This window comes from Heteronotia binoei, chromosome 4, assembly GCF_032191835.1.
Source record: "Heteronotia binoei isolate CCM8104 ecotype False Entrance Well chromosome 4, APGP_CSIRO_Hbin_v1, whole genome shotgun sequence".
Taxonomy (NCBI): Eukaryota; Metazoa; Chordata; class Lepidosauria; order Squamata; family Gekkonidae; genus Heteronotia; species Heteronotia binoei.
In genome coordinates this window covers 27460526-27532614 of record NC_083226.1, presented here as the reverse complement: position 1 = coordinate 27532614, position 72089 = coordinate 27460526, and the positions used below count along the sequence as shown (strand labels likewise).

The window sequence follows — 72089 nt, the reverse complement described above, 5'->3', positions numbered from 1 at the left end:
TTTAAAGTGCAGCTTCAGGGTGTTGAATTCTGCATCCAGTGCCACATAGCTGCACTTCCAATGAATCGAGAGAATACTAGTTGGTATGATTTTGCACCACACTGACTCATTGCCAGTTGTGAAATGTTGGTGAAAAATGCCATCAAGTCACAGCTGACTAATGACAACCCTGGCTATCCAGGGTGTTTACTCAAGTTTGTGTAATTTAGGCAAGCTGCAGGAAAATTTCTTATAGATGGGTGGTTTGGATCGCATTAGTGCAGAATTTTATATATTTGAAACTACATGGTGTACAAACAGTGCTGTCAAGTTCCTATTTCTCCTTCAATAATTATGATTCTCCATGTGTTTGGATAAGCATTTTATTGTAAGGCAGGATACACTGACACTGACACGCAGTCATTGTGGAAACTGGCACTCAGCAGAACAGGTCTTGGTTATATACTCTTGCAGGGGTCGTTATAAGCGCGCCTTAATTTAGGGCGGGAAGACAGCTCAAACTGAGTGGCTACAAATCACACACACACACACTCACTACCAAGCATTCTACAAAACATCCCAAGAGGGGAACAGTGACCTTGGTACCAAGCACTTTCCCAGCTATCAGGAGACAGGCTGTTAACTTTCGTTTCTCCAGCAGTCTAAGGAATCTAAGCATACATTCCTCAGGTTACATCAAACAGGTACAGCTAATGACAAGGAACTTGACAAGTGCTAGATGTTGAATGTTTGGTCGTGTCTTGTTTCTCAGGCCTTTCTTAATTTCTCTTCTTAAGGATTCAAAATCTAGTTTCTGCATCCATGAAAGCGAAGATAACTGCGTATGCCATAGCCCTGGCCTTGCATATCAACGGCTTCCAAACAGACCTGACAGTCTTGCAAAGGGACCTGAAATTGCGGGAGAGCAGGTGAGGGAAACCTGGGGATTGCCCTCCTTACCTGCTGCAAAAACCACGGCACCTGCCGAGTTCTCATTTCTGCTTGCAGAACCTTGACGGCAAGTGTATAGTTAACAAAGATTTAAAAGTAACCAATCTTTGCTAACTGAACACTTGGTTTTTTAAAGTACTTTTTGCATTTGGTCATTAAATTACTTTTATAATTCATACTCTAATTATGGGAACTCAGATAATAGTGGATTATATTACAAATTCCCTGAAGAAGCTTTATTGCAAATTGTGGAGGGAATTTATTTTTCCCATCTCAGTTTAAGGCAGAGTTGTATGTACATATGAGTTACAGGCTAGGCAGTATTAGAATCACTGTTGTCTTTGACGTCACAAAATAATTATTTTAGCCTTTGGAATTCTGACACCGCTTGGTGGGTGCAGCTACAAAATGGCCACCATAGGAGGTGAAGTGAGTTAAAAAATGGCTGCAGTGCCTTACCTTCAGTCACACAGTGAAGATCCTTGTGCTGTAGTGGCAGCTGCTGCCAAAGCAGAGTTTTTAAAAATCTGCACAGCCAAAAGCTCTACCTGGCCCCACACACTTTCTACAAGCACTTGGTGGGTACCATGAAAGGTGACAGCGGGCGTTTGGGATCCCTAAATTATCATCTGGTGGGGGGGGGGCGGAAATCTTGAGAGCTTTTAGCACCTTAGTAGGGTGACTGAGATTCTAGTGGTTTCAGCCAGAAGAATAACAGATCCTTTCTTTATATAGCACCACCAATATGCCCGGTACTTTAATGAGCAACAGGCGGGGCTTTTTTTTGTAGAAAAAGCCCAGCAGGAACTAATTTGCATATTAAGCCACACACCCTGACATCGCCATCGTCATCATAGTTTATTACAGTCTCAAGACCAGGATACAAAAATAGCAATCTAAAACGCAAATAACATCACCATTGTTTTCTGTAGGAAAAGCCCAGCAGGACCTCATTTGCATATTAGGCCACACACCTTGACATCAAGCCAGCCGGAACTGCATTCCTGTGTGTTCCTGCTCAAAAAAAAAAGCCCTGGTGACAGGAATGAGCAGATTGGTCTCTGCCCTGATGACCTTGCAGTCTAGATTTCTGTAGGGCTGGGAAATGGCTGAAGGAGGGGCAAAAAGCAGAAACTAGCAAGCAGAAGGGAAGTGGAAGACAAAACATCCCCTTTCACAGGCCTATTTATGTTTCCTCCCGCCAGAATTCTTGACATTGCCAAGACCATGAGGCTAAAGATCTCCAAGAGCAAAAGCCTGTCTGGATGTGAGGACCACAAACTGGGCACGGTCTGCCTGCCCTTACCTGTCTACAAAATGCCAGTGGGCCGGAGGAAACGCAAGAAGAATTAAATATCCATGGAGGCTTCATGAGAATTGATGGCCTTCATTGTACGGAGTGGGAGATGCTAGAAGAATGGGTTGATCTCCTGATTTTATGCCTCTACCTCAGAAGCCACTGATTTTGTACCTCTGCTGCTTGTTTTTCATGGTTTATGCAGGCTATTGCCAACCGTGGGAAAAGGACTAGGTGGATGTTTGCTCTTGGGGAAGGAGCAGACTGCTCATGGGGCAGATTAACAGCAGGGAACCAGCATACAAATTCCTCACGTTACCATGTTTAACTGCTGGTGGGGGCAGCTAGGGGGTTTGCGCAAATGTTTGTTTTTGTTATCTGTAAAATAGATTTGAAAGATTATTTCCCTCCTCAAGCACCTGTTCATACTCAAGTGTCTTAAAGATGGGTTGTTTTTATTGGTGAATATGTGGGTGCAGAGCAGACCTGACTGAGTTCTCAGAAGGACAAGGCTCTGAAACTTATTATATTAGTTGGCTTCCTTCCAACTCTAATTCTTTAGGATTATTTCTGCAAAGCAGGTTCTGCTACTATGACAGAATGGAGAGGAAGTAAATGAGTTTGACCCATTGGAGATGGAGGAACTGATGACTTCTACACGTAACTGAGTCCTTTGACTTCTTGCTGTGCATCTTTCTCACAAAATGGAAGGCTAACATCACACACAGAACTGCCCTTCCCTTTTGGCGGGGTAGAACTACTCCCCCCTTTCTGAATTTGCTATAGTTAGATCACCTGCACCTTTGTATAGCGTGGCATGAAATGTGAGTGGGAGAAGCAACCTACTTGACATCACAGAGGGAAGATAATGTCACAGTCTGCTGTGTGGCAAATCAGATTTGACTAAATGAAGCTGATTGTGATGACGGTGGTCATATGGGTGATCTAGCCAGTGGGGATTGCCTCTTGCCATCAATCTGAACTGAGTGAATCCTTTTGCTTCTGGTCAGCAATCTTTGAGGGGAGAAAGAAGCTTTTCTCTTCTGCTCCAAGGGTTTGTGAATAGGATGCTTTCCATCTCTTTCAGCTGAGACTTAATAAATGAAGTTCAGGTGGGCAGCAGTGTTGGTCTGAAGGAGCAGAACAGAGTTTGAGTCTTGGCACCTTTTTAAGACCCAACAAAATTTTTAATTCAAGGTATAAGCTTCTGTGTGCCACCAAACTTCTTTAAATACAGTGAAACAGAATTTCTTCAACCATTACATATAGGTAAAGAGAGAGGGTGGGGGGAATTATAATAATAATAATAATAATAACTTTATTTTTATATCCCGCCCTCCCCCGCCAAAGGCGGGCTCAGGGCGGCTCACAGACATGGAGTTCCATGATTCCAGTAAAACAATATAAACAGTTTAAATATAATCAATTACATAATAAATTTTTAAATTAGATAAAATATATAAATTAGGTGCTAAAATACAGTAAGACATAATATCCACAAGATGGCCGGGTGGCCACACGTCAAGTTAATCAGGTTCTGTCTCAAAAGCGAGCTGGAAAAGAAATGTTTTGCAAGCCCTGCGGAACTGATTCAGGTCCCGCAGGGCTCGCACCATCTCTGGAAGGTGGTTCCACCAACAAGGGGCCATTACCGAGAAGGCCTGCTCCCTGGTAGCCTTCAACCTAGCTTCTCTTGGCCCAGGGATTGTTAGAAGGTTCTGAGAGCTAGATCTCAGTGCTCTCTGGGGAACATATGGGGAGAGGCGATCCCTTAGGTAGGCAGGTCCCCAGCCATATAGGGCTTTAAAGGTGATAACCAAAACTTTATAGCGAACACGGTACACAACCAGCAGTTTCCAGGAGGGGCTAGTTAGAGTCAAGAATGCTGATCTGGATACCCCAGGCAAGCCCAATCTTGTCAGATCTCGGAATCTAAGCAGGGTCAACTCTACTAAGTGAGAACATAAGAGAAGCCATGTTGGATCTGGCCAATGGCCCATCCAGTCCAACTCTCTGTGTCACACAGTAGCCAAAAAATCCAGGTGCCATCAGGAGGTCCATCAGTGGGGCCAGGACACTAGAATCCCTCCCACTGCGCCCCCCTCCCAAGCATCAAGAATACAGATCATCACTGCCCCAGACAGTTCCAACAGTGCAGTGGTTAAAAAAGTACTTGCATGGGAGATCTCTTTGAAATACCAGCAGTCAGAAGGACAGGCAGGCTTTATTTAGCTACCTCCCAGAAAATATCCTCCAGGCCCCCCCAGTAGGGGTCTGTCACCAGAGGTTGTCTCGACTTTCAGGTGCAGACACACACAGGCTTTTTTAAAAAAATTGCAGAAGTAACTGGGCGATTAGAGCTGAGACTGCATTAAGGTGGTCAGATCTGTGAATGGCAGCAAATCAGCATACAAATGCAAGAGATAACAAACAGATGTGAGAATGAAGCTGGAGTCCTGTGGCACATTCAAGATAACAGTGTTCAGTTCTGGGTATAAGCATGAATGGAGAGACTTAACGTGTGGCTGCACACTCCTTTTAGATACATTGAAGCAGTTTTCCGTAAATGCTACATATGGGGGGGGGGGAGGTTAGTTGCCAGGAAGGGCTAATTAGGGTCAAGATGTATAAATAACTGAGCAATTAATTCAGTTAAGATTGGAATAACAGCAAATTGACATACAGAAAGCAAAGGAATCAACAGATGCAAGAACTGAATTTTCCAGTAGCATCTTTAGATGTGTGCTTGCAGCACAAAAGCTTATAACTTGAATAAAATTTTGTTGGCCTTAAAGGTGCCACTGGACTCAAAATTTGATCTTTTAATCAGTGAGTTAAATATATTTTTAAATCTCCCATTGCAATTAATGGACTGTATAGTCTTCTGTTATAGTCCCTCTAGAAATCTATCCTGCTGTTTAATGGGCTATAATAATCATTTAATAGCAGCTTTAATGGGGCTTAACCTCAGGATGCAGAGTATTGCTATTTCCTAGGCAGGTGCAGAAAGACGAAGTCCCTGTATCCCACCCTCAAAATTTGCACTTTGAAATTGTTGCAAGCCCCTTGTGCTCAAGGCAAGCTGCCATTCAATTGGTGCGTTCTCTTTATTCCTTCCAGAGAGCCAGTTTGGTGTAGTGCAGGGGTGGCCAACGGTAGCTCTCCAGATATTTTTTGCCTACAACTCCCATCAGCCCCAGCCAGCATGGCCAATGGTTGATGGCTGGGGCTGATGGGAGTTGTAGGCAAAAAACATCTGAAGAGCTACCGTTGGCCACCCCTGGTGTAGTGGTTAAGTGTGCGGACTCCACTTTCTGCTGCTGGAATGGCCTTGGGTTGTCCTTGAAAGGGCAGCTGCTGTAAGAGCCCTCTCAGCCCCATCCACCTCACAGGGTGTCTGTTGTGGGGGAATATAGATCGTAAGCCACTCTGATTCAGAGACAAGGGCGGGGTATAAAACTGCAGTCTTCTTCTTCCTTATCCTTTCTGTTTTGATTTTTACCAGCAGAGAATGTGCGTGCCTGCACAGCATTTAATGCAGCTGCTAACAATGCAGAAATAAAAGCATGGCTGGTGTCATCAATTATGCGTAGGGAAGTGGCTGGGGCCCAGGGATGTTTGAAGGATCTGCCAAGCCCAATCCTCTGATTTCCAGCACAAGCTCTAAGCACCCGCCATCAGGGCCTGATTTGTTTCTCAGATGCCTGGGAGTCGCAGGTGGGAGGCCTCCTAAGCAAGTCCTCTAAAGGTCAGACAGCAGTGCAGTTCAGGAAAACTGGTTGTGCACACAGAATGCAAATCCAGCACCTAAGCCTTGCTTTGATACCCAGGGCTTTTTTTGAGCAGGAACACACAGGAATGCAGTTCAGCAGGCTTGGTGTCAGGAGGCATGGCCTAATATGCAAATTAGCTCCTGCTGGGCTTTTTTTTCTACAAAAAAAAAGCCCTGGGTAAACCTTTTTCTCAAATGCACGCTTCCATTGGAACATGAAATGTGAAACCATGTCTGGTAATTTACCCCCACTTGTGGATTAATTACAGCTCATCTTTTTCTCAGTTCAGTGGGGTTGTGTCTGTTGCTTTTTTTTTTTTGTGATTAGCTGTTTTAAAGGAAGAGGTAGCGGCAGCCTGAAGAACATGGATATAACCTCTGTGGCCAGTTCAGAGAACAGCTTTGCAGTGGTGAAAATGTTATGTGCAAACACACTCCTCCTCCCCCTGCCACCTTTGTTTTTGTGGTATAGGCTTGCTTAAACACGGCCACGTTACGTTTTGTACAGGGAGAAGCTTTTTTAGAAGTTTAATATCAAGAGCATCTAAGTGTTGGAGTGATACAGCAAAATTAACAGAACTTGAGACTTGCAGATTTCGTCATCTGCCCATCCCTTTGCACCACTTGAACTCTACCCTGACCTGGAAAGCCCAGGCTAGACTGACCCCACTAGATCTCAGAAGCTAAGCAGGGTCAGACTTGGCTAGTATTTGGAAGGGTGACCTCCAAGGAATACCAGGGTCGTGATGCAGAGACAGGCAATGGCAGAACCACCTCTGGAACGTCTTTTGCTTTAAAAACAAGTCTAGCTCGTCACCTAGTGGTGCCTTCAAAAAATCTGGAACTTCTGGCTGCAGGACAATCTCAGGATCTCCTGGCTGTGCTACACACACTGCCACAGGATGATTAATGGATTTGAACTCTACTCCTCTTACCTCAAGACTGCAAGAATATTTAGCCATCTGTTTCTTTCCGTCCTACAAGACAGACTTTTGCTGTCCTAGTCTTTATGGCTGGCCGCATCATCTTCTGCCTCTGGGCTCTGGTTTCTTCTGATCTTCCCGTTTCAGGAGTCTCGTCTCCCCGCCTGTCCCAACTCTGTAATCCCATTGAACACAACAACCTCTTCCCATCCCAGCCAGCGTGTATAGCCTCAAGTGCTGTCAAGTGTGTGAACCGTTCCAGCGTTCTGCAACATTATCTACCAGCAGGACTCTGCCAAGCAAAGTCGAGTCCATGCAAATTGATTTATAAAACGCCACAAAATGGTGTAGTTGGTAGGAGAGCATAAAAAGGGGCCGGCTGTTTCCAAGGAGCAGGATGAAGACAGTGTCTCTGTTGCTATAATTATCTTGTCATGCTTCCACCCCATCTTCTCTGCAGAACTTGTTCACTGTGCATTGTGAAGAACGGATGGGCTGCAATTTGAGAGATGTTTGTCGGCGCTGGAAGGCAACATTAGAAAGCCCAGTTTAAAAAACAAGATTCCCATTTCTCACCCATAAGTTTGCCACCACTTGAATGAGAAAGGACAAGATCAGGAGTGGCCAAACTGTGGCTCGGGAGCCACATGTGGCACTTTTACACACATTGTGTGGCTCTCAAAGCCACCATCCCATTGGCCGGCTTGGAGGAGACATTTCTCTTTAAATAGTTACCTAAGCCAAGCCTGCCAGTGGCTTGGAGAATGCATTTAAAGTTGCGTTCTTTCCATCTATTTTCCTTCCTGCAGCTCTCAAACATCTGATGTTCATGTGTTGTGACTCTCAAACATCTGACGTTTATTTAGTTTGGCCATTCCTGGACAAGGCACTGTTACAGGATAGCAGCACATTCCCTGGGAAGAAGCTTTTAGATGACATCTGCTCATGGTATGCATACAGGTACCTGCAGGGCCCTAAGACAAATTTCACACACCATTTGTTGTTGATTGAGGCTGATCCTATTGCTATGCCTAGGGCCGTTTTTGTAGCAGGAACTCATTTGCATATTAGGTCACACCTCCCTGATGTAGCCAATTCTCCTGGAGCTTACAGTAAGCCCTGTATGAAGAGCCCTGCAAGCTCTTGGTGGATTGGCTACATCAGGGAGGTGTGGCCTAATATGCAAAGGAGTTCGGGCTACAAAAAAAAAGCCCTGGCTATGCCCAATCCAAGGCTGGCATCAGGGATTCTGATACTGACACCACCACCACCCCCCACTCACCTGCAAACCCTTCCCTCACCCAGTCACATGAGAGCATTTCACATCTGGGCTCCTGGCTACCTAGGCTGCCCAGCACCATCAAGGAAAGGTGTTGTATGAGCGGCGCAAGCGATGCTTCTTACGTTCACAGCAGTGGCATTCCCAGTGTCACTGACAGGTGGCTGTGAGCAAGGGGAATGGAAGAATGGTGGGGTAAATGGGTGGGGGCACAAAGGAAGGTGTAAGTGAGGGTCCTGTTGGTGGATGAGGGGAGCTGAGCACTCTGTGCCCAGGGCCCTTCAAAAAATGGCTGCCCTGACCTGAATAGCCCAGGCAAGCCCGATCCTGCAAGCTAAGCAGGGCCAACCTTGACAAGTATTTGGCTGGGAGACCTCCAACGGAATACCAGGGCCAGGAGGCAGAGGCAGGCTGTATGGAGCCACTTCTCCGAATATCCTCCATGTCCCAGTAGGGGTCACCTGAAGTCACCATGACTTCCAGGCATGCATGCATGTTCACTCATGCACACGCACACACAAAACATACGTTTAAAAACTGCAACTGTCCTTGCCCTTGGCCCCTTGAACTCCCCTGCTACCCCAAAGCAACCAAGACTTTTACCATCACCTGTGCCATTGGGAAAGGAAGTGACAAGTCTCCGGGGTTGCAGTGGTTTACCTAGGCAGACACCTAGTCAAGTCACAACCTCAGGTGAGACACAGCACCCACCTGCCCCCAAGGACCTCCCTTCTAGTACTCTTCGTGGTACAAGATCCTTTTCAGTCTGCTTGAACTGGGGGAAAATAAGCCAGAACGTAAAACTTCAGTGTTTAAAATAGAGTTCTTTTATTTTGTAATATACAGGGTGGGTGGGCCCTGCCTTAACAAAACTTTACACATAAAATGTTTATAATTTTATTTAAAAAGGGAGAAAGGGGATAATGTAGACTGGGTCATAATCCAACAGTTAAAAACCTTTTGGTTCTTTAAAAAATTAATTAGTGGCCTTCTGCACATCAAAACCCACTTGCTTTTAAGTTAGGGTTACCATATTTGAAAAGCAAAAAAGAGGACGTGCTTCCTGACTGACTATTTCAAACAAGTAATCACTATGACATCTCATTTTAAAACATCCCTATTTAAGCTGCAGTAACTGCTACGAACTAGGAATATTCCTAACCCTCCAACTCAGAAAGAGGGCATTTTCATTCAGATTTTGAAAACCCTAACCCCACCCCCAAAGTGGACGGACACCGAAAAAAAGAGGACATATTCTCTAAAAAGAGGATACCCGATAACCCTAATATAAGTGGACTATTTCAAGCCAGCTAAAGTTAGTTATGACTAATTCATAAGAGCCGTGGGATCTAGGTTAGTTACACCTAACTTGTAATGCTGCATTCATTGGGATATGGCGGCCAATTCTACACATGCTTCCGCAGTGGTCTAATGAGTATAGCACTTACTTCCAAGAAAAGTGGTCATATAACTGTTAATCACATATTTTAGCTTGTCTATGATAACTATGACTTTGATGGAGTGGCAAGATTTCCTTTTGTTGGTTTAGAGCCGGATCCAGTGTATTTGCTCAGGATTTCTCTCACTTGTACCTTCATTTTCTGATCCTATTACTTACACAGTTTGGTTAATTTCAAAAACGGGGATTTGTTGGGGGGTCTTTTCCCCCCTGGAATAAAAGCTCATTTGGAAATGACACGCCTGTTTCTCAGCAGTAATGTATTAACAGCCTGTTCACTACACAAAGAAATCTTCTTGACTCAACTTGGGAAGTCATTCATCCATCCCAGATTGTGCCATAGGAAATCATTAACTGTTGCAGAGGAACTTGGGTTCCCATCCAGCACATGGCTGATGCTGGAAATGGGTGAAGTCGAGTGCTCAGGGCTCCCATCCAGGAAGGGTTTTACCACCAGCCCACAGAAGGTACACGGCTTTTTTTGTAGCAGGAATTTCTTTGCATATTAGGCAACACACCCCTGATGTAACCAATCCTCCAAAAACTTACAGGGCTCTTAGTACAGGGCCTAGCGTAAGCTCCAGGAGGATTGGCTACATCAGGGAGGGTGTGGTTCCTGCTACAAAAAAAGCCTTGGGTACTACTGTGTTCCTCCCTTGCAGGATTCAAGTTGGAAGTTGCACGTAGTGCTCCCCTTCCTTTGTCAGGTGCTAGCTCCAGGGGGGGAAGGGCTGGTACACAGCTGAGGGTAGAGGAGCCTTCCTTTAGAATTTTTGGCACTGCAGCTGGCCTGCACAGTCCCAATGTGGGACTGCATGGAAGCCACAAAGATGAACCCTCCACTCCATTTTATATAGATCCTCCTCACACACACACACACTTCAAAAGTGCCCCTAAGCCACCTGCAAGAATAGCTTGCCCAGCATGCAAGCTTTGTCACGGCTAGAATTATATCCCTGACCTCAAACCCAGAGTGTAGTGAAAACCAGCAGAAAGACTCCGCTAAGAAAGTGATGGGAGGGAAGAATTTATTCTCACTGCCTTTGCAAAAACAGGGACTATTGGTGGGGAGCTTTGCTTCTCGAAAGCTGACGCTCCCAAAATCTTCATTCTCGGAGGTGCACCTGGACTTGAATCTAGCAGGGCTACTGTGGACAGGGTTCCACGTGGTTTTGCAGAGTGGGGCTGCCCAGTGACCCATAGAACAAAACCAACAAGCAGGATGGATAGGTGCCTGTGCCTTTAAAGGCTGACTGTGTGTTCGGCATGAATTGGCAGCCAACATCTGTAGTAGTCTGGAGGTAGCTGTTCTCACCTCCTGATGTCTGCAGACCAAGCAACGGGGCCAGTTAAAATAGGGGCAATCCTACCGGGGAGATTGGAGCACCAACAATATGCCGCATGAACACTGAGTGGCAGGGCTTTTTTTTTTTTTTTTTGTAGAAAAAGCCCAGCAGGAACTCACTTGCATATTATGTCACACTCCCTGACACCAAGCCAGTCAGAACTGTGTTCCATGTGTTCTGGCTCAAAAAAAGCCCTGCTGAGAGGACTGTACCTGTGCAGGCAAGCCAAAGCAGCCAAAGTTGGTGATTCAAGCAGGGAAAACCTTTCTTGGATGCTGGTAGCCTCCTGAACAAATGGTGGCCATTGGTCTAACATACTGGTTGCAGGGCAGCAAAGCAAAAACATCATCCCTTGGTTTGCCAGCCGATGAACCTTGCTATGTAGCTGCAAAGAAGACAGAAATTCAACAGATTCCGCTCAAAGGTCCCGGCATCAAGAATTCAGTTAGTGGAAACCGCTTCACTTGTGCTGTGGCCTTTGAAGCCACTGTTCAAAAGTCAGGAGCTCTGCAAGAAGGGAAAACAAGATGGCGACCCCGAGGGCCAGAGAGAGACGGCCACTATTCTGCCCCCACTCCATACCTCAAAAAAGACAAAGATGAAGTTGTAACTTTCCTTTTCTCTTTCTCCATTGACTCACCTGGACAAATCAGTACCAGTAAGTTCTTAAAGATCCAGGTTGAATCTCTTGAATGAGTTAATTAAAGGCGGAAGGGGGCTATGAATGCTTTTTGCAACAGGTGCGTCAATAAGTGTAGGTTTTCTCTTGCAAGCAGTTGGATTTAAGCACTGACAAAGGCACAGTGTGCAGCCTTAATCTCCTCTCTATTACTATTTCCAGCTCTAAGCTGCTCCAATCAGAAATCGTTGCCGGCTCCCCAGGAACCCATTTGGCCTTTGGTTCGTTATTTTCAAAGCCCACAGTTCCCTATTGGACACCGGCAGCTGGATTGTTTGCAGGCTGTTCTCTCTCACCTGAAGCTCTCTACAACATACAAATACCTGCCAGAGATTCCCAAAACTCCCAACAGAAAAGTCTGGAAGGATCTCAGAGACTGCAATCGCCTGCCTTCAAGAATCTAAACATTTCAATTCATAATCAAGTCCTGGTTTAGGCCTACTTAACGTTTTCATAGAATCATAGAGACTATCTAGCCCGGTGCCCTGATCTGGATCTAGGGCTTTTTTTTGTAGCAGGAACTCCTTTGTATATCAGGCCACACACCCCTGGCCAGTGCAGGGCCTACTGTAAGCTCCAGGAGGATTGGCTACATCAAGGGGGTGTGGCCTAATATGCAAAGGAGTTCCTGCTGCAGAAAAAGCCCTGTGGATAGCCCAGGCTAATCCAATTCTGTCAGATCTTGGAAGCTAAGCAGAGCTGGCCCATGGACAGGAGGCGACCAAAGAAATCCAGGGTACCGGGTTGCCAAGTCTAATTCAAGAAATATCTGGGAACTTTGGGGGTGGAGCCAAAAGCAAGGTTGTGACAAGCATTATTGAACTCCAAAGGGAGTTCTGGCCATCACATTTGAAGGGACTGCACACTTTTTAAATGCCTTCCCTCCATTGGAAATAATGAATAGGGGAATCTTCTTTGGGGGCTCATAGAATTGGACCCCCTGATCCAATCCTTTTGAAATTTGGAAGGAATTTTGAGGAGAGGCACCAGATGCAATGCTGCAAATTTGATGCCTCTATCTAAAAAAAAAAAGCTTCCCCAGATACCCACAGATCAATTTTCCATTATACCCTATGGGAATCGGTCTCCACAGGGAATAATGGAGTGCCAAGCAGACATTTCCCTCCCACTTTCTGATGACCCTGAAGCAGAGGGAAGGCCTCCAAACCAGGGAATCCCCTGCCCCTACCTGGGGATTGGCAACCCTACCTGGGTTGCTCTGCAGAAACAAGCAATGGCAAATGACTTCTGGATACTTCTTCCCTTGGAAACCTAGCCCTACATTAGCTGTGATTTGACAGCACTCTCCCCACCACCATATATCCCAGTTCACTGAAGAAGGGGGGTGGGGGGACCAAACTTGGGTTTTCCCAACAGATGGCTGTCAAGTGACAGAGAATCCACCACACTCCTAGGCAATTGGTTCTATTGTCAAACCATCTCACTGTTGGGACCTCTCAACGTGCCTCTGAAATCTACCTCCCATTAGATCTTCCCATCTGGAGCAGCAGAGAACCAATCTTTGCTTATTTCTGAAGATGTCTGCTGTCCCTTCCGCATTTGTGTCATCTGAACATTTGATAAAGATTCCTTCTACCCCCTCCAAGCTACTGCTTAAAATTTGTAAGTACCAGTCCCAAAAGAGTCCTGTGATGTCGCACCCAAAAACTCCCTCCTGACTGATGAAATACACTCACATAAGACCATAGGAAGAGCCTAGCAGCCCATCTAGTCCAGTATCCTGTGTCACCCAGAGGGCAACCAGTTCCTCTGGAGGGCCAACAAAAGAGCATGGAGACTAAGGTCTGCTCCTTGATGTTGCCTACTAGCACTGGTATTGAGAAATTTACAGAATATGGAGGTTCCCTTTAGCCACTGATGGGCCTATCCTCCATGAATCTGGCTAACCTCCTTTTAAAACCTTCTGTGGCTGTGGCCATCACTACATCATCCAGCAGGGAATTCCGCAATCACTTGTTAAGTAAAGATCTGTTTTCTTTTCTTCACGCTGAATATATTGCCTACCACCATCACTGGGTGCCGCTGAGTTCTAGTATTTTGGGAGAAGACAAAAAAGTTCTCTCTATTCACTCTCTCCACCCCAGTACGTATTTTTATAAACCTCTTTCATCTCCCTTTGGTCATCCTTTTTCTAACATGAAAAGACCCAGTTCTGCAACCACTTCTGAAGCCATTCTTTTGGCTGGGCGAAAGCTTTATACAACTGCGCTAGAATAAACCCAGTTTTCTTCTATGTTTAGAAAGCAGTTCCTGTTTCTGTAGGTTTGTTGCACATTCCTAGAAGGAAAGGAAGATTAATTCATTGCTACATCAAGGCATCTTCATAATAGCTACTGAGCAGAGCAACAAAGTGGAGAGCAGCTGTCTCCAGTGCGGTACACCACGGTGCTCACCGGAGAATTTCTGGTGCCCACTTGCTTCTTTGAGAAAGCATTTGCTCCCTAAAATGAATAATCAATTCTGACTTCCTTCCGGCTCACTGGAGTACGAGATCTTGCAAAAGAACCCAGAAAGAGATTGATTTCTCTTACTTTAGAGGAAAAGCTGTGCTTTGATGAAGCCAGAGCTTTAAGACCAAATCCCCACATTCATCTACGAACAACCCTCCATGCCTAGCAACCAAAGCGAGTAAGGAGATACAGAAAGAGACCAATGTAGGGACTGGCCTAGTGGTTGTTTCTGCCTGCCTAGTATAGTTTTACCCTGCTCTTCTTTCAAGGGTTCTTCCTTCCCTGTTTTATCCTCACAACAACCCTGTGAGGTAGGTTAGGCCAAGAGTGCAGAATAGGTCACCCAGCAAGCTTCAAAGCAGGGTAAGGATTGAGGTCCCCCCCCCCCTTTCCTCTTATAAACATGGTTGCAGAGACAAGCTACTGCTGAAGGGACAGGAGGAAGGAGACCCAAGAGATGAAGGTGAAGAAGATGGAACAGAGTCTACCAACTGGGCAAAGTCGTGTGCTACGGCCACCTTTCCAAATACAGTCTCTCACGTTGGCTGGGCATCCTGCTAGTAGTTAAAGGGCCACCGAACACTACCTTCTGCTATGAACATGCAGAGGAAGTGTCCCCAAGTTGGTCTCTGAGCTAAAGTAAAGCTTGAAAGACGTGTACGGACATCACAGAATAGTGCAGAAGATGCTGCCATTGTTATGGCAACCTCTGTCCATCCGAGCAGCTATCCTGGCGGTCACATTGGTGACTTTTTGGCTGTTCCCTGATATTGACACGCCTCGTGAGGATCCTTCGATGTGAGGGCGTGCTGGAGGGTTCTCCAGGGTCCAGGCAGCATCAAACCTGGAAGAACAGAATCAAAAGACACGGTGCATTTGGCTGAGGCTCAAATTGTTGGTTAAAACAATTTTATTTAGTAACATATGGTAACAATATCTATTTCTTGTATCATTAATAACTTCTTTTTATCTATCCCATATGTTATTCTCTAACTACCCCTCCCCCCGTTACTTGACCCCCGCCAGTGTTATTTACTTAAAATACTAATATTTAAAGGTACCCTTAACTAATAAAAACAAAGATTAATATCCTTCTTCCTTCTAATACCTAATCATTATCAAAAATTGTCCAATGTCCTTTTACTTTCCACTCTTTTCCTACATATTTTCTAAACTTTTCCCACTCAATCTTGAAAACTTCTAAATCATAGTCTCTTAAAATTCTTGTTAATTTGTCCATTTCACTCCATGTCATAACTTTTACAATCCAATCCCATTTCTCTGGTATTTTTTCTTGCTTCCACAACTGCACATACAATGTCCTAGCAGCTGAAAGCAAGTACCAGATTATAGTTCTATCTTTTGGAAATTTTTCCATTTGTAATCCCAACAGAAAAGTCTCTGCAACTTTCTTAAATTCATATCCCAAGATCCTAGAAATTTCTTGTTGAATCATCTGCCAATACTTTTTTGCTCTTTCACAAGTCCACCACATATGGTAGAAAGAACCTTCATGTTTTTTACATTTCCAACATCTGCCTGGCATCTTATTGTTCATCTTTGCCAACTTTTTAGGAGTCATATACCATCTATACATCATTTTAAAACAGTTCTCTTTAATGCTGTGACATGTCGAAAGCTTAATAGAATTCTTCCACAAATATTCCCAAGTTTCCATCTGTATTTCTTTATTTGCATTAATTGCCCACTTTATCATTTGAGATTTCACTACTTCATCTTCCGTAGACCATTTTAGAAGTAATTTATATAATTTTGAAATTAATTTTTCATTATCTCCAAGCAGAACTCTTTCCATTTCAGTTTGCTTTTTTTCTTATTCCTTCAGTTTTAATATCCTTTTCCACCAAGCTCTTTATTTGTTGCATGTGAAACCCATCATATTTATTATTCAGTTCTTCAGCAGTTTTCAATTCTATTTTGCCACTTTGTATTTTTAATAGTTGGTTATATGACAACCACTTTTCTTCACCCATCTCAGCTGTTATTTTTATTACTTCTGCTGGCACTATCCATAACTGCTTTCTCTCATCCCCATATTTTTTATATTTCATCCACATATTAAAAGGTTTCTTATATAATGGTGAGAAAAAAAGCCATCCATCTTTTTTTCCCCCATAGTACATATAAGCGTGCCAGCCAAATTTATTTCCATGATCTTCCAACGCTAAAAGTTTTTTGTTTAACAGCATCATCCATTCTTTTATCCACAGTAAACAAACTGCTTCATGATATAATTTTAAGTCTGGTAATTGAAATCCACCTCTCTCTCTTTCATTTTAATTCTTGGTTTCTTCCCAGCCCACACAAACTCTGAGATTTTTCTTTGCCATCTATTAAGTTGTTTACTGTCTTTCACAATCGGAAGAGTTTGGAAATAATACATTATTCTTGGCAGAATATTCATTTTAGTTGCAGCTATTCTGCCCAGCAATGATAAATTAAGTTTATTCCATGTTATCATATCTTCATCCATTTTACGCCATAGCTTCTCATAATTGTTTTTAAACAAATCAATATTCTTCATTGTTATCTCCACACCCAGATATTTAACCTTCAAGGTAAATTCACAACCCGTTAGCTTCTGCAATTCCTTTTGTTTATTTCCTTGCATATTTTTACATAGAAGTTTTGATTTTTCTTTCTTAATATAAAGTCCCGCCAGTTCTCCATATTCTTGTATTTTAGCTAACAACAAAGGTGTTGCTTGTATGGGATTTTCATTTATAAGCATTATGTCATCTGCAAATGCTCTATATTTATAAGTAAATCCTTTTACTTTAAATCCTTCTATTTCTTTATCTTCTTGGATTTGCATCAGTAAGATTTCAAGAATCATTATAAACAACAGTGGGGAAAGCGGACAGCCTTGTTTTGTACCTTTGCTAATTATCATATCTTCTGTAAGATCTGCATTTATACCTAGCCTTGCACGTTGTTCAGTATATATTGCTTTTATCATAAAGTTTTCCCCCAACTCCATTTTCTCCATTACTGCAAACATAAAGTCCCAATTTAAATTATCAAATGCTTTCTCTGCATCCACAAAGAATAATGCTACTTCCTTTTCTGGATGTCTTTCATAATATTCTACAATATTTTTCGGACCATAAGATGCACTCCCCCCCCCCCCCCAAAAAAATGTGGGGGGAAAAGTGTGTGCGTCTTATGGAGTGAAGGGACGATAGGACATACCTTCCTCCGGGGGGGGGGCGGGATCCGCTGCCCCCACCGCAAACCCAGCACTTCGCGAGCGCTGGCTGCGGAGGGGGCAGCGTGCTTCCTCCGTGCCTGTCTGCCTGGTTCCAGCTCTGACGCTTACAGCAAGTGCCAGGATCGCTCCCTCCGCCCTCTGATCCCGGCGCTTGCTTTAAGCATCAGAGCTGGAGCCAGGTAGACAGGCACGGAGGAAGCACGCCGCCCCCTCTGCAGCCGGCGCTCACGAAGCGCTGGGTTTGCGGTGGGGGCAGCGTGGAGCGATCCCAGCGCTTGCTGGAAGCAGAGCTGGAGCCAGGCAGGCGCGGGGGAAGCGCCAGGATCGGAGGCGGAGGCAGCGGATCGCCCCCCAGGAGAAAGGTGCGTCCTATGGTCCGGAGCGTCTTATGGACTGAAAAATAAGGTATTTACAACAATTCTAATATTGTCTCTTATCTGCCTTTTGGGAAGAAACCCGCTTGATCCTCCTTTATAAAATTTGTCAAATGTTGTTTAAGCCGTTCTGCTAATATTCTTGTATAAATTTTATAATCATTATTTAATAGTGAGATTGGTCTCTAATTTTTTACATTTGTGACATCTCTGTCTTCTTTTGGAATCAACGAAATAACAGCTTCCTTACATGTATTTGGTATTTTCCCTTTTGTTCTTATCATGTTCATCAATTACTGAAGTTTCAGTATTAACTCCTCTTTGAAGGTTTTAAAAAATTTAGCCGTATATCCATCTGGCCCAGGTGCCTTCCCAATTTTCATTGCATTAATCGCTGCTTCAATTTCTATTTTTTCAATTGGATCATTCAAAACTTTCCCCATATTTTCTGTTAAGGGTGCTATTTTAATATTTTGTAAATACTCTTCCATCTTTTCTTTCTTTATTTTAACATCCTTAAATAATTTGGCATAATACTTAAAAAATTCTCTTTTTATTTCTTCTTGATCTACCACCTCTCTTCCATCAACCACAATTTTATTAATAATTTTGCTTTCTCTCTTTTTCTTGAGTTGCCAGGCCAAATCCTTTCCAGGTTTATTTGCTCCCTCGAAAGATTTCTGCTGCAATCTTTTCAGATTCCATTCCAGTTCTTTATTTAACAAATATCTCATTTGTGTTTGTAATATTGTAATCTCCATCATAATTTTCTTTTTCCCTGGCCTTTTTCTCAGTTCCCCTTCTTTTTTCTTTATTTCATTTTGAATGTCCAGCATCTGTTTTTCTTTTGCCCCCTTGTCTTTATTATTCAAAGTAATCAATATTCCTCTCATTACTGCTTTATATGCATCCCATACCATCTGAAATTCTATATCTTCTTTGTCGTTTATTTGGAAGAAAGCTTTAGTTTCGTTTTCTAGAGGGCCAGTTTGGTGTGGAGAGCCAGTTTGGTGTAGTAGTTAAGTGTGAGGACTCTTATCTGGGAGAACCGGGTTTGATTCCCCACTCCTCCACTTGCACCTGCTGGAATGGCCTTGGGTCAGCCATAGTTCTGGCAGAGGTTGTCCTTGAAAGGGCAGCTGCTGTGAGAGCCCTCTCCAGTCCCATCCACCTCACAGGGTGTCTGTTGTGGGCGAGGAAGGTAAAGGAGATTGTGAGCCTCTCTGAGACTCTTTGGCGTGGAGGGCGGGATATAAATCCAATATCATCTTCTTCTTTATTCTGTAGTAAATCTTCATTTAATCTCTATCTTCTCGACTTTTTAGACAATTTTGTAATCCACATTATTGGGTTGTGATCAGTCCCTATTTTATGTAAAATCTCTATTTTCTTTGTTATAAGGCCTAAATCCTTAGTGCCCCCACAACATGTCAATTCTGGAAAAAGCATTATGTCTTGCTGAAAAAAAGGTATAGTCCCACACTTCAGGGTTAAATTTTCTCCATATATCTTCCAAGTTTTCTTGTTTGACCAATTCAAAAAAAGACTTTGGCAATTTTCCTTCCTTATTATTCCCCCCTCCCAGACCTATTCAGCGTATTCTTAATTGTTCCATTAAAGTCCCCCATTATCAAAACTTGATCATATGTCACTTCATCAAATTGTTGTATAATGTCTTTTTAAAAAGCATCCTTTGCTCCATTGGGTGCATACAGTCCCAATAACAACGGGTTTTTTGCATTTAATATTATTTCTACTGCTACAAATCTTCCATCTCTATCTTTAAACACTAATTTCGGGTCTAGTTCTTGTTTAATATAAAAAATCACTCCCCTTTTCTTCTGTTCAGCCAAAGAATAAAAATCTAGTCCCAATTGCTTATTCCATAAAAAATTGTAATCCTTTTGTTTAATATGTACTTCTTGTAAACAAAACTATATTACAATTTTGCTTTTTAATCCAATGAAATGTTGCCTTTCTTTTTTGTGGTGAATTTAGTCCATTTACATTCCAAGATAATAATTTGTAATCCATCATGGTGCAAATTCTTTGTATTCTTAAAAAAATCTACGCAGTTTCTGTGTATTTGTAATTGTAATCCTTCTTCCTTGAAGTTCAAAGCTCAAACCTTCAGGTATTATCCATCTATACCTCATTTAATTGTCCCGTAGTTTTTCTGTCAGTTTCTTATATACTGTCATTTATCACTTGTCTTGGCAACTCCTTCATAATATTTACTCTGCTGCCTCCCACTATCAATGTCTTTTCCAAATTTTTATTCATAATTTTTCCCACCATTTCTTTTGTTATATATCTTATAACCACATCTCTTGGTAGATTTTTTTTTTGCATAAAGTGAATTCACTCTATACATATAGCCATACATGTTTCTAGTCCCGTCAGGATCTTCCTCCAAAAAAGCTGCAATTATTTTTATTATATATTCTTTCAAGTCAGTTTCTTCATCCTCAGGTACTCCTCTCAGACGTATCTGAGTCTCCATCAATTTGCAGTCATGAATTGCCACTTTTTCTTGTATTTTTAACAAGGTGGAATCATGTATTTTCACTCTCCCTTCCACCTCTTGCATTTTCTTTGATGTTACCACAGTCTCATTTCTGAGATCCTCTATATCTTTTTTTAGCTTTTCAATATCTTTTCTAATTTCTTTTTTGGAAGCAGTTATCATCTCCTTCATCCCTTTCATTATCCTGGCTTCCACTGCATCCAATTGGTCCTGCATTTTCTCCAGTGAAGCAGTCCTTGCACGGGTTTGCTTGTGGTCTGACATGTAAAAACACCGAAAAATTTGACCTCACCAAATTAAATTTCAGCTATCAGGTTTAAAAGAGTGACGCTTGCTTTCTTCAATAAGCCTAATTTTGCCATCCTCAGAGCCTCCTAGGCTCAGATATTAATTTTTAAAGTTTTTATTGTCTCCAAAATGGAAGTCACGACTTTCTGCTTCACTTTAATTTTTTTCTTCTTTTTTCCTCTAGAGGCTTCTAAAATACTTATTAGCAATAATGTCCAATAGCATTTACCTTATAATCGTCACCTCTGTCAGCTCTACCAATTTTTAATCTCCCGAACACTTTTAAAGTTTTATTTAAATTTTGGCCTCCTTGCAATGGCCACCATTTTTTTTCTATGATATTATAGTCCTAGAGTAGGCTGGCTGCTTCAATGATTTCCCTTTTTCATCTAATACTTCCTGCTTTACTTGCCACCAAATCCCGTTTTTGCTGGTAGAGAGATCTCGCGATGCTTGACGTATTCCTGTGTTGACTGTGGGAGCTGCAATTCTATGACAATGGGGCTTTTTCTCAAAAACCGCAAGTAGACCAAACAATAAATTCCTTTCCAATTTTAACACTGTCCTTTAAATTTACAAAGTCCAAATTTCGCCCCTTCTCCCCTTCTTCTTCCAAGCTTTCCAGATTTCAATTTCCCACCTTCTGATTTTATTTTGTTTAACTTTAATTAGTCCTGGAATGAAAGATAGCCATCTGTACCTTTTCTGTAGTTATCCAGATCAACACCGGTCTTGTATAGCTTTAGATGTTTAGTAGTATCAAAGAAGATTAGGATCCTGTCGAGCTTAAGTCAAATAAATGACTCTGGAAACTTCTGCAGATGATGAAAATGCAATTCATCTCCGGAGACCCTTCAAAGCTTCAAAGGAGCCCCCCCCACCCCAGGACTCTCTTTTAGCCAAAGTAAATCTCCTCAAAGTTTCCTGTGCATATCTTGGACTAATCTCTGACTGAGAAAAGTAGGCAGGAGGCATTAGATTGCCTTCCACTACCCCGAACAGAAGTTGCAGCCTGCTCCCCTTCTGAGAAGCAGTTCAGTTCGGCATTTTCCAACCCCGGAAGTCTCTGGCTGAGGCTCAAATTAAAGGCCTATCTTAGAAAAGGGGAATTTGAACAAATGACATGACATGCATGCCAAAAAGCCCAGGAGACAGCAAATCATCTTGCAATTGTTGTGAAGGTGGAGAGCACACGTCCAGCTCAGCAACATTGCTTTGGTTTTGCAAGTCAAAGATCTGGAAAATGACCAGGAGCTGGCAATGTATAAATTGGGCTCCTCCAGGAGAGGTGTAAACAGTACTCGACCAGACAAGAGCTCCTCCATTAGGGGTTGTGATTGGGCCAGAAAATTGGGTCCATTGATAGAGGGTTTAAATCCTAAAGGAAGAAGGCAATGGCAAACCACATCAGCTAATCTCTTGCCTTGAAAACCCCATGAGGGAGTGCTGTAAGTTGTCTGCAACTTGATGGGACTCAATCATTATTATATTCTTATAAATCCTAACACTTCAGTTGCTGGGCTTAAAACCTAACAAACCCTCTTTTCAACAATCTACATTGATAATGCCCCTGTATAAATCGATGGTGCGGTCTCATTTGGAATACTGTGTGCAATTCTGGTCACCGCATCTTAAAAAGGATATTATAGCATTGGAAAAAGTCCAGAAAAGAGCAACTAGAATAATTAAAGGGTTGGAACACTTTCCCTATGAAGAAAGGTTAAACGCTTGGGGCTCTTTAGCTTGGAGAAACGTCGACTGCGGGGTGACATGATAGAGGTTTATAAGATAATGCATGGGATGGAGAAAGTAGAGAAAGAAGTACTTTTCTTCCTTTCTCACAATATAAGAACTCGTGGGCATTCGATTAAATTGCTGAGCAGTCAGGTTAAAATGGATAAAAGGAAATACTTCTTCACCCAAAGGGTGATTAACATGTGGAATTCACTGCCACAGGAGGTGGTGGCGGCTACAAGCATAGCCAGCTTCAAGAGGGGGTTAGATAAAAATATGGAGCAGAGGTCCATCAGTGGCTATTAGCCACAGTGTGTGTATATATATGTGTGTGTGTGTGTGTGTATATAATTTTTTGGCCATTGTGTGACACAGAGTGTTGGACTAGATGGGCCATTGTCCTGATCCAACATGGCTTCTCTTATGTTCTTATGACTTCTGGGGGTCCCTTCTGCAAGACCCAAGACTCCAAATCTTTTTTATGCCATTGAGAACAGCACCTTCAACAAGTTGCACCTCCAGGAAGTCTGAGAATCTCTCTGGTAGTGCTTTTCAGCCACTGAAGTCAGTGAGGAGAGACACCCGACTTACTTTTTTTTAAAGGCAATGAGCATATTATTCTGAACGATGCAACCGTCTCCACTGGCTGTCTGCTGTGATATGGCCCTTTTGGACTTCCCTTGAAAAATCACGTTGTCTTGCACCACTCCTTTGGTCTGGTCAAGCATCTCAATCCCGTATCCTCGGAAGGAATGGATTCTGTTTTTGATTACCTAGAAAGGGGAGAGGGAGGAAGAGAGAATAGTCAAATACTGGAACAGACCTGTGTGCTGAGGCTCAGAATATGGCTTCGGTACCTTGGCAGTAGAGTTGCCAAATCCCTCCACCGCTGCAGCGGGGGACTTGCACATTGGGCGTGACATCATCACGCCGGGCATCACACAAGGGCACTCTAGAAATCGTGGTAAAACTCTATGGTACCATAGAGTTACATTGGAGTCCTAGAGCGTCCCCACTTCTGGGTGACATCATCATGCCGCCAACGGCACACACCAACGAGCTCTTCAGGGGTGAGGATCCCCCTGGTGGCCTGCTCCCTGCTAGCGGGTTGGGGCCTCCTAGGCGGGAGATTCCTGCCCCCAGGAGCTTGGCAGCCCTACTCGGCAGGCCTGTTGAAATGGGAGATTCTGTTGCAGAACCAAAGCCTGGTGGGCAGCCGGCTAAAGGGAACTTGCTGAGGTTTTGAAGCAACAATTATGTTTTCCATATGGGGACAGGCTTGCATGGTTTCTCTGTAACTGCTGCGGCTGTCAATGCAGAGGGACTTCCACATGGCCATTTCCCTCTCACTTATCTTGCTGAAGTCCCCCAAGGTGGCCATTTCTCTCTCCGTGTCACCAGAGAGCTTTTTGTAAAATCAGCAATTGATGCATTGTTATTTCTACTAGGAATAAAGCCCATTGTGGGGAGAAATACAACAGGCTCTAGAAAGAGGCTCTGAGTGAGTGCTCCCCACCCTTGCTGCCTTCCCACCCACCCAAGTGAAGGCATTCACTCCTCCCACCTCCAGTGGGTTGGAACCACCTGACATTTTGTGGAGCACGGCAGCCATTTTGTGGTGGTGGCCACTACCCTTCCTCAAAATTCTAGGAGTGCCTGCAGTTGCCACAGTGTTAGGAATCCCTATTACATTCCTTTTACAACTAGGGGCCAAAAGCCATTGAATGTCTTTCTCAGCCCATCTGGAAACTGCTTGTGCAGTTAAAACACGGAAGGGGTCTCTCACTGCTCAGCAGACGAGCACTCCAGCAGCAAATCTTGGGCCCCATCAATGATTTATTCACCAGGCCTATGCTGTACCTTGCCATCCCTGGGACCAGCATAATAGCAACATTCTACTCTGAATTTCTCTCTAGGGCAGCACATTCTCTAAAGACTACTCAAAACTGTTTACTTGTTTCATGGCTTCTCTTGAGGTAGGCAATGGATCCCTGCCAGGTCTCTGGTGAGAACCAGTAACACAACAAGTTGTCTTTGGGCTTCCTATCAATGCTAGGATCCTATCAATTTAGGATTATATATTGCCTTGAGGCCTCTTGAGCCAATTTTTGGGACCTCTCAGTAGGATTCTTTCCCTAATAGAGTGTGCAAACAGAGAAATCTGCTATGTACCCCATGACCATTTTGGATGCTCTTTTCAGGGAGCCATTTGTCAGTTTTGGGGTCTTAGAAAACACCCAAACCTTGCCACTTTCTCAAACTCAGTATCCAATGTTATCTACCAAGTGGCCCATCTCTGATGGTCCATTTCGGAACTGTTGAGAAAAACCTTCTCTCCAACACATTTGATGTGTTGACCTACAGAATATGCAGAGTGGTACAATGTATGGCGTATGAAACTAGGAGCGAGCAGACCTGAGTTCTGTTTCCTATATTATCACTGTTGTTCAGTAGGCCAACCACCATCTCTCAGACTAACTTACCTCAGAGTAGGGATCCCAGCCCCCTGGTCCAGGTGGGGGGTCCCATTATTTAGGGAGGGTTTCAGTAAATCCCACCCCAAAATGACTTTTTTAGGCCTGAAAACCTGGAAGTGCTGCCTGAAAACCTGGAAGTGCCGCCCCCGAAGCAGCCATTTGAGTGGTCCTTTTTGCTTCACCACTCAAATGGCTGCAAGTCTTCAGTGACCCTGATCGCTGAGAAGGCTTACAGCAAGTTTAAACTAACAGCCTAAAACAGTTGCAAGCCTTTTCAGTGATCAGTTTTGTTCTTCTTCCCCTGATTAGAAGGGAGGGGGAGCAAAACTGGCTGTGAAATGGCTGCCTCTCACTTTCTGTTTTTCAAGCTACTTCCAATTTTACTGGTCCAAAATGGCATTTGAAGGTGGGACATCCCCACCCATCCCCCGGAATGCCCCTCAAAGACCCCTACTGACAAGGTAAGCAGACCTGGTAATCCTACCTCAGAGAGGTGTTATGAAGATAAAATGAGGCCATCCCATTCACAAAACCCTTTAGGGGGAAAGGGTAGAATATGAACAAGACAGATAAACATGTCCTCGTTACTAATCAAAAGGACCCCCACCTTCATGTCAGCTGCCTGCAACAACCGAAGGCCGCACCCCTTGTTTCCTAGGATATCATTCTCGGTGACAACCCCATCACCCTTGGAAGCGACACCATGGCTGCTGTTGTCGTAAATGCCGTTGCCACGAAGGTCCACCCTGCACTCCGCTTCCACCTGGACTCCACCGAGGCTGTTGCAAGAAATGCTGTTGTCTGCTATTCGGGTGAGTTGGGAGCTCTGAGAGATGGAGACCCCACAATCGCGGTTGGCATGGATGGCATTTCCTATGATGTTCAAAGCTTCGCTGCTCTTGACATATAAACCAGCAGCTATAAAAGGAAGAGGTAAGAGGAAAGCCACATTACCAATCACCTTCCTTAACAAAACACAGAGTCAACGTTCCTTAACCTACCTTAACAAAACATGGAGTTGAACATGGCGCTCCGAGGACCCTAGCTTACATAAAAGGGTTGTTGTTGAGAGAATAAAATGGAGGTAACAAGAAATGACATTTTAAATAACTCTGGGCCCCCACTGAGGGGGAAAGCGAGGTATACATACCTATATACAGGTGGGGGCGGGGGTTGGAGCAAGAATGCACAGGAACACAGTTCCAGCTGGCTTGGCATCAGGGGGAGTGGCCTAATATGTAAATGAGTTCCTGATGGGCTTTTTCTACAAAAAAGCCCTGTGTGAAACAATGGTGATGTCAGGGGTGTGTGGTCTAATATGCAAATGAGTTCCTGCTGGGCTTTTTCTACAAAAAAAGCCTGCCTATGTATACACCTATACCTGTAAATAATACAGTGGACAGCTGGGAAAATAAAGTTCCAAATCTGCCCCACAAACTGGCAATCGGAGCCAGTGGAGTAAGTACAGAGGACCCACAACTTTCACAATAGCAAGCTGTGATTGGGATGCATGGAAGTTGCTGGGTAGTTATCACAGGGAGGCAAGAGCAGACCAAGCTGAACTGCCCAGTGCAGATGCCATTAAAGGTCATCAAGACAATAGCACAGGTACAAGCAGGGGTTTTTTTTGTAGCATATTAGACCACACACCCCTGATGTAGCCAATTCTCCAAGAGCTTACAGGGCTCTTCGTACAGGCCCTACTGTAAGCTCTTGGAGGACTGGCTACATCAGGGGTGTGTGGCCTAATATGCAAAGGAATTCCTGCTATAAAAAAAGCCCTAGTAACAGTAGAAATCTGGATGCTTCTCTTTGCTCCAATGATTCTACCAGATCCATGCAGGGAATTCATAAGCCCCTCTTGTAGCCTTTTTTGGTCAATGCAGTTTTTGCAAAGCTCACCCCCATTGTGATTGATGCTGTTGGACTCCACCAATGCCACGCTGATCGGCCTCCGGGAAGTCAAGCGCTCATCCTCGCTATCCAGCTCGTTCTCCCAGTTGGCAGCTTCTCCCTCGTCGTTGAAGTTCTCATTTCCCCCTTGGTTGGCCAGATAGTCGTTGGCGTCATCCTTGCGGCAAAACACCGCAACCCCATAGATGCTGTTGTGGCCAATTTGGTTGCTGGTGATGTGGGGGAGGCTAGAGGACATTATCCAGACGCCACAGCCCTTGTTCCCTGCAGCGAGAGAAAAGAATGGTTCACATTGGTCTGTATTAGGTCAGCAACTCAGGCGCTTGGGTCATGGACTTCGTTAACTGAGGAACATGACATTGATCAATGAATGATTTATTATTTTTGAAGATATTTATACTCTACTTTTTTCCCCAGTGGGGATCCAAAGCAAATCACGACATTGCTCTCCCCTCTTCCATTTTATCTTCAGAACGAGAACACCCTGTGAGTTAGGTTAGGCTGAGAGAGAAAAGCCCAGGCCTCACCTGGGCCACCTTATAGCCTTGCGCTGGCACTGACCAGCGAGAATGGTAGCTGGTATAAGGGGCTAGGGTTGCCAGCACAAGGCTGGCACTCAGAAGAAACCTCACCAAGGCAGTGTGGGCCCTCACAAGTGATGTAATGACACTGCCAACAACATACTGATGTCACTTCCCATGTGCCCGGAAGTGATGTCAGCACATCACAGGCAGTGTTCCCTGTAAGCTGAGTTATCGTGAGCTGGCTCACAGATTTTTAGCCTCCATCTCACACATTTTGATTCAGCTCAGGAACGATGACCCCAGAGCACAATAATTTATGCAGCAGTTCACAACTTTAATGCCAGTAGCTCACAAAGCAGAATTTTTGCTCACAAGACTCTGCAGCTTAGAGGGAACATTGATCACAGGGGATGCTGTAGCATTTCTGCAGAAATCCAGAGTTTTCCCAGATGCTAGGGCATTCCCAAAATACTTCCAGTCAATTCAGAAGTGACATCAGTGTGTTGAAACCCAGGCTATCATCCCTACATTTTTCTCCTTTAGTTTTTTTCAGTTGCCTAGATTAGCAGTGGCAGGCAGAGGCCAGTGGGGCCAGGGGATTCCTGCCCCAGTGGGAACTAGGGGTGCCTAAGAGCACCAGGTGGTTTTGTGGCAAAAGCGAGACCTGAAAAATGGATTTGCTGTGTTACGCCAGCTCTTTGGGTTCATAGTATTTCCAATGGAAAATATTTTGTATTAGCTATGCTTTTTAACCAATTAAGGATATTGCACTTCACGGTGTCTGTTGCAGAGTGGGAATTTGAACTCTGGTCTTGCAGATCCTGTTCCAGCCCTTTGCCAACTTCAGGTTGAGAAATTACTGGACATTTAGGGTAGCTGTACTTCCAGGAGTCCTCGGGTCCTAGCTGGAGGTTGGCAGGTTTACCAGTACACCTTGTAGGCTGTTATTGTGTGCTCAACAGATGGAAGTCCTCTAATCTAGAACAGGGCCCTAAGGCCTGAACACACACAATAATTCAGCTCACACTCCTCAGGACCCTTGCTTCCTTGAAGGGTGGATTCATTCATCAGTCCCTTCAGGCAATAGGGTGACTCTTCACATTAGAAGCGTGGCCTTCAGTCTCTTGCCTGGTCAACAGACCAGCCTTTATCAAGTGCTACAGTTTAAGCTCTGGCTCTAGCCCAACCATCCCTCTTCAGCTTCAACAACAGATAATAAAGTCTCACCTTCCCAGGTTCAGGATTCAGGTATGAATACTTGCAGACCAGCTCCCTGACCGGGATACTCCAGGCTAACCCCATCTCATCAGATCTTGGAAGTTAAGCAGGGTTGGCCTTGGCTAGTATTTGGATGGGTGACCTCCAAGGAATAGCAGGGGCGTGACGCAGAGGCAGGCAATGGCAAACCACCTCTGAAACATCTCTTGCCTTGAAAACCAGTTTAACTCACCGCCTAGTGGTATGTAATGCCAAAAGAGCTAGAACTTCTGTCTGCCAGGCAATCTGAGGATCTCCTGGCTATACTACACACACTATCGTACAATAATGACCTATTATGTTCACACTGAAATGAGAAGCTTAATGCTGTGATTAGAGAATGTAGAACAGGGTTCCTAAATAACTGAGCCATTAAACTGAAGGAGGAATTGAAACGTCACCAATATCTAGAGAGACGTCTTTTAAAGAAAGTGGCTGGGTTGAAGCTACACTCCTCGGAAGCACCCACCTTGTGAATTTCAGTTGGACTATTTTCAAGTTTGGACATATCTATTCATTTGGAGACAGGGGGTTTTTTTGGCCCCTTGGGGTTTCTATTACTTTAAAAGGCCCTAGCACCACTGGCCTCTATCATTATTGTATTGTTTGTTATGTGTTGTACACAATCAGTTTGCAAAAATATATTATAAGGAAAGTTGGTGTATTACTTGGTGGCTTTGATCATTCTCCAGATGGGGGCTGGAGACCTCTGGCTATTACAAATGATCTCCAGATGACAGAGATCAGTTATTCTGGAGAAAATGGCTGCTTTGGAGGGCATTTTACCCTGCTGAGTTCCCTTCTCTCCTTAAGCCCCACCCTACTCAGGCTCCACCCCCAAAATCTCCAAGCCAGAGCTAACACTCCTACACTCTACAGAACTAAAAGAGACAATTTCTTCTTCTCAGTTCTATATCACATGTTGCCCAGGCACAAGACAATTCCTGTCCCGTTATAACGAGTAGGAAATCATGAATGATTATTGGGATAACAGGAATACCTACACTTAACTCTGCAGTGGTATCAAGCAATTTAAGTACTCCCTAAAACACTATCATCATTTTTTAAAACCACGATGTCATGGGATAAAATCAACATCTTCCGAAATTTATCCCAAATTACAGTGCTAAAACCTATCATCACCAACAAAGCACTGAAGCACTGAGACTGGCCTAGATACAGTCGATGAACAAGACAAGTTGTCATCTATTTTGACATTAAATTCTAGTACACTCTGTGACAGAAGAAGAAGAGGAGGAGAAGGAGTTGGTTTTTATACCCTGCTTTTTACTACCTAGGAGCCCCGTGGCGCAGAGTGGTAAATTGCAGTACTACAGTCCAAGCTCTGCTTATGACCTGAGTTCAATCCAAGTGGAGGCTGGGTTCAGGTAGCTGGCTCAAGGTTGACTCAGCCTTCCATCCAGTTTGGTGTAGTGGTTAAGTGTGCAGACTCTTATCTGGGAGAACAGGGTTTGATTCCCCACTCCTCCACTTGCACCTGCTAGCATGGCCTTGGGTCAGCCATAGCTCTGGCAGAGGTTGTCCTTGGAAGGGCAGCTGCTGTGAGAGCCCTCTCCAGCCCCACCCACCTCACAGGGTGTCTGTTGTGGGGGAGGAAGGTAAAGGAGATTGTGAGCCACTCTGAGACTCTTCGGAGTGGAGGGCAGGATATAAATCCAATATCATCTTCTTCATCATCCTTCCGAGGTTGGCAAAAAGTGTAGATGACTGGGGAAGGCAATGGCAAACCATCACATATCAAAAGTCTGCCAAGAAAACTTAGTGATGTCACCCTATAGGTCAGTAATGACTTGGTGCTTGCACAGGGGATTACCTTTACCTTTTCACTATCTGAAGGAGTTTCAGAGCAGCTTACAATCACCTCCCCTTCCTCTCCCCACAACAGTCACCCTGTGAGGGAGATGGGGCTGAGACAGCTCTGAGAGAACTGTGACTGGCCCAAGGTCACTCAGCAGGCTTCATGTGGAGAAGAGGGGAATCAGACCAGGTTCTCCAGATTAAAGTTTGCTACTTTTAACCTTTACACCATGCTACACCACACTGCTATGTCACCACACTACAGAAGAGGCAGGAAAAGAAGGAAATGGCAGGAAGAAAATCCATCTTGTTACCATAAATGGTGTTTCCTTCAATAAGCCCTTTCCCACGCTCTCCGACCACCACACCATCTGAATATCCACAGCAGATCAGGTTGCTTCTGAGGACTGGGTCCCCTCCCCGGCGGATATCGGCACCACCCCACTGGTTCTCTCGGATGACATTTTCTAAAGCAGAAAAACAAATGAAAGGAAGCGAAAGAGCTCTGTGGAACAGTGGTGCTGTAGAAGCATAAAGAGAAGGCTCGTGAGGGGAAAATACCAATTCCAGGCACCCATCATCTCCTCTTGGGACATCCTGAATTCAAGCGCCATTACTATCATGGTTGGGGAAGGCTGTATATGACAAGGACCCTTGGCTATAGTGGAGACTGAGTAGGGATCATCTCCCCTCCCCCCCCCCGAAAATATCTTAATAGTATTATTAAAGGGACAATCCAACAGGAACTGTAAAGGGAAAAATTTGCTGTGGTTATCGGGTTTTATTCTTGAGAGCTAGTAAGTACAATATTGTAAAGAGGCATTGGATAGGAAATTCAGGGGTCCAATGGCATCTCAGGAAAGAATTCTGGGTAGTTTAAGGGTATCTCTCAGTGTCAGCAGTCCCCCCCGCCCCTTGGTAATTTCAGGAATAAAAACATTTACCTCTTTACCGATGCTCTGACCTGGATAATCTAGGCTAACCCTATCGAGTCAGATCTCAAAGCTAAGCAGGGTCAGCCCTAGCTAGTATTTGGATGGGAGACCACCAAGGGATATCAGGGTTGTGACGCAGAAGCAGGCAATGGCAAACCACCTCAGAACATCTCTTACCTTTCAATGTCCACAGGATCACCATAAATCAGCTGTGACTCAACAGCATTTTCCAGCACTCTGGAACACGTGGTAACTACTTTTGCTAAGTATTATTATTTTTGGAAGAAGTTAACAGGATTCAAATATTATTGTTTGGGAACATCTTGTTAGCTGCACACCGTCTCAGCTGTATTTTTTGGGGAGGGGAACGGGACAATCAAAGGCTGGGGGTGGCCGGAGGCATGAGCCCTTGTCCATGAGCCAAAGAGCTCGGGGTCAGCGCCTTCAAATGAGCAAGCCGCTGTATCCAACAGCAAGACTGGGACATTGGCTCATTTGTATTTGCGACCATAAGAGCAAACCCTCAAAGCCTGAGCAGCGTCAGAAACCTTCAAACAGCCTAACTGGAAGACAGGTCGGCTGGACTGTCAAGAGACTGTGGGGGTCGGGGAACCTGCATGGGCAAGCCCCAAATTTAAAAGAGGGAGATGATGGGAGAAAGCTCGAGTCTCCGCTTAGCTGGGAGATCAGAGAAACAGCTCGGGACAGTAAAGAAGCTCTTAGCTGCAGGCTATGGGACTGGAGACAGCTAGAGCAGGTAGAGTTGCCAATCCCCAGGTGGGGGCAGGGGATTCCCCAGTTTGGAGACCCTCTCCCCATCAGAAAGCAATGGGGGGGGGGGAGGAAGGGAAATGTCTGCTGGTCACTCCATTATTCCCTATGAAGACCGATTCCCAAAGGGTGTAATGGAGAATTGATCCATGGGCATCTGGGGAGGCTGTTTTTTGAAGTAGGGGCACCAAATTTGCAGCATGGCATCTGATGCCTCTCTTCAAAACACTCTCCAAGGTTCAAAAGGATTGGACGAGGGGGTCCAATTCTATGAGCCCCCAAAGAAGGTGCCCCTATCCAGCATTATTTATAAATGGCGGGAAGGCATTTCAAAGGTGTGCGGTCCCTTTAAATGTGACAGCCAGAACTCTCTTTAGAGTTCAATTATGCTTGTCACAAACTTGCTCCTAGCTCCACCCCCAAATGTCTCCTGGCTCCTCCCCCAAAGTCTCCTGGCTCCACCTCCAAAGTCCCCAGGTATTTCTTTAATTGGACCTGGCAACCCTAATAGCAGGAAAAGCCTTAGGAAGGGCGAGAGAAGATGGCACGAGTCACTGACGGCACAGGCAGCTCTGGGGACTGTGGCCTAAGAGGCGGCATGGGTGAGAAGAAGGCCCGGGAGGGGAGCACAGTGGGAAGGCCAAGGAGGACACCCTTGGAAGTGCTCCACAGGTTTAAAGCACCAGCTCCTGGTCTGAGGTAATAGCACATTTCCTACAGTATTGTATAGTGGTGTTGTTGTTTTTTTTAATTGTTGTAAGACACTTTGGGTACCTTTGGGGAGAAGAGTGGATTATAAATATTTAAAGAAAGAAAGGAAATAATAAAGGAAGTCAAATATCAAAAGACAACTTGGGGCGACTTCTTATTAGATCCATTACGTCGCCTTTCCGTACCTGTTATTTGGCCTCTCCCGTTCTCGTTCACGGCGATGCCTGCAGCGAGTCCCTGAAAGATGTGGTTCCCACTGGCGCACAAAGGAGAAGAGCAAAAGCAGTCAATGGTTGAACAGACAAGCCGTGCCTTTGCTCCCCATGGACTCTCTGCCTATGTCATAGACCGGCTCTGTCGAGGGATTCTGTTGCTGTAGCACAAGCAGGGCCTGGAGCCCTGACGCATCTGAAAACAAAGCTCTCACTTTTTTTAAAAGAGCCTTTTATGCTTACTAATGCCCTGGCACTGAAGAAACAGGGCTGATTCCCAAGGCCAGATCTACCAGATGGTTCTCCCTGGTAGCACCAATAAAAATGTGGAAACATGCCATGTCAATAAGGATACCCCCAGCCCTGCGCTCACCAGAGAAAGTGTAAGAGCCATATATAAAGAAATTTGAGTATTGTGGGCAGGGCTTTTTTTTGTAGCAGGAACTCCTTTGCATATTAGACCACACACCCTGATGTAGCCAGTCTTCCTGGAGCTTACAGTAGGCCCTGTATTAAGAGCCTTGTAAGCTCCTGGAGGATTGGCTACATCAGGAGTGTGTGGCCTAATATGCAAAGGAATTCCTGCTACAAAAAAAAAGCCCTCGTTAGAGGAACCCATTTGGATGCTCTGCTTCAGACTGGTCTCACAAGCCTCCAAGTGTGATCCTAGGCGAGGTGGACTAACCCCATCTCCCCTTTTTTTCCTGGCCCACCAAAAAAGCTACTGCATAATAAGGTATTATCATTCTACTAGTGCTGATAGTTGTTGGGGTTGGCCTGACCAGAGACAGGAAGCACTAAAGGGGACCCCCCCCCCACAACATCAACATCGAACTCTAGAACAACTGTTGGTGAAATTAACTAACTGGGCACCTGCACAAAATGGCCACTCCAGGAGGCAGCTACCCTAGGTCCCAAGCCAAGCATCCTCCTGTGATAGAAACAGCTATTTTCCAGCAGACACAAAAGTGATGTCTCCTGGGATCTTCTGAAACACTTCTTACTCCAACCATCAGAAGAAAGCCAGGGCTGGATCTCTGATTTAAGGAAGAAGCCAGTGGGCACCAGGGAACACATCAGTCAGTGGGTGCCATACTGGGGGGCCATTGATCCAAACAGTGCAGCCTGGTATTCCAATGGGTGTTCCAGGAACCTTGGTGGGGCATTTTGTTTGTTTTGTTTTTGGAAGCTTCTTGTTTGTTTTGTTTGTTAAAAATCCGCGTTGGCAGATAAATTTCTCACAGACTTTTCACACTACCAATCTTGACAATGCACTTGTAGATGAGTTGTGTGGGATGCACATTTTTTTTCACACTGGCACCTTATAACATACCCCAGAATTCTTTGGAAATATGCTTGGTTTGATGATAGATGCTTGAGAATTCTCTAGCAGGTAAGTGCGATTCAGAAAATGTTCCTTGAAGGAGGGAACGTTTTAAAGACCCTGTGCTGTTCTGAGCAATTATAATGGTTGGGAGAAAAACGGCTAGAATGTATCACGAGAACAAATTGTTCTGTGCAGTGACAATAAAAGAACAAAACATAACAGCAGAGAAACAGACACTGAAAGAAACGTATACTAAGTAGAGAAGATATTTGGGGGATGTTGGTGAAACTTTTCATCCATTTGAGAGCACGAAGCGTTCATTTCAAAGAGAGAGAAATCTGCTGTAACACAAGCCGTCCAAAGCACAGATGCAGAACTGTTGGCACCAATCCATAACAGCAGACTCGATACTACGGTATAGCAGACAGCATGTCAGACTTGGTCTGGGGAGACCACAGTTCAAATTGCTGCTCAGCTAGGAAATTAGCTGCATGACTTTGGGCCAGTTGCTGTTGCTTAGCCTCACCTCTTGAGATATGCACTCCCCCCATGCCTTCACTGCGAATGACCCTCTTAGACAGAAAGGAGAGCTGTGTACTTCTAGACAACCTCAACACAAATGACTAAAGCAGGGGTGTCAAACATGTGGCCCGGGGGCTGAATCAGGCCCCCAGAGGGCTATCAGCCCTGTGAGCAACTCACTGTTGTCTGCTTCCTTCTTCCTCTTTTGCTTCCTTCTGCATCACAGATTGCTTTGCCAGGCTTGCTCAATCGCACAGGAGCTATAGAGCAAAGCTGCTCCCTTGGAAAGGAAGGAGAGCCAGCTTTGCCAGACTCTCTCAACTGCACAGCAGAGCTACTAAGCCAAACCTCTCTTCCTTCTGTTAGCTGAGGCTGAACAAGCCAGTGAGGTGGATTAGGCTGAATGTGTGTGTTTGTCTGTGTCCTTTATAAAGTTTCTATCTCCCCTACCTGGCATTACATTTTATGACACACATGGCCCAGCCTGACAAAGTCACATTTATGTCAGATCCAGCCCTCATAACAAATGAGTTCAACACCTCTAGGCTAAAGCCATTTTCTTACATTTCTGTGAATGCATGTTTTGGACCAAGAGTCCAGAATGCCAGAGAAACTACCATGCCAACTTGTTGACAGAACCAGGTAAGAATTCTCTTTCAGACACAGGAGGGCCACTTGGGGAATACCTGGTGTAGTGCTAACAACATCTCTCCAGGCATAACAAGTCTCTCCCTACCTCCAAAATGCTAGACTAAATCATCAACACAACTGTCTCTTGTTTTAATTGGTGACAAACAATCTCAGTGATTATAGGTTTGTGTGGGTGTTTTGACTGGGCTGCTGCTGTCATTGTGCTAGGAAGAGAAATTAAGATTTCCAACCCAGCACTTGCTCTTTTGAGCGTGCATTTCCTCTAGACTTATTAGCGGTTTTGTAATCACCAAGCGAGACAGCCGCCAATTCAGAAACTGCCGCTTGTTTGAAGGGTCTCCTTTCCTACCGCTTTGGGAAAAGAGCTTTTTTTCTTGACCTTGGCGGTTGGCAGATTAACAAAATCTGCTTTGCTATTGTCAGAGCAATTATGCTGGAACAAGCTGGCCTCGGTAATGGATACTTAGACTAAGCTAGTGTTTGGGATGTCTGGAGTGGGTTGTGTTTTTTTTGGCCAGTAAAGCATATGATTGCATTCACTTGAATACTCATCTCAAAACAAGAGTGCCAGGGATCTAATTAAAAACAGGAAGCACCAGCAAGGGGGGGAAAGGTACCTTGAAGACTGCATGCAGCTTAGGAGCAAAAATGTGTCACCCACCCACAGTCAGCACATGGTGATAATCTGTTGTTTTTGTCTTTTACCGAAGTTACTCTGCCGCAATCACCTTGACCCAGTGACAAGTGCATGCCGAAGAGGGTGGAAGCGTGCCTTGAAAAGTTAAGCAACCGTTCTGGAAACATACATCCCTCTGTGCCCTTTGCAGCCCAGAGGTACCTGTGCTAAATGATACCCCCCTCTTTTAACTCATACAAGGGAAAAGTCAGGGATTTATTGATAGCAGGAACTCCTTTGCATATTAGGCCACACCCCTGATGTAGCCAATCCTCCTGGAGCTTACATTAGACTCTGTGCTAAGAGCCCTGTAAGCTTCTGGAGAACTGGCTACATCAGGGGTGTGTGGCTTGATATGCAAAGGATTTCCTACTACCAAAAAAGCCCTGGAGAAGAGATATTCCTAAAGTGGAAATAAGGATGTACCTGGATTCTCCGATGGGGCTGATAAGCACAAGTGAAACCTGAAAGCACCATTGTTGCCTAGGAGGCATCCCTCCCACGCTCTAGTCTTGACCTGCCCAAATTTATTTATTATTTTATTTACTTTATTTAGAACTGCCCATTGTCTGTCACTGAGATCTGAAACGCTTTAGAAACATTAATCAATATAATCAGGTACCATAAGACCATAGATGAAGAAAGCAACAGGATTACAGGATTATAAAACAAAGAGAGCAATTGATAGGCTGTGCTATAAACAATTAAGAAAGGTAGAAGACAATGGAAAAACCAGGTCGAAGACAATGCAATAAAAGCAAGATGATATCAGCAGTAATCACCAAAGTAGATGACAACCCTACAAAAGGGAGGGCAAGAAGCAATAATAACTGGAAAGGAAAGGTCCCCTGTGCAAGCACCAGTCGTTTTCGATTTTGGGGTGACGCTGCTTTCACGTTTTCACGGCAGACTTTTTACGGGGTGGTTTGCCATTGCCTTCCCCAGTCATCTACACTTTCCCCCAAGCAAACTGGGTACTCATTTTGCTGACCTTGGAAGGATGGAAGGCTGAGTCAACCTCGAGCCGGCTACATGAACCCAGCTTCCGCCAGGATCAAACTCAGGATCGACTGCAGTACTGCAGCTTTACCACTCTGCGCCATGGGGAATAATAACTGAGCTACTGCTAAATTGCAAGACAGATGTGTCCCCTTTAGTTCTAGGAAATGATGATGAAAATGTAAGTAACATGGGCTTTCAAATTAAAAACATTAAAGAATCTTAGGAAACTTTTGCCTCAGAGTTCTTCAGCAGCACCAGGATACAGAGCCAAGGCTGCCAGGTTCCCGGGCCAGGAGGGGGTTCTCCCACCCTAGAGGTTCCCAGCCTGCTGACCCACATTCGGCTGGCAGGGGGATTCTCCCCCAACTGCGCCAGCACAATGACATCACTAGGAAGTGGTGTCATCATGCCAGCGACGTCACATGCTGACTGCTCTAGGAGCATCTGGGTTTTCCCAGGCACTCTAGCAATTATGGAAAGAAGACTCTATGGTACCATATGGTTTTCATATGGCACCATCGAGTTTTCCTCCCAAATTGCTAGAACATCTGGGAAAATAACAGAGTTTTCCTGAACGCTCCTAGAGCAGCCGGCATGTGACAGCACCTAGGGTACACACACACAGGGTTCCCAGATTCCTGCTGGGGGTGGATTTTCCCCCAGTTTTGGGGACCCCAACCCACCAGCACAGAGCTAGCCAGCAGTGGGATCTCTGCCCCCAAAGAGCTCCATCACGTGTGACGTGCCTGGCACAATGATATCACCTCCAGGTGACATCATAGCACCAGGCAAGTCATGTGTGGGACACTCTAGAAATTTTGGTAAAAACTCTATTGCACCATAGATTTCTTCCCCAAAAAACTGCTAGAGCATCCCTGTGCAATGTGCCCTGAATGATGATGTCACATCCCCCCACCTGGAACTTCTTCCCTGTCCAGACCCAGATAAGACCTGGCAACCCTACACAAACTGTTCACATAAGGCTCATAGCCAGACAGGAACTGCATGTACTCCTAAGCCACATACTGCAGCTGCAGGGAAGCATCAGCAGTGGCACACACAAGTTGGGCTTTAGGGAACAAGTCCATCATTACTGCTCTTCTCACTGAGGAAACAATAAGAAGCTTCCAAGAAGGAACCCCACTGTTCTCAAGAAAACTGATATTCAGCCATTCTAGAACTGGGACCTACTGAACTGCAAGTGCTTGACATCAGAGACATGTGACAGGGAGGGGTGGAGTCGGACTTATGGCCTCACTGGGCGCCAAGGTCACGACTTCAAGCAGTAGACCAAAACAGGGACAGGAAATATAGGTGCCATAGTAAGGAACAAGCCAAGGGACAGAGCTTTGGAGAAATCCTCTCTGCCACAGAGTGACCTCATCTCAGAGGGCGTGCAAAGAAAAGTATGAGCTGCAGGACCCTTGCTTTCTCACCTGGAGTATTGTGTTCAGTTTTGGGCACCACATTTTAAGATAGGATATAGGCCTATGTTCAGCAGGCCTTTCCAAAAGGCCAGTGAAACAACGTTGGTTGTAGAGAGGCTCAAGACACATGAGGTAGTTTTCCACCTCATGAGTCGAATGCCTCAGTTCGAGGACACAGTTTGATAACTACTTCCCAACACATAACACAATATAAAAATAAAGATGCACAGGAATTGAAATCCTTTCCATTCTGCCAGTCCATTTTAAAACTCCACCCATGATCATTAACTGGATGGTACTGGGGAAGGGAGGGAGTTTTACATTTGAGATGACACTGTAGGGTAGCCAGGTCTGTGTTGAAAAATACCTGGAGGCTTTAGGGGTGGATCCAAGAGAGGGCGGGGCTCCAAAGCAGCCATTTTCTCCAGGGGAGCTGCTCTCTGCCAGCTGGAGATCAGTTGTAAAAATGGGAGATCTCCAGGGCCCAGAGGGAAAAAAGGATTTTAAAAATGGTGAGAAAAAATACACGTACCTCACCAGAGGGTTGCCGTTATACAGGATGTAAATGCCAGCCTCCTTATTTCCATATATTTGATTGCTACGGATGATGCCTTTCCCGTTGCCAAGGACAACGATGCCAGAGCGAAGGCCACTGTGGATCCTATTACACTGCCAGTTTATTTATGCACATGTGAAAAGAACCAAAGGAGAAAAGAGGCAAGGGAGAGAGAAAGAGAGAGAGATCACTCATACAAGCCAATGCCTCAGAACAATAGCATAAAAGGTCAGCAAAGCTTTTACACAAAGGCACCGAGATTTTTAAGACTGAGCAGCACTTTAATAAAGGAACACCTAATTTCGTGAATCCTCAGACAAAGCCTGAATTTCTGATGCAACTGAATCTAGTACCTTTACAGTGGCAAATGGGTGAAGAAATCAGAAGGCTTCCCCATTGTGCTTGGTACACTGAGCCTCAGCCATAGCTAAGAAATATGGATCACCCCAGGGTTTTTTTGTAGCAGGAACTCCTTTGCATATTAGGCCACACACCCCTGATATAGCCAATCCTCAAAGAGCTTACAATAGGCCATGTACTAAGAGCCCTGTAAGCTCTTGGATGATTGGGTACATTGGTGAGAGTGGCCTAATATGCAAAGAAATTCCTGCTATAAAAAAAGCCCTGGATCACCCAGTCCAGAAATTCAAAAATTGGGGGACGGAAGAGCCAAAATAGCTGATAGGAAGTACCCAGCCTGCCTTACCCACCAAACTGAAACTTGGGGCTGGGAACTTGGAAGGGGGTGATAACCCTAAACTCTTTCCCTTGTTGAGAAGGATCAAGACAAGCACAAAGAAGAGCAAGACAGCACAAAGGACAAAGTAGAGTCCTACTTCTGGATCTTGGTTCAGGAATTAGAGTAGTCATGACTTAGGCTAAAATTCCAGGCTGCACCCTTATAGATAAACATCCACTTTCACCCTTTCAGCCAGAGTCTTAATGGCGGAAGAGGCTCATGGAAACCTGAAATGTTCAACATGAAAGTCTTAACAGGAGATTTTTCAGGGTATAAGCTTTGACTCTCAAAAGCTTATATCAGGGCTTTTTTGAGCAGAAAAACACAGGAACACAGTTCCAGCTGGCTTGGTGTCAGGGGGTGTGGCCTAATATACCAAAAAAGCCCTGGATTATATCCCAAACATTTTATTGGTCTATAAGGCTCTACTGGATATGAATCTAGCTGCAGACCAACACAGCTGCCCTCTGGAACTATCTTAATAGGAGATGTAAATCACATGAGCAGTACTGGCAAGAGCAAATCTCACCCTCAAACATGGCATGAAAACAGACTACTCCAAACTGAGCCAAATGGCAAAAAGGGTATCTTTTGCTATTTCAGCCAGCACACGCCAACACAGGGGCCTTCACCGTTTCCAGATCTCAGACTTCTGTGGGTTGAAGACCCATGTTCTAATATATCTGATTGGTACAAGGCATGGCAGGGAAGGAGGCACGGCATAGCCTGAACTCATCAGATCTTGGAAGCTAAGTAGGGTTGGTGTTTGGATGGGAGACCACCAAGGAAGGGTCTGAAGAGGAAGGCAAGGGCAAACCACCTCTGCTTTTCATTTGCCTTGAAAAACCCCTTGCTGTGAATGCCATAAGTTAGTTGCAACCTGATGGCACATACATACATAATATGAAGCACTGTTAGTTCAAACCCACTAAGGCAAAGGTTCTCAAGACTTTAGCAAGGACCCTTGGTTTGATTTTAAATAATCTGTGGACCCTCCCAGTCCCTCCTCTCCTTCACACGCTTGATAGTTCCTTTTTTTAAAAAAAGCAATGCAAACCCCATCAACTACACTTTAAAATCCTTCTTAAGCACAATATTTTGATTACTTGTTCTTTCTGAGGTCAGAGTGTAGCTGATTCTACGGGCCACAACTCGAAAGGCCCTAACCCAAATTCCGACCAGTCTCGCCCCTTAATTGGAAGGGATTTTGCACAGGAGATAGCAGGAGATGCCCTTATTGGTTAATAACTTCTAGCCACAGGGCTAGCTGGGCAGAGGTGGAAAGCTTTGAGCTGCTCAAAAATCCCCAGGATTCTGTTGAAAGCTGACATTGGCTATTATTGTCTATGCTCATCTCTTTCTTGTGAAATCCTTTGCACTGGAATGTAGAGTAGAAACCAGGTTTATTCTATATCTAAAGTGATTCAGGGGACTTCATTAGGACCATACCTCTTTGGTGCCACTCAACTAACTAGAAGTTTAATTGTGAGACAGCACCAAATTACATTTTCTTGAACTTTAAAGTTGCTGAAATAAGGTTCCAGGTACTAAACTGCAACCTTCATTGATAAACGGCTTTGGAAAATGGCATCTTGGAATAACTTCACAGATTTACTCACCCAGACTCCTTAAAGACCAACAAGAGGTCATGGATATAAGCTTTAGAGAGTTAAAGTTCCCTTTGTCAGATGAAGAGATCTTTGGCTATCAAAAGCTGAAACCCTGAAAATATTTTTGGACTTTAAGGAGCTACAGGACACAAACCTATTTTGAGAAATCTGTGCTATCTTTGTAAGGCAATTCTTAAGTGTCTTCATACAAACTTCCTTGTGCAACTGGAAGGGTGTGTCTCATCTACTTTTAATTAGAATGAAATCTCATTATGGACTAGTCAGATTTCTGAAAATGTGGAAGGTAAAGGCATTTTGGAGGGAACTAGTAGCTAGAACTAGGTTTCTTTCTTTTTAAAAGAAAATCAGGTGAATTCAAAAGTCTAGGCTGCCAAATTCTATACCTGTCTGCTACTTATGGAATAAACTTAAGCACAGCTATTATAAGAAGAGATTGGATTTATACCCTGCCCTTCACTTGGCGTCTCAGAGCAGTTTATAATCTCCTTTCCCTTCCCCACAACAGACACCTTGTGAGTTAGATGGGGTTAAGAGAGCTCTCACAGAAACTGCTCTTGAGCAGAACAGCTCTGACAGAACACATGACTGACCCAAGGTCACACCAGCAGGCGCATGTGGAGAAGTGGGAAATCAAACCCAGTTCTCCTGGATAAGAGTCCATGCTCTTAACCATTACACCAAACATAAGTGAAACACAGAAGATCATAAAACAAAAGAGCTATTTTACTACAGAGGACACTGAAATTTTTCTTTGAACATTTATTGAGCACATTGCCCTTCCGTGAGGACGCAGCAGTCAGGACAAAGAGCCTGGTCACAGCTGAAAGTTGACTACCTGAACATACTATCTGGCCAGCCAGAAGGGGACATATTTGGGTATGTTCTCCAGCATAACTGACTGGACTCAAAAAACAAAGCAAAACAAACACGCTGTCTTATATTAGAATGGCAGCATATAATTCAAGTAAGGTCAAGCCTCTTCCCCCATAGAGCTCTTTCTTTTTCTTCCTTTGTCTCACTTTTCACCTAAGTTTCAAGATCTCTCTCCATGGGTTGTTGGTTTGAATCACAGCACTGCAGTCTAGAGCAATTATCCATATTCTAAACTCATTTTTCACTTTGTTGTAAGAATTCAAAACATACTTGAGCTCAGAAACTCCGGCTTCTTCCATCTGTCTAAGTATGCTAGCAGACACCAGATATCCAGAATGGCAGGACTATTTGCTTGCCTTTTTTGTTCTGCATATTCAGCCCACTGTTCTGTTTGCTCGGATGATTGTTTTCAGTACAGATGCTTCTGCCGTTTTGACACTTGCACCACATGTGTTCCACATTTCTTTTCTGCAGCACAAAGTATTTATCTGGAGGGCTTTGAAACTGCATTTTTGAAACTCCTGGCTTCAGTGCCCTGCGGTTTGATATCCACCTCATGTTTTCAGAGCATCAATCACAGGAACGGCTTATATTTGCCCATTTCCACACCATACAATGATAATGAACCGTTTTAAGTTGCTGATGCAAGAGACCCTGTGTGGGTGGGCTTTGATTCTGGTTTTTCTCACTGCCACAAACACCATACTGTGAATCTGGTTGATAAAACGCCACGTCGTCACGACTGTGCCATTTCTCATTGTCAAGCAATTCATCCAACATCTGTTCACCTTTGCCTAAGCTGATCAAACAGATGGTGGTGGGTAGCAAATACTTTCTTTCCCAAATCCTTGCTGAAGTAGGGGAGTACAATCACAGCCTGTCAGAGCACTGAAAGGCAACTGTGCGGCCTCACAATCATTTGCTGACCTCCCATGTGTTCTTTTAGAATGGGCTCCTAATAGAGTTGCCAATCCCCAGGTGAGGGCAGGAGATCCCTTGGTTTGGAGGCCCTCCTCCCGCTTCAGGGTCATCAGAAAGCAGGGGGAGGAAAATGTCTGCTGGGCACTCCATTATTCCCTATGGAGACCAATTTCCACAGGGTGTAATTGAGAATTGAACTGTGGTTATCTGGGGCTCAGGGGGGTGTTTTTTGAGGTAGGAGCACCAAATTTTCAGCATAACATCCGGAGCCTTTCCTCAAAACAACCCTCAAGTTCCAAAAATATTGGGCCAGAGGGCCTATTTCTATGAACCCCCAAAGAAGGTGACCCAATCCTTCATGATTTCCAAATGGTAGGAAGGCATTTAAAAGGCATGCGGACTCTTTAAATGTGATGCCCAGAACTCCCCTTGGAGTTCAATCATGCTTGTCACAACCTTGCTCCTGGCTCCACCCCCAAAGTCTCCTGGCTCCTCCCTCAAAGTCTTTAGATATTTCTTGAGTTGGACCTGGCAACCCTAGCTCCTGACTTGAGCCAGCAGTCTCTCCACTTCAGTGCTCGGATGTGCAAAAAAAAAAAAAAAAAGGTTACCAGGAAATTGGTGCTTCTGCAGGTAAATCACAACTGGGCCACAGGGAATGTTGGCTGCATGCAGTGTTATATGTGACACCCTCATGTGCAGAAGGGTAACATCTAATATTTAATATAATCTAAACTTGTTTTTCACTGTGCTGAAAGAACCAAAAATATACTTGAGCTCAGGAAGTCCAGCTCCTTCCACAAGGCCAAAAAGGCTATCAGATGCCAAATATCCAAGATGGAGGGCCTATCACAATATGCTTGCCTCTTTTGTTCTGCTAATTCAGTCCACTGTTCTGCTTGCACAGGTGATTATTTGCAGTACACACAATTCTGCTCTTTTGACACACCAACTCATTCCACCTCTCTATCTCTCTTTTTGCATCCACAAAGTATTTCTCTGCAGGACTTCGGAACTGCATCAGTACTCCTGAACGTGGGCTTCAGCGTGTTTGTGTAAAGTGTGGTCAAACTGCAGTTGACTTGTGGTAACACCAGTAAGGGGCTTTCAAAGCAAATGAGAAGCAGAGGTGCTTTGCCATTGCCTTCCTCTGCACAGTGTTTTTTGGGGGTCTCCCTTCCAAGTACCAACACTGCTTTGCTTCCAGGATTTGATGCGACTGGGTTATATCATGCCATTTTTCTTGCTCCAGGCTTCAGTAACCTGTTGGTGAATATCCATCTCATGCCTTCTGGGCTTCCAGTGACCTGATCTGCTTATATTTGCCTGTTTCCGCACCATGCTTTGATCATGGACCCTTTTAAAGTGCTGATGCAAGAGATTCTGTGTGGGTGGGCTTTGATTCTGGTTTTTCTCACTGCTACAAGCTCCACACAGTGAACCTCACTGACAAGCACCACACCATCATAGCAGTACCTTTTCTCACTGCTGAACAATTCATCGAGCATCTGTTCACCTTCACCTAAGCGATCACACAGGTGGCAGCCGGCAGTAAATACTTTCCACCCCAAAACCATGCTGAAGGAGGAGTACAAGCACTGCCCACCAGAGCACTGAAAGGTAACTGTGTGGCCTCACAATCATTTGCAGACCTCCCACGCATTCTTTTAGCACAGGTTTCTGATTTGATCCAATAATCTCAGATGTGCAAACAAAAGGTATCAGGAGAACGGTGTCTCAGCAGGCAGTCACAACTAGGTCACAAGGAACACTGTTTGCATATGACACCCTCGTGTCCAGAGGGGTAACATCTAATACCAGTTTTTGCTCTTCCTAACACTGGCTCAGCAAATACTCCTGGTATGGCCGTATCCTTATCGAACGGTGCTATGGTAATTAATTCCTTTCAAGTGTGCTTTGTCGCCTAATAATGCCATGAAGTTCTTCCATCTCCCTGACCTATCCACCAATCACACACACTAAATAACATACTTTCAATCCACTTAAAATTCACTTTCTGACTGGTTTTTGCCAGTTATACAGTAAAATCCAATTGGAAAGTGGATTGAAAGTGCATTATTTAGCATGTGTGATCTCAGTCAGTCAGTCTGACATCCTTTGCTCAGTGCTGTCTGGTTTAACTATTTATGAAAATACAGTTGAGCCATCTAATATGGGGTGTATTCATTAAAGGATGAGCCACTTGAATTTGGAAGGTTTCAGACTTTGCTTAGTGGAGCCATAAGGTACCAGCTAAGAGCCCCGTGGTGCAGAGTGGTAAGCTGCAGTACTGCAGTCCAAACTCTCTGCTCACAACATGAGTTCAATCCCAGTGGAAGCTGGCTTCAGGTCGCTGGCTTGAGGTTGACTCAGCCTTCCATCCTTCTGAGGTCAGTAAAATGAGTACCCAGCTTGCAGGGTGTAAAGTGTAGATGACTGGGGAAGGCAATAGCAAACCACCCCGTAAAAAAGTCTGCCTTGAAAACGTCATGAATTGACGTCACTCCAGTGTTGGAAATGACTGGTGCTTTCACAGGGGACTACCTTTAAAGTACAGGCTATCTCACTAGTTCTTCTGTATGCAGGCCCATTCTTTAGAACTGATAAAATAAATGATTGTGGAAGAACTTTAGGGCCCTGTTCACACAGCATGTTGAGTCAGTGTTAAACTGACCCGGTTCTGTTCCGAATATCTTTGTTCTGGATATTATCGATCAGACTGCCATACTGCAATTTGAATCACTCCACAGTGAAACCGTCTTCTGCTGTCCACACGATGGCACCATGCAGTTCTTTTTTTTCCTCCGCTATTATGCACATGTACATAGGTTGAAACATTACGTGGTTATGCGCATATCGCTAAGTAGTAAAAAAAAAATGGTGACTGTAAACCGGATGTCTGAGCCTCCTTTTGCTCCGGGACAGTCTTAAAACATCCAGAAGTTGGTCGAGACTTATCCAGACAGAGAAACTACGAGGTGAAACTGGAGAACTCAAAAAACACCGCATAGGAGCAGGTAACAAAACACTCCCGTACCAAGAATTGGGGGGGGGGGGGGCTACCACAAGTTAATACCAGGAGGCAGATGTTGCTATCTGATCAGCCACTTTTAATCCAGTATGAAACAGCAGCAACAACAGATTACACTGTGCTCTGAACAGGGCATAGATGTCTTTGCAGCCAGAAACACTGCAGTGGAGACCACCAGAGCTTCTCCATTGATGAGCAGAGACGCTCGCTTGTTAGATCAACTTTTTCATGGCAAGCAACATCTCATGTTAAAGACTTCTTTCCACGTATTGTTTTTGTCCTGTTCATAACCCACCATCTGTCTATAAAAACGAAGTTTGTATTTTGAAAGATTAAAAGCATGCTATTCATCATCAGAAGATACTCAACAAGATCCTGAAGAATGGTATCTAGCTGCTTAAAAGAATACATTCTTTCGCACTGGTATGCTTCACAGCCCGGCCCAAGCAATCAAAGATGCTCTACCTTGTTTCATATAATTTCAATGCAGAAGTCTCTATGATTCCACTGATTCGGGCATTTCATTTCCATGATGCTGACACTCTTTCATGAAAGATGCTGGCCCAGATCCAACCACATAAAGAAAATTTAATTGTCCTTAACCTACCTGCCTGCCTACCTACCGACCTTCCTGACATTCAAACACCTGACATTTATTCTATGTGATTCTTAAGTTAAGCAAGTTTGGCCACCCCTGAACTAGATGTTATGTCATGGGGGGGGGGGAAATCACAGGGATTCCTAACTCTTGTTGACTGCTTAACATGAATGATGTAGGGATGGCACGTGTAGGGGAGAGGCAGCAGGGAAAGGTGGCTTAACTCCTCCTCCCTTCTCTGCCACTGTCCCATCCCCTGCTGCAACCCTTCCCAGGTGGGCTTTTTTCTGGTCTCAGATCCTGGCTGGGGAGGAAAGTGGCCTGAGGGTAGAGCTTGTGAGGTAAAGAGAGAATACAGCAACAGATGGAGGAAGGGGAAAGCACCTCCTACCTATCACCATCACCCTCCCAACATGTTCCATGTGTAGGGTTGCCAGACCACTAGTGGAGGCAGAATCCCCCACTGCCAGGCTCTGCCCCTGAGCCACCAATCAGCTAGTCAGTGGGAAGACTTACCAGTAGAAAAAAAAGAAAACTTAGGCCACATTGCTGGTGTTCCATAGGAAATTACATCATCACATCACCAATTTCCAGGCAGTGCTCTGGTATTTGGGCAAAAACTCGATGGTAGAAGCCAGTCATCTGGAAGTCGCTGGCATGATGATGTCACTTCCTGTGTGACACCGGCAACATGTCCTAGGCCTTCTTCTTTCTACTGGTAAGTCATCCCCTCCATTCCCGGCCGGTTGCCAGGAGGACCTATCTATGTGGGCTACCTTTGAAGCTGCCTAGAAACTACAGCTGGTCTGAATGCAGCTATCAGGTTATTAACTAGCTGAAGCAAGCTATATGGAATTTTTTTCCATTTTGGCAACAACTGCACTAATTCAAAATGCTTGTTTAGATTTCTAAAACCCTAAATGAGCAGGAGACCAGGAAATCTTAAGGACTGCCTTCTCATATAGGAATCTCCTCAGACATGCTGGTCATCACCTGTGGCCCCAACATTTGAAGTTGGGTGGATGGCAACATGAAGCGAGGCCTCGAGAGTGGTGACCTCAAAGTTCTGGAACACCCTCTTGAGGAAAGCCAGTAGAGCCACTTGGCTCATAACCTTTGGGAAACCGATGAAGACTTTGTTTCTGCTTTTGGATTTGATTAGTTTTATTTTTGGATGAGCAATGGCAGATTTTTTGGGGGGAAGGGCAAGCTTTTTGTCCAACTCTTAGGTGGCTGCTGGAATTTCTATATTATGGATATTATTTTTTAAGTTATACACTGCTTGGCTGTTTTATACTGACTGGCAGAAAACAATGGGAGATATTCAGTTTTATGCAGTTATGCCAGTCAAATCCCACTACATCCCATGATCTTAAGACGGGAGTAACCAGGGATTTCTTTGAGCAGGAACTCACAGGAACAGTTCCGGCTGGGTTGGCATTAGGGGTGTGGCCTAATATGCAGATGAGTTCCTGCTGGGTTTTTTCTGCAAAAAAGCTCTGTGCAAAAAGAGGTTACATCAGGGGGTGTGGCCTAATATGCAAATAAGTCCCAGCTGGGCTTTTTTAATAGAGTAACTCTGCATCTGCACAGGACTACATTGTTCAGCTCTTTTTAAGACTAATGCCCGTACCTCCCCATTCATGTTAAGGGGAGGGGGCCTCGAAGGGTTGAGAATTCCACAACTTGCTCTGCAGAATCTAATCCCACAGCCAACATAAGATTCAATACCAGAATCGCAGGATTGGCTCCTTTCCGAATGTCAATGCCCGCTTCACAGTTGGAATGTATGTCATTGTCTGCTATCAAGCCTCCGGCGCCAAGACGGAGAAATATCCCTGAGGTCTTGCAGTGGTGAATGTCATTCTTCAGCATGATGATCTGAAGGGAGAACAACAACAACAAAATCACATGTAGTTGCCATAGAAAACCCATCCTTACGACCATAACTACCAGGCCTCATCTTGGGCAGGAGTTCACAGGAGCGAATCTCTAAATTTTATTGTGCGCTTTCTTTCTTAGCCCCTGACCCCCAATACTTGCTTCTGGGTTCCATTGTTCAAATCCCCTGTAAGAATTTTGCTGAACTCTATGATTTGACAAACTTTCTAATATTTTTCCCCCACAAAAATGGGAAAATAACCAAGACATATAAAGCTGACAGATGGCCACACAGGAGAAGGTAATTTTAAAAGTACGACAAAAAGAACCTGCTGTATTTTAACATACAAAAGCTTCCCTCCACAATCTCTCTGGGCTGCATGGCGACTGATCCAGATGATTCAAGTAAGCAAGAGATGCCAAGACTGGTAGCTGAAGACACTGGCTGCGTATCTGTCTAATGTATCCCTCCCCTCGTGCATCTGCCTCTGAGATCTCACATCGTCTGTGACTTCATCAGGCTCTCCCTCTCTCTTTCCCCGGATTCTTACTGCTCGCCTGGTCCCAGTCACCTGGCAGTGAGGAAAAACTGCTTCCAAATGAGAGGAAGGGGCCAGGACAGGTCAGGAAGCATGCACAAATTCCTGCACCATCTCTAAAGGGGCTAGGGAAGAGGTGGGTGAGGGGATACCCAGCTACCTGCTCTGGGCTGTGCAGGAGAGCAGCCAGATGAGGAGGAACTACAACTGCGCCCAAGGCCCCCTCCTCCTTCTCCATGAGGCTGCCAGGGTGACCCTCCCTTAGGGTCACTGGGTCTGTGTTGGAAAACACCTGGAGGCTTTGGGGGTGGACCCGGGAGAGGGTGGGGTTTGGTGAGGGGAGGGGCCTCGACATGGTACATGCCGTAGCATCTCCAGGCTTTAAAGTAGTCATTTTCTCTAGGGGAGCTGATCTCAGCTACCTGAAGATCAGTTGTAATAGCAGATCTCCAGGCCCCACCTGGAGGCTGGCAACCCTACCTCCTTCCTAGGCATGAGGCCACCCACAAAGAACTTGTCACGGCCAGGCAAAGTTACCTCCTCTTCCCCCATCATAAATCATGCACCTAGCAGCAACAGAAACACAAAAAGAGGTCTGGTAATTTAGCCGAGGTTGAATTGGGAGAGATTAAACAAGGCCATGCAGAACTGCCTTCCCACACAGCCTACAAAAATGAGACAGCTTGCAATTCAGAGAGGCACCAGGTCACCTCCTTCATAGATGGGAACACTGGCTTCTTTTAGGCAGGTGTCCTGTAAGGCTGCCATTTTCCAGGTGGGGCCTGAAAATCTCTTGGATTTCAATTTATCTCCCGAGACTAAAATCAGTTCTCCTGGAGAAAATGGCTGCTTTGTACCCCATTGATGCCCCCTCCCCTAGTGTTGTCAGCTCCAGGTTGGAAAATACCTGGAGATTTTGGGGGGCAGTCTGAGAAGGGTGGGGCTTGGTGGGGGTATAATGCCATAGAGTCCATCTTTCAAAGCAGCCACCATTTTCTCCAAGTAACCTTATCTCTGTTGCCTGAAGGTTAGTTGCAATAGGGGAAGATCTCCAGCCACAATCTGGAGGCTGGCAACTCCCCTCCCCAGCCTCCACTCCTGCATCTCCAGGAACTTCCCAGTACAGAGTTGGCAACCTAGTAGTATGCCATCTGGAAATGAGAGATCTTCTGTCTCAAAAGGGTCCTGAAAGAAAACCCACACCACTTGGAAACGTCTGCAACACAGGCTGACCAAATTGGGGGAAATACCCGACATTTTAAACCCGCTTTGTTTTATTTGAGCAAACAAGTCGTTTCAATATGCACGCGCTGCTGCGCCGTTTAATTCTGTTCCAGTCAAATAAGCCTTTTAAACCCATGTCTGATGAGCGTAAAGAAAAGAAATCTACAAATTGCCTTTGCAACAGTCTCGCTTTAATGAGCACCGTACTTCAGATAATTAAATTACAGAACTCCTATATTTGCTCATTTGAAAAGGTGCTGCATGCTCCCCCCCCCCCCCCGCAAAAAAAATCAGTTAATTAAAATGCAGAGGTGAAGACAGCCCCGGCTTCTTCCACTGTTAGTCATTCATCAATAATTTGGTATGGAGATCAACCTCCAATTTGAGTATCACTAGCACAATTACTGGAGACAGAATTACTGCTATCTAAGCCCACTGCTTGGGGTTGCATTGTAAACCTTGCTGCCCAAAGTTTTCAGATAACATACTGTCATTATCCCAAAGTTTTCAGAGAACATTCTGCCATTAAACAGGAGTAGACTGCTGGGTTCAAAGCTGTCTTAACTTTGACCGTGAGGAATCCAACTTAGGACTTCCCAAGGCCAGTTTCCAAGTTTCCATAATTTCCTCACGCAACTAAAACCCAAACAGACTTGCTAGGTTCCAGCTGGTGGCAATGTACCCCTCACTGGCAGCGGGCATTTCTCACTGCTACTCAGCTGGGTAGTGGGAGAAAAATAAGTGGGAAACGGGGACATGACACACAACGTTCCTTCTAAGCTATGGAGTCTTGTGAGCAAAAATTCTACTTTGTGTACTGGAATTAAAGTTGTGAGTGAGCGATTTGGCTGTTGTATAAATTAGCTTGCTGTGGGGCCATTCTTCCTGAGCTAAGACAAAAACATGTGAGCTGGAGGCTAAAAAACTGTGAGCTAGCTCACACTAACTCAGCTTAGAGGGAACACCGCACATCACTCCTGATGTGCTGATGTCACTTTATGCACCTGGGAGTGATGTTAAGAGCTAGAGTGTCCCCTGGGGATGTGCTGACATTACTTCTGGGTCCACAGAAAGTGATATCAGTATGTCGGGGGCAACGTCTGTATGTCACTGGCAAACCCCCAGGGACCTGGTTAAGTCCCCCACCAGTTTGTGGCCAGTCCAAAAAGACACTGGTTTGAATCCTGAAGATCTATAGCGGGGTGTCAAATGTATGGCCCGCAGACTAGAACCCGCCTGCTCATGCTCATGGCTTTTATCCCTCCTGAGGTTCTTTTCTCCCCCACCCCCCACAACCCGTCTTCCCCCTTTGAAGATCAAGGCTTCCAAAATTCCCAGCTTCCTTGCCTTGTTGTTGCCTCCTGCTTTGGCAGGAAGTCTTATGTGCTTGCAGAGTTGCAAATAAATATAGAATGTATTTTACATTAAGGTCTCTGTGTCTAAATATCTTAATGGAAAATCCATTTTGCATTTTCCTTGCAACTTTGTGCTGCAACGCATTTCAATGGAGTGGAGCTTATCAGTATCCTTTATGTTTATATCTCCGTTTCTTGGCATTACATTTTAAGACACACAGGGCGCAGCTCCACAAAATCTGATTATGTCAGATCTGGCCTTCCTAAGAAATGAGTTTAACACCCCTGATCTACAGCATACAAGCACACTGCTATTAGCTACAGCAAGGGGAAAATATATAAGGAAACTTCATTTCATGTATAAACAAAAGGTGAGTTGGAAGGGGAAAGAAAAGCAGACCACACAGGAGATGGAAACAAAATCCTCATGTTGAAGCATCTTTCTCATTCTCCTTAGAAACTGCTGAAATCTGCCTTGTTCCGGAAGACATTTTATTCCCCCGAACACCAATTTTAACCTTGTTTGACTTGACTGTGTGCTTTACTATTTTATTGCCCCTCTTTTCTGCTTTATTGATGGCATCCATGCCATTTATCAGTAGACTCTGCTGGTACAATCTGACTGGTGTGCTGCTTTCGCTGTTCTGTTTTATCCTGTTGGACATGTTATTATTTTATTAATAACACCCTCAAGGCTAATCCTGCCCAGCAGGAAATCAGGACACAAATATTCTTAAAGTAAACACTCTCCCAGCCTGACTCCAATACTAGGAGTAAGCCAAGCTGGGGAGGGGGGAACGGAAAATGTTTAAAAAAAGAGTGGAGGACAGTAAAACCTAGTTATAGGAAGGCACAGGATTTAACTGTTCTCACCTGCAAGCTCAACTTTTGTTTAAAAAACAGACGCTCCTGGCTTTCACCCCCTATAGCCAAACTAGATGCTATGGTGGCCACAGGCTGGACCCATGGCCACCAGCACCTTTTTTAGAGAATAAAGTGGAAATTTAAAATGCCACAAGCTGGGCTTTTTTGTAGCAGGAACTCCTTTGCATATTAAGCCACACGCCCCTGATGTAGCTAGTCCTCCAAGAGCTTATAGTAGGCCCTGTACTAAGAGAGTTCTGTGGCTACATCAGGGGTGTGTGGCCTAAGATGCAAAGGAGTTCCTGGTACAAAAGAAAGCCCTGGCCACAAGGACCCAATCCTGATAGGACCAGGCAAACAAGTCCCTCTCCTGTGTCTTTTCAAGTGCCAGAACAGCCTGATCCAATCAGGTGCTGATGTTCTGAAGCAACAAACACATGCTCAGTAGGCCAGAACAATTGCTAATGCAGGGGTGTCAAACACGTGGCCCGGGGGCCAAATTAGGCTCCCAAAGGGCTCTGATCAGGCCCTCGAGCAAGTCTGCTTCCTTCTCCCTCTCTCATGCTTCTTTCAGTTATTGGAGATTGTTAAAATATTACAAGAATGCTAATCTTTTAAGCATGTTTTAGTTAAAGCTTTTATATATATATAATTGTGTTTGGCTGTGACTTTATAACGTTTATGCCTCTGCTACCTGACGTTACATTTTATGACATGAATAGCATGGTCCGGCCTGACAAGGTCTCATTTATGCGAGATCCGGCCCTCATAACAAATGAGTTTAACACCCCTGTTCTAACTGCTTTGTAAAATGTAATGCTCATCACTGGAATGTGGGGACTGAAGGGCGGGAATTATTGTGTATGTAAGAGTGCAGGAACCTTGTTCTCCTTGGAGTTCACTCCAACACCTTTTTCTTGACTTTGGTTTCCCCACCAGGAAACTAGGTGGTGATGTAACGCAATGGCCAAGAGCCTGACAGGGATTCTATATGATGTTACCATCCAGCACACAGCATCATGGTACAGACATGGCACATGGTACTTCCAGCTTTCCCTCTGATTTGCTGTGATCATTCCTAAACCTGCTTTGGCACATTTTTTGAGTTTTTTTCAAAGATCACAGTCCAAGTGACGTTGATGCCATACCAAAAGTGCGGATTTCCCTGTCTCACCTGCACCGACAACATTTCTTCCCCTTTTACCAGTCAGTGCAGGGATTTTTGAGGTTGTTCTTTAGTATCAGTAATTATGATTAACTAGAAAACCCCTTCAAAAAGTCTTCCAGTGATCAGGGGGAAATGGCAACCACAAGGGGAGTGCGTTGGGCAAAATGCAGGGAAACCAGACAGAAGGATACTCTGTCTCCACTGTGAACACCTCACTTTTGCAGCTGCTATGAGAGCCAGACAGACAACTGTCCCCATGAGGAAACAGCAATGAATCGGGAATCCCTCCACTGGAATCTCGCCTCTGCCACAAAAGTAACTAGAAAACTGTGAACAGTCTGGAATGTCTCTCACCTCCGCCATCTGCAGCGTGAGGACACCTACGCTACAGGGCCCATTGCGAAGATTACAAGCAGACAGTCCATGAAGCACTTTGAACACTCCGAGGCATTTATAGGCAGATGTGAAGCATCACTAGGAGTATCAGCCCTACATGTGTTGTTACAGGAATGGAGGAGACAAGGAAACATCAGTCTTCGCTCACCTCCCTCCCCAAGTCTGGCAAAAGCAGTGAGTTATAAATCAAGCCTACACAACTGGGAATCCAAAGCCTGAAGTATGTACACAGGTAAACAAAGACACCATCGCAGGTCAAAACACCTCTTCAAAAGCCAGAAACAAGTTCCTCACACCCACCTCTGGCTCCTTTTTCACCTCCTCTCCAAGCAAAAGAAGCAGCCCTGCAAATTACTGACTTGGAAGACAAGGTTGAGTGAGCTTCAGGAAAATGCTGGTGTAATTGCAAAGCATTTCACCCGGGGAACAATAGCTGTGCAATGAATGGTACACAAACTCCCACTTAGCATTTCATTCAAAAGCCAAGCCAGCTCTGAATGCAGCAGCTTTCGCATGGAAAAGCGCCTGCTCCGCACTCTCATTGCTAAGGAACAAACAGGAATTCAACGAGACTGGGCAACGTGCAGTCAACAAAGACGGCTGCCCTTTTGCCCAAGGGCATGCATGGAGCAAAGCACTTGCTGTATCAAGACCCCATCGGTCACATATTGAGCTATTCATGTGAGCACATATATGGTTTTCTACAGAGCCAGAGAACCCCAAGAGCCTGACCCTCTTGCTTTGAGCCCACATTATACCTTAAATAATCTGAACCTCACCAGATTCTCTAGGCAAACATTCAGAAACAAAAGGTTCCATTTCTTTGAAGGACTCAGGGAACCGTGCTAAGCACAGAACAACAGCACTAGAGCGAGAGGTCACCCACTGACACCTTTCCTGGCACTGGCTGAGTGTTGTTGTTTTTTGTACTTGTGTGCGTGTGTATGCCTGGAAATCATGGCTAACTTCTGGCAACTCCTAGTGGGGGTTGGATGCTTCAGTGAGGTGGCTCTATTGCCTGCCTTTGCATCCAGGCACTGGTATTCCTTGGAGGTCTCCCATTCAAGTACTTGCCAGGGCTGGCCCCATTCAGCTTCTGAGATTTAACACGATTGGGCTTGCCCTGTCTATCTAGGTCAGGGCCAACCGAGTGTTTTCAGAAAGTGGATGAGGGCATGTGAGCTTTTTACCCAGCAACATCTCTGACTGACCACTGGAGATTAGATTGGGTCTGCAGATTATTAAAAAAGGGTGCTTTTGCAGCAACTGGAGGTAAATGGTGGCACCCAGGGCTTTTTTTGTAGGACTTCCTTTGCATATTAGGCCACACACCCCTGATGTAGCCAATCCTCTCGGAGCTTACAGTAGGCCCTGTACTAAGAGCCCTGTAAGCTCTTGGAGGATTGGCTACATTAGGGGTGTGTGGCCTAATATGCAAAGGAGTTCCTGCTACAAAAAAAGCCCTGGTGGTACCCATTTGGGGGTTGGCTATCCCCTGGGGGGGCAGGTCTTTTGTGGCTGCACCCATCACAGTTATCAGAATTACAAAACTGCCTGATGGCTCAGAAAGGCTGGGGATGCCTGCACTGAAAAGTGCACACAGGCTTTAAGACTCAGGCATGAATTATAGGCACTACCAATCTTGCTTTTAAAGAGTCACGGTCAGATAGGCACTGAGAGGGTGACATCCCCATCCAAAGAGCCATCAAGCCATCGGTTTTTAAAAGGGCTTGGTTAAAAATACCGCCAGATTCGCTCCCTGGCTTTTACTGCACCTTACTGTTTTGTATGCATCGCACAGCAAAAGTCAAGTCTCTGAAGATGCTGCCTTCTGCTCGGACCTGCCCCTGAGAGCAGACAAAGATTCCACCCTTCCCATCCCTGAAAAGGCACTTCCGAACAAGGCACCCTTGCACCGAGTTGGCCAGAGCTTGGACCTCCTTGTCCTTTTGCATCTCCTGAGGCAGGTTTTTTAGCTCATAGTCGTTCTGCAGGGCTGTCAACCCATTGGCCTGCGGCCTGCTGTGAATCACTTTGGCCAGCATGTGGCTCAGGCTGTGAGCCTGGTAAGGAAGTTGGTACGTCGACTCCTCCTCATTCTCACTGCTCGTGCTCAGTTCACTATCACTGGAATCTGTATCCATGGTCATGGCTTCTTCTTTGGGCGCCACGGTAAGATTCCTAGAGAGGTCATTCTCCTTCTCACAGGCTCTCTTTAGCATTGCTTCAGTCTGTGAGGCAGAAAATAAATGACCCGGTTCCTCCCCGACCACAATTTCACAGGTCCTCATGCTCCCCGCTGGCAGATGTCCTTGGCTTTCAAGCTTTGACGTACGACAGAGCGGTGACTCTGATGTCTGTAATAAAACAGACCGGGACTTGGCCAACATGGTCAAGTGCTTGCAGGCCCAGTTCCTGTCTAAAGAAGGGCAACCTTCGACTGTCACTGAAGCATTCTCGCTCCCAACGAACTCACAGTTTTCAAGGAGGGAGATGGCTGTGCTGTGGAAATTGATGCTGGACTGGTTGAAAGTGCAGAATTTAACCTGGCATGTTCCAGGGGCATGTATCTGCAGCTGTCCACTCTCAAAGTTGCAGTTGTCAAACTGAACATGGCCCGAGGTTGTCTGTGAGGCAAAGAGTAAAGAAACTAATCAACTCACTTCATGGTAACAAACACTGAGAAAGAAACAGATAATCCCTTTACCCAAAAGAACACACAGTTGTGTGGTATAGGAGGGTTTTTTCTTGGGGGGGGGGCAACTTTGCAATGGAAATGATGCCACATATCTCCACAACCCTCCACACACATTTGGGGGAATTGCTAAAGCATTGTTGCATGACATCACTTCCTGGTCTGTGACCAGAAGTGATGTCATGACATTGCCATGATGCCACCACTATTTTCTCCCACTGCATTTTACCCACTGCTGCAGCAGGCAGGCCAAGGCAGGGGCAGGTGTGGCCCTTTAAAGATCAATAGATTTATCCATGATGCACCAGATAAGGTAGACCCTAGTGCATGGAGGATTTATTTGGGCCTAGGCTTTCACAGAATTGAATCCTCTGTGTCAAACGCAGTACTATAAAATTCATACATTTTTATGGTGGCACAGGACTCTTTTCTGCATCTGCTTCAACAGACTATCCTTCTGGAAGATCCCACGCCTTCAAATAAACAGAATCCCCCTGGGTTCTTCTACTGTGCTGAAAGCAGTAAACAAAAGAGTCCGAGACATGCTTCCAAACTTACTCTGGTCACTCCCACATCAGTGTTTTGGTCCAGTTTTGCTGCTGACAAATTTTCCCTCCTACACCCACAAAGGACCATGGTCTAGTCAGGCACCCTGCCATTCTTCTTGGGCTTTGCTGTGATATTTTTAAAAGCTGCTTTCCTATGATGTTTTTGGCAGGGCTTTTGGGAGGGGGGGTAGAAAAAGACCAGCAGGAACTCATTTGCATATTAGGTCACACCCTCTGATGTCACACAGGGTTTTTTTTGCAGAAAAAACTCAGCAGGAACTCATTTGTCTATTAGGCCACACCCCCTGACACCAAGCCAGCCTGAACTGTGTTCCTGCTCAAAAAAAGCCCTTTTTTTTGAAAGATCACAGCAAGGCTGAATGGGTGTTATGAGGAGAGAAAAGTACAGACAGTTCCCAGTCTCCTTGACACTGTTTTCTCTGCCTCGGTCCCCCCCCCCCCAGCCATCATTCCCCCTCCCTGCACCACTGTATGACTCCCCCCCCCCACCTTGATTGGTAATCAGTCTCTTTTTCCCCCTTAACTGGTAGCTGACATTACACTATTATATTATAAATCTACAATCAATTATAGGTTATAGTAGAAAAAAATTCAAAACACCCTATAGGCAGATCTTGGAAAGGGGGGCAGAAGGGTTGCATCTGTGCTTAGTTCTCATAGCCCTTCCCTAAGTGTTCAGGGAAATGCTGATCACCACTTTGGGGTCAGACAGCAATTTTTCTCCAGGCCAGTTAGGCCAGGGATCCTGGAGGTTTCTTTCCATCTTCTGGGCATGGAGCGGGGTGTCACTGGGTGTGTGAGTGTGTGGGGGGGAGGTATTTGTGAGTTACCTACATTGTGCAGGGGGTTGGACTAGTTGACCCTGGAGGTCCTTTCCAACTCTATCAGGAAAGAGGAAGGAGGAAGGGCAGCTACAGGGGGCAGAGCAGAGAAAGTGGGGGGAAGACCCATTGCCACTGTGGCTTTAGCAAAAAACCAAGGAAAGTCTTGCTGTGTGGACAGCACCTCTGAGGAGGCGTCTAAGAACCAAACAAGGAGCTTCTGCTTTACTTTATTTTTATCCTTTTCCCTTTTAAGCTAATATCTGGAAGGGAGGGATGTTATGTTTTCTTTCTTTGCTTTGCTTCTCTGCTGTTTATAGTGTTTGAAGTTTTTATCATACCTGCGTCATTTTAGCCTTGGCTAGTTTGCTAGCCTGCCAACTCCTTCTTCTTGTTTCCCTCCGTTGATAAGTAGGCGGCAGGGGGGGGGGCGGAGAGGGAGTAACACAAAGATGCTGGTCTTTTAATCCCTGTTTCTATTCAGTTTTTATTCTATTATACATCATCCTACCTCCCCCTTTTTTGGAGGGGGATTTACCAAGAAAAGGAGAAGGTTTAGTTTACCCTTGTTTTTGTTTTGGCCTTGGTTTGTTCCTCGTCTGTTTCCTCTACCTCTGTTCTACTCTCCACTAGCACTGCTTGTTTATGAGTTATAACTACCAATCTATCTAGGCATTACTAAAATATTGAATTTATTAGCCTACATATTAGTCACTCTATTTGTTAACTTATTAAGACTAGGAGAAGAGGTTGTCCTTTCCATTACTACCCTCATCCATCTTCTAAACCAGGGGTGGCCAAACTTGCTTTACCTAAGTGCCACATAGAATAAACATCAGATGCTTGAGAGCTGCAAGAAATGAACACTAGATGTTGGAAGGTAGGAAGGAAGGCAGGCATGCAAGAAGGAAGGAAACTAGATGGGGGAAGGGGCATGGGGTATGAAAAGAAAGTAACATTAATTTTAAATGCATTCTCCAAGCTGCTGGCTGGCTAGTCTTGGAAGGTGATTTATAGAGACAAATGCCTTCTTCAAGCTGGCCGATGAGGCAGTGGGGGCTTTGAGAGCTACACAATGTGTGTGAGCCATCCCTATTCTATCCCGAGCCACAGTTTGGCCATCCCTATTCTAAACAAAGCAAGCTTGATACTTTTTAAAGCTGAAGGCTAGGACTAACAATAATTTTAAAGCTCTCCAGAAGAGTATCAAGAATATAGAGGCAATGGCAAACCACCCCGTAAAAAGTCTGCCATGAAAGCAACGTCACCCCAGAGTCGGAAACGACTGGTGCTTTCAGGGGACCTTTCCTTTCCTTTCATGGGGCTAGAGGGCAATGTACCAGGAGATTGCAATCCTCTGGCATCTTGCTTTTTTAGTCTACCACACTCTCCCTAGAAGGACCTCACAAACCTGGCTAACTTTTCCAGTATGCTGGTGAGGATACTTCTTTTTAAAATATATTAGCATCTCAGTCATACATGATTGCAGAGATACTGCAGAAGATTTATTACCAATGATACCCTGACCGCTTTAACAACTAAGGCAATAAACCAGAACTCCGAATTCTCCAACAAGGAGAGAGACAGGAGGGGTTCCAATGAGCTTGGATTGTCACCTTGGAGCAACACAAGGCAAAGGTCTGTTCTTGATCCATGTAGGGTTGTCTTGAATATTTATCCTTTTAGAGGCTATATCATAAACTGGAGGAACAAGTGGCAGATTAAAGAGCACAGATCTATAACAGGGGTGACTAAACTTGCTTAATGTAAGAGCCACATAAAATAAACCTCTGAGAGCCACAAGACATGAACGTCAGATGTTTGAGAGCTGCAAGACAGGAAGGAAGGAAGGAAGGAAGGAAGGAAGGAAGGAAGGAAGGAAGGAAGGAAGGAAGGAAGGAAGGAAGGAAGGAAGGAAGGAAGGAAGGAAGGAAGGAAGGAAGGAAGGAAGGAAGGAAGGAAGGAAGGGATGAAAAGAAAGCAACTTTAACTTTAAATGCATTCTCCAAGCCGCTGACTGGCTTGACTTGGAGAAGAGATTTAAAGAGAGAAATGCCTTCTCCAAGCTGGCCAACAGGCGGTGAGGGCTTCAAGAGCCACACAATATGTGTGAAAGAGCCACATGTGGCTCCTGAGCTGCAGTTTGGCCACCCTGATCTAAAATATAGTGAAAGACTGATAGGATCTATCTGTTCTGACGGACTACTGCTTCTCTCTTTTCACCCAGAATTCCATCTCTGGTTATGGCTAAGTCTGACTGGCTGCATTTACATGGTATCATTCCTCAGAGGTTTTTTTTTTAAAGTACCATCTGTTACCTCCTCTGATTCCATTCCAATCTCAAGTCACATAGGCCAGAAGATTTGTACCCACCCCCATCCCCAGCAAATGGGAAAGAGAACCTGTAGGTTGACTTTTCATCTCCTGACAAACATAAGCAGCCCCAGTTCATGGTGAAGGGAAATGGCGGCCAGGTATCTAAGCAACTGTTACAAGTTCCTATATCAGTGAAGGTTAAAGATTTAAATACAGTTGATGACAGCTTTCTAGATTCATTTGGAGCCCTCCCAGTCCTGAAGCAACCTAGTATTATTGTGTGTATGCAACAACTATAAACTAAATTAATTAAAACCAGGCACTCAAATAGAAAGCAGGGGTGTGTAGGTGGTGTGTTTAAACAAAGCTTCTTGGGTAGATTGCAAAGTAGATTGAACAACTCCTGATTGTTTTAAAAAACACACAGATTGACCTTAGAAAGTTCCCATCAGGGTCAATCATACATGACCTCCTAAAAAACAGTTGGTGGAATTCCACTTTATTTAGGAATAAAATCTCCTAGGAATGCTCCCCTCACAGAGGGAGAATGATGCTCCTATACCACTTGAGAAATCTGCTACTTTCGTTCCTGTACTGCTTGAACCTAGAGTTTGGATTTGGTCTAAAAATGGGTGCTCTGCAGGTTTGTTTGTTTTTTTGTAGAAAAAGCCCAGCAGGGACATATTTGCATACCAGGTCACGCCCCTGGAACCAAGTCAGCTGGAGCGGCGTTCCTGGGCACTCCTACTCAAAAAAAAGCCCTGGTGCTCTGTATGTTACGCTCCTGGCACTGAATAGTGTGATGATTTATGACCAGTTGAGACAAATCAACATCACAGGATAGTGAAGCAAAATTCAGGTGCAACATGTCACCACATTTTGTTGCAATAGGACATTATTCTTTTCTAAGAAACACAGGTCTTAGACAAAGTTATATTTCCAAGGTACATTCCATTTATAAGGAAAGCCTCACTTGGGACTAGAGAGGACACCCAGGGCCAGTCTAACTTTGGTTTCCACTATGTTGAACATCACCTCGATAAGTTCTGATTAGATTCTGGTTAGATTCTGAGTACAAATCTATGAAAAGAAGGATTTGATGATTACTTTGGGAATTCAAAAGAGATAATACTTTATACATTCAAGCGGACTTGTTGGATTGCAAATAAATAAATAAATTTAACTGTATTTAAAGCTTCATCCTTTGCTGATATAGGAACTTGTAATAGTTGCTTTGATACCTGGCTGCTATTTCCTTTTTTCATGAACCGGGATGAAAAGTACAAGGGCTGATACCACCTTATTATATCACTTAACGAAAACAATTAATCAAACTTTTAAGAAGTTGTTTTTATGGCCATGAATCTGAGATCCAACTTGCCATCATGTATCCCTGCTTTCAGGTGGACAATATATTTTGAGGAGCTGTTTTGATCTAGTTCTTCCAACAATACTTGGATAAAAAACAGAATGCCAGATGACCCCAATTGGGCCCCTATAGTGGAGAAAGATGTATGCAATAAGATCAATTAAATGAGACCCCGCAAGGCCCCCAGCCCAGATAAGATCTTGAATGAGTTTCTCAAACTAAATCCGTTATAGTGCGGGGAAATTCTAGCACCAGTTTTCTCTCAGATAACTCAAGACAGGAGAAATCTCCCAGTTTGGAAGCATTCTATAATCATTCCAGTTTATAAAAAGGGCAATATGCTTGATCCTGGCCAATTAGCCTCCTAAAATCTCTTGGGAAATTATATTTTCCCTTTTGCACCAAAGATTAGTGGACTGGATCGAAACTAATAAAATCCTGGGCTAGGAACAAATTGGCTTTAGGAGAGTCCTTTTTACTATCGACCATTGTTTAACTCTAGGGTTGCCAAGTCCAATTTAAGAAATATCTGGGGACTTTGGGAATGGAGCCAGGAGACATTGGGGGTGGAGCCATAAGCAAAGTTGTGACAAGCACAACTGAACTCCAAAGGGAGTTCTGGCCATCACATTTAAAGGAACTGCACACCTTTTAAATGCCTTCCCTACATTAGAAATCATGAAGGATAGGGGCACCTCCTTTCAGGGCTCATAAAATTGGACCCCCTGGTCCAATCTTTTTGAAACTTGGAGAGCATTTTGAGGAGAGTCATCAGATGCTATGCTGAAAATGTGGTGCCTCTATCTTAAAACACAGCCCCTCCAGAGCCCCAGATACCACCAGATCAATTCTCCATTATACCCTATGAGAATCAATCTCCATAGGGAATAATGAAGTGCCCAGCAGACATTTCCCTCCCACCCAACCCGTTTCTGACAACTCTGAAGTGGGGGATTGGCGTTTCTACTCACAAGTTGCTGAACTTCCAACTTCTTCAAAGTAACACAGAGGAACCAAAAGTTCAAGTTTACCTTTCCTATGCAAACGACCTCTGAAAAGATTGTGCAACCAACAGAGGGTCTGAGCTGCTTTCACAGTCACTTAGGGGTCCCAACCCTCCCGCCCTGGCGGGGGACCCCAGGAATTCCAGCCTCTTCCCCTGCTCCGCCCAAAAACGGAAGCGGGGGAGGGGGGAACGGCGCCAAGGAGCGTGGCTGCCTTGTCTTGCCGCTTTCGGGATCTGTTTCTCGGGCTGCTTTGGGGGACTCTGCGGGGAAAGGTGCGCTTTGGAGAGCTGGCGGTCCTAGACACCTTCCTGGCCCCTCGCCCTCCCCGCCCGCCTGGCCTTTCTTTGGCTCGGAGCTCTCCGAGTTCCCCGGCACACTGATGAAGCGCCACGGCCCCGACGGCAAAGCAAGAGGCGCCTCCGGCCACGCAACTCCCCTGCTGCTGCCGCCGCCGCTTTCCTCGACAGCCGCCCCTTCGCCAAATTTCTGTCTAGCACATTTTCCTCTAGTAAATAATGCATTATTCTTTTAGTCATTGCTCAAGATCATCTGATCCCAGGAGCTCTGAAAAGGAAAGTAAGTATGCTTCCTTCCTCCTTCATTTTTTAATTTCTGATAAACTCAAAAATCTGCACAATATTTGGTGTAGTGGATTCTAATAAATGGTATGACATGTATTTTGGTTTTTGTTCTGGATTTTGGTAGGCTAATATAGCTGTTCACCATTTTTTCCTCCCATTTTCTTTTTAGTAGGCCAGGCGGTGGCCTGAACAGGTTCTCAAATAGATTTCCCATTCACCTTATAGATGACTGGCGTGAACCAGGCAGGCATGAATACCAAATTGCATAGCCTCATGGTCGGACAGTGCTGATCAAAGCTGGCCAGGAGAGCCACGTCACCAAGCTTCCCTCTCCCCATGATCTCCACTGGGGCCTTGAGGAAGATCTCACTCTGTTCTTCATACACCCCTGGCAACAGCACAATCCTGTCATAAACACCAGCCGAAAGCAAGGCTCTCCTGAGGTTGTCAAACTCGCAGCCAGGCCCGACACAAAGCACACGTCTGTCCTTTTTCCTCCGGAACAAGTAAAAACAGTTGGAGGATTCAAGGTCTTGGCTGTTTTTTGTCCAGGTTTTTGAGGCGAGGTAATGCTGCTTGAAGGCTTCCCGCCATGACCAGGGCTCCACATCAGGCTGGTTGGGCCAGTTCGGATGCCGGCACTCAATGCAGCCAAGGCACAGCTGCCTCCACCGGGTGTTGTCCAGGCTGAGGATGAGTTCGTACCAAGCGCGGCAAACCAAGCTGCAGCGGCCGAGGTCGGGAAGGCGCATATAGGACAAGATCAAACGCCACAACTCCAGCGGGAGGCCGCTGATCTCCATGATCACCTAGTAATGTTGGGACACAAAGGGAAGGACTGTAAGTCATATCAGCTTTTAACATTATTTTGATACCTATGCATACAGGCCTCATATTGACACATTTTTGTATCCCACCCTTCCTCCGACAAAAAATCAGGGCAACATACATTCTTCTCTCCTTCCTTCCACCTCCATGACAACCTTCTGAGGTAAGTGATAGAATGACTGGCCTAAGATCACCCACTGAGTTTAACCACAGTGGAGAAAGTTACAAATAGGATGTAGGCTACAGGCATTTGAGGGAGCATTATTTCTTTTTTAATGTTTTAAATTGGGATTTCTATGGCACCTTGATCTACAGGGAAAGGTGAGGGATAAACCAGAGAATGGCTGTTAACTATAGGACATTTTGGAGGACATTAATTCATAGGGTCACCAGGGTTTTTTTTTTTTAGCAGGAACTCCTCTGCATATTAGGCCACACACACCTGATGTAGCTAATCCTCTAAGAGCTTACAGTAGGCCCTATAATAAGAGCCCTGTAAACTCTTGGAGGATTGGCTACATCAGAGGGGGTATAGCCTAATATGCCAAGGAGTTCCTGCTACAAAAAAAGCCCGGAGGGTCACCATAAGTTAGAAGTAAACTGACAGCACCTACACACAAAAACCTCCACCAGATTTTTAGTCCAGCGCTCTAACCACTATTTCACAGTGACCCCTCTATGTGGCAATAGAGTCTCTGACTTGTAAATGCCCTCTCTCCTTGTCACCTACAGCAACTATAAATCACCATCAGGTGACCAATCTAAGAAGCTTTTCCAAACTGGAAGAAAGTTCCTGGAAGAAAACGTAGCTAATGAGTCATTTTCAATAGAAATCTGAAAAATCTGACAGGATATGGGCTGCTGGGTATGGAGCGTAGCAGCAATATACAAATTAAATAGAAAACATTTATCCCCTTCCTTTTTATATATATATTTCAGCTCAGCAGCTAGAAGCCGAGAGAGAGGAGACAGCTCAGAGAAAGTTTGTGGGAAAAGCAGAGAGACAGGAAATTGCAATGTAATTTGAACTTTTAACTGTAATCTCTAAATTATTACTAGCAAACTCCAAACAAAAGAAAAACTAGGAGAGAGTGGGCTTTCTTGTCTTCTTTTTCCAGACTTTTTTTTTTATATATATTTACCCCACCTTCACTGATCGGTTTCACACATCACAGCTCTTCCTTCTCAAAAGAGAGGAGGTGTGATCCTGCAAACCAAGCTTTTTTTGCAAAGCCCTGCTATCACATATTGCACATGTTGAAAGGGGACATGCACACCTTTTTCTCTCCCATGCAAAAAGAATCAGAGGACAGTGCCAGTGTATAAACTAGCCCTACATGTAGGGTTGCCAAATCCAATTCAAGAAATATCTGGGGACTTTGGGGGTGGAGCCAGGAGACTTTGGGGGTAGAACCAGGAGACATTGGGGGTGGAACCATAAGCAAAGTTGTAACAAGCACAACTGAACTCCAAAGGAAGTTCTGGCCATCACATTTAAGGGGACCACATACCTTTTTAATGCCTTCCTTACATTAGAGATAATGAAGGACAGGGACACCTTCTTTTGGGGCTCACAGAATTGAACCCCCTGGTCCAATCTTTTTGAAACTTGGAGAGCATTTTAAGGAGACTCATCAGATACTACGCTGAAAATTTGGTACCTCTAACTCAAAAAACCGCCCCTCCAGAGCCCCAGATACCCCAGGATTAATTCTCTATTTTATCCTATGGTCCAGCAGAAATTTCCCTCCCTCCCCCTGCCCCCCCCCCCCGTTTCTGATGACCCTGAAGTTCCGGAGGGCCTCCAAACCAGGGCTTCCCTGCCCCCACCTGGAGATTGGCACCTCTACTCACGAGTTGCTGAACTTTCAAGTTTTTCACAGTAACACAGGGCAACCAAGGGTTCAAGTTTACCTTCACACTATGCAAACGACCTCTGCAAGAATTGTGCACCAAATGGAGGGTCTGGGCTCCTTTCATAGCCATGTTGTTCTGCCTCCTCCCCCCCCCCCCGCCCCGCTCCCCCTTCAGCCTTAAACACGAGACACACCATCCAAAGAGGAAGGCTTTCTCAAGTAGAGACTGAAGCCTCCGGAGGTGGAAAGCCACATGATGGCTGCGGGGGCGGGGCTCCCCCTTTCCCCCTCCCCCCCGCCAGCCAGCTGACTGGGGGCGGGAAGGAGTCTGGGAAAGCAGGAGAACCCCTGCTGGGACCTGGGGATTGGCAAGCCTACCTACAGGCCAGGAATGGCTTACAGAGATATAGAAGTCAATTTTTTAACTTATGAGGACTAATATTTATTAGCTCCTTATTCAAAATGTAAAAAACCCAACAACGACGAATTATAAAGGATGTGGTAAGATGTAAAACAGTTCAGTCCCTACACAAAAGAGTTATATAAACCCTTCAAAATCACAACACTCAAAAACCAATGGGAGAACATTTTAATCTTCCAGGCCATTCCATTGCTGACCTAGGAGTGGCAGTCCTCAAACAGAGAAGCTTCAAGGGGAGATTACAACATGAGATTGCTGAATTTGAGTTCATTCACAAATTCAGGACAATGAAGTCCCCCCCACCCCCAAGGCTGAATGGATACATAGGATTCTCACCTCACAACTGATGCTAATTCATATTTGTCACTCCTAAACCCTAACCAAGATTGATTATATTTTGCATTGTACTTTTGCATCCTGTCTCCCTTTTTTGCAACATCTCTTCCACCTTCAGACTGGTATATAAAGACTCAGGCTTCTCCATTCCTACTTGTATTTGCAAATCTTGTTCGTCCTTAAGTTGCCACTGGAGTCAAAGCTTGCTCAGTCTAGGTACAGTAATTGAAGAAAGACCATGCCGACAGAAAGCAGACTGGAAAGAAGACTCTCTGATTGTTTGGCTTGCCAGTCCCCTGGTCTGGGCGGGGTTTCCCCTCTTTTGGCCAGTGGGGGGAACCCTGTCCACAAATGCCTTGAAAAGCATCACAAAACCATAGAGTTTTGCCCAAAACCTAGAGTGTCGCCACATAATGTTGACAGCGTGATGACATCACTGGACTCTGCACACTTTGCTTCATGCACAGCAGAAGATCTTGTAGAGGACTCGGGAGCCCCCCACCAGATCAAAGGTAGGACCTGGCAGGCCTACTGATGATCACCATTCTAAAGGCCAAGTCACACATTACAAAGCCCTCATGCCCCCTCCACACACACACACACCAACACGTCTTCCATGGATCCCATTAGCCAACATGTTTTGCAGGTGTCAGGCGATGGAATCTCAGGGCAGTGTTCATTTGAAACTAAGTCCATACTTAAAATTTATTTTCTGGGTATATATAGGCTCAATTCAAATTGAGAGCACTCAGCACACAGGGAGTAGAGTTCCCAGCTCTGGGTTGGGAAATACCTGGTGATTTAGGTTATTTTCACACTTCTCCTTCGTGGCCCACTAAAATTTGGGGGTGGAGCCAGGAGACTTTGGGGGTGGAGCCGAGAGACAGGAATTATGTCATTTCCTGTGGTGTCAAGGACCAAGTGATGTCACTTCCAGGGCACACTGAACCAAAACTCCACCTTTTCCTGTGATGTCACTTCCAGGGCACTCCCTCAAACCTGCCTCAAACCTGAAGTAAATTCATTTTCAGAACAATCTCTCTGAAACTCATGCTGAGCCAAAATGGGGGTGGAAAGTGGGCGGTTTTCTCTTTTCACCCCCATACCTGCATGCACCTATCTGTTTGTGTATTTTTCTCCAGCTTGCAAGCACTCCTAATGCCCATGTTCAATTGCCTGTGCTATCTACACATTCCTTCCTCAACAGCACTGGCCAGTGTATGCAGTTGGAGTGCTGTTGCCATTGCCATCAGGAATGCCAGCACTGTGTACCACCCACACTGGGCCCTGGCAGTTGCTCTACCTCAAAATATGCTGACACATTTAGTAGGCCCTTCCTTCAGCTGCTACTACTGGAACCCTGTGTCAAGTTACAATCAAACTTGATTGGTTTCAAGAAAATCTTTGGACAGCTATTTTTCATACTTTTCTTTGGTTGAAACACTGGGAAATTGCTGTGAAAGGTAGCAGAGAATTGTACTGCAATTAATGAATTAATTTCAAGTTATATGAAGTTTATACAAGCTTTTCTGCAGTTATCCCAAAAAGGGTATTTATGAGGGGCTTGCAGCTTTTTACTGGCGGTGTTTCTCATGCCTTTAAAAGCAACCTGTTGTGCAGATACTTAGTCAGTGAACTACTTTCATCCTTTTTAATATCTACAGGAGGAGTTTAAGTTTGGTGTCAGACAGCTGTTAAAAGCAGGACCAGTAAAATGATGCGAAGTTCATAGTACCATCTCTTCCAGTGCTGTTGAGATATACCACAATAATCTCCAATAATCTCTTTCTGCCACATACCTCTTACTCTCACTCACTCACACAGAAATCTCACAGAAGGCCACCTGGCTACAACTGGGGGTGCCAACTTTTCATTGGCAGAGCTCCTATGTCTGCAACAACAGTATGATGAACAGAAAAGTTTCATCCAGCAAAAATGGAAAGAAAGAAAGAAAGAAAGAAAGAAAGAAAGAAAGAAAGAAAGAAAGAAAGAAAGAAAGAAAGAAAGAAAGAAAGAAAGAAAGAAAGGGAAAGAATGAAAGGGAAGGGAAGGAAATGAAAGGAAAGGAAAAGAAAGACAAGGGAAGAAAAAACATAAACATAAGAGGAACCATGTTGGATCAGGCCAGTGGACTATCCAGTCCAAAATTCCCTCATAAAGGACTTCCAGGATTTGAAGAATGCTGAGCTGACCTGTCTCGCTAAGGAGGGCAGACTGGAGCTTCTGTTCGGGGTAGTAAAGGGCAAATTTTTGCCTTCTGCCTACTTTTCTCAGTGAGAGATTAGTCCAAGATATGCACAGGAAACTCTGAGGTGATTTACCTTGGCTAAAGGGAGTCCCGGGGGGGGGCTCCTTTGAGGGATCCCCGGAGAAGAGTTGCATATTCATCATCTGCAGAAGCTTACAGAGTCATGTATTTGACATAAGCTTGACAAGATCCTAATCTTCTTTGAGACTGCTAAACTTCTGATGCTGTACGAGACCAGTGTTGATTTGGATAACCTTAGAAAAAGGTACTGATTGCTATCTACCATTTTGGGACTATTTTAAAGCAAACAAAATAATATTGGAAGGTGGGAAAGAGAAAGTTTGAAAGCTTGGAAGAAGAAGAGGAGAAGGGGTGAATTTTGGACTTTGTTAAATTAAGGACGGTGCTAAAAATTGGAAAGGAATTTATTGTTTTGTCTACCTGCGGTCGTGGAGTGAAAGCACCATCATCAGAAATCTGCAGATTCTACAGTCAACACAGGAAATACGTCATGTATCGTGAGACTTTGTTACCAATGAGAGCGTGACTTGGGGCAAGCAAAGCAGGAAGTAACTATTGAAGAAGTGGACCTACTCTAGGATTGTATTACCATAGAAAAACATCGGCGGCCATTACTGGGAGGCTAAATTTTTAAAAAATTAATAACTGAGCCTGGGAAGGTTGGAGGATGGCAAAATTAGGCTCATTTGAAAGGGCAAGTTCTAATCTATCAAACCTGATAGTTGAAATTTAATTTGGTGATATCAAACTTTTCGCTGTTTTTTTAATGTCAGTCAAAGGTAACCCATGCAAGGGCTGCCTCATTGGAGAAGATGCAAGGTAAGTTGGAAGCAATGGAAGCTAGGATGATGAAAGGGGTGGAAAAGATGATAAATGCTTGCAAAAAAGAACTTAAAAAAGATATTGAGGACTTTAAAAAAGAAATGGAAGAGCTTAGAAATGAAACAGTGGTGGTGTTAAAAAAAAGTGCAGGAGGTAGAAGGGAAAGTTAAACTCCAGAATTCCACCTTATTAAAAATGCAAGAAAAAATAACAATCCATGACTGTAAATTGATGGAGACACAAATACGTCTGAGAGGAGTACCTGAAGAAGAAGGGACAGACTTAAAAGAACATGTAATAAAAATAATTGCTGATTTCTTGGAGGAAGATCCTGAAGGGACTAGAAATATGTATGATTATATGTATAGAGTGAATTCATCATATGCCAAGAAAAATAAGTTACCAAGAGATGTGGTTATAAGATATATGACAAAAGAAATGGTGGGGAAAATCTTGAATCAAAATTTTGAAAAGACATTGACAGTGGGAGGAAGCAGAGTAAGAATAATTAAAGAATTGCCAAGACAAAGTGATAAATGACAGGAGAACATATAAGAAATTAACAGAAAAACTACGTGACAATGGAATGAGGTATAGATGGATAATACCTGAAGGTTTGAGCTTTGAGCTACAAGGAAGAAGGATTACAGTTACAAATACACTGGAGCTGCGTAAATTTTATGAAGAGAATAAAGAATTTGTACCATGATGGATTATAAATTATTATCTTGGAATGTAAATGGATTAAATTCACCACAAAAAAGAAAGGCAATATTTCATTGGATTAAAAAACAAAGCTGTAATATAATTTGCTTACAAGAAGTTCATATTAAACAAAAGGATTATAAATTTTTATGGAATAAACAATTGGGACTGGAATTTTTTCATTGGCTGAACAGAAGGAAAGGGGTGTGATTTTTTATATTAAACAAGAATTGGACCCAAAAATAATATTTAAAGATAAAGATGGAATTTTTGTGGCAGTAGAAGTAATAATAAATGCGGAAAAAAACCTTATTATTGGGACTGTATGCACCAAATGGTGCAAAAGATGTTTTTTTAAAAGACATTATAAAACAACTTGATGAAGTGACATATGACCAGGTCATGATTATGGGAGACTTTAATGGAACAATTCAGAATACATTGGACAGATCTGGGGGAAAAAATAACAATAAAGAAGGAAAATTGCCAAAATCCTTCTTTGAACTGCTTAAACAAGAAAATTTGGAAGACATATGGAGAAAATTTAATCCTGAAGTACGAGATTATACATTTTTTTCAGCAAGACATAATACTTTTTCCAGAATTGACATGTTATGGGGTACAAAGGACTTAAGCCTTATAACTAAGAAAATAGAGATCTTACCAAAGATAGGTGCAGATCATAATCCAATATTATGGATTACAAAATTGTCTAAAAAAGTGAGAAGATGGAGATTAAATGAAGATTTACTACAAAATAAAGAATTAGTGACATCTCTAGAAAATGAAACTAAATTTCTTCCAAATAAATGATAAAGATATAGAATTTCAGATGGTGTGGAATGCTTATAAAGCCATAATGAGAGGAATATTGATTACATTAAACAAAAAGGGCAAAAGGAAAACAGATGTTGGACATTCAAAATGAAATAAAGAAAAAAGAAGGGGAACTGAGGAAAAGGCCAGGGAAAAAGAAAATTATAAGGGAGATTGCAATACTACAAGTACAAATGAGACATTTGTTAAATAAGGGATTGGAATGGAATTTGAAAAAATTACAACAGAAGTCCTTTGAGGGAGCGAATAAACCTGGGAAGTATTTGGCCTGGAAACTGAAGAAAAAGAGAGGAAGTAAAATTATTAATAAAATTGTGGTTGATGGAAGAGAGATGGTAGATCAAGA

The 72089-nt window shown here is 44.5% G+C and overlaps 2 protein-coding genes across 2 annotated transcripts in view; one reads left to right on the top strand and one right to left on the bottom strand.

The window, feature by feature from the left end:
• The window catches only part of POLR1E (RNA polymerase I subunit E), a 20543-nt gene extending 17901 nt beyond the window's left edge, over positions 1-2642 (top strand). The window contains exons 11-12 of the mRNA XM_060237023.1: positions 777-908; positions 2136-2642. Coding sequence (XP_060093006.1) covers positions 777-908; positions 2136-2283 — 280 coding nt within the window. The 3' untranslated portion in view covers positions 2284-2642. The remainder of the gene's footprint in view (positions 1-776; positions 909-2135) is intronic.
• Positions 2643-14345: 11703 nt separating this feature from the next.
• Positions 14346-64474, bottom strand: FBXO10 (F-box protein 10). Its single transcript, XM_060237020.1, has 10 exons — positions 63888-64474; positions 56087-56938; positions 48616-48765; positions 39068-39204; positions 32904-32974; positions 30616-30768; positions 26691-26966; positions 25396-25706; positions 22903-23084; positions 14346-15000 (listed from the first exon to the last, which is right to left on the bottom strand). Exons 1-10 carry the CDS (start codon positions 64470-64472, stop codon positions 14823-14825), a joined length of 2895 nt encoding a protein of 964 aa, XP_060093003.1. The 5' UTR covers positions 64473-64474; the 3' UTR covers positions 14346-14822.
• Between the last annotated feature and the right edge of the window lie 7615 nt (positions 64475-72089).

Bases quoted from the DNA above. Each gene is read 5' to 3' on its own strand.
- FBXO10 (XM_060237020.1), bottom strand. From the start codon at position 64,472: ATGGAGATCAGCGGCCTCCCGCTGGAGTTGTGGCGTTTGATCTTGTCC. The intron at 30,769-32,903 runs GTACGGAAAGGC...TTTCTGCTTTAG, and splicing joins CGGGAGAGGCCAAATAACAG to AAAATGTCATCCGAGAGAAC. The intron at 15,001-22,902 runs GTAAGTCGGGTG...CTGTTCTTCCAG, and splicing joins CTCATTGCCTTTAAAAAAAA to GTTTGATGCTGCCTGGACCC.